This window comes from Protopterus annectens, chromosome 12.part0, assembly GCF_019279795.1.
Source record: "Protopterus annectens isolate FY-2018-M chromosome 12.part0, PAN1.0, whole genome shotgun sequence".
Lineage (NCBI taxonomy): Eukaryota > Metazoa > Chordata > Ceratodontiformes > Protopteridae > Protopterus > Protopterus annectens.
Window position 1 is genome coordinate 821,793,067 of NC_056746.1, and position 72,089 is coordinate 821,865,155.

Genomic DNA, 72,089 nt, shown 5'->3' on the forward strand with positions numbered 1-72,089 from the left:
TGATCTGATGGGTCACATAGAAGGATTTTCTAACCACTTTGGCAACATGGTTATCAAAGGAAAGCTGGCTATCTACTTGGGTCCCTAGATCCCTTATTTCTTCTTCAGATTTCAGGGGATTACCTCCAATGTTGTAGTTTGCGGGTACTCTGTTTTTTCCAAAGGGGATTACTATGCATTTTTTTGCATTTAGCTTGAGACCATGGCTTTGACACCATGCATCAGTCTCATTTAGGCCCTCCTGGAGGATCTCCATGTCGGCCGGAGACTCTATTATAGCACCCAGTTTGCAGTCGTCCACAAACTTAGTCAGCCCCAGCCCTTCCGTGCTTGCCTGTACTTCTGAGAAGTATATGCCAAACAGGAGGGGCCCCAGGACAGAGCCCTGAGGCACACCACTCATTACTGGTCTGCATTCAGGCATAGATCCCGCTACTCTTACTTTATGGGATCTGTCTGAGAGCCAGTTTGTGATCCATCTTGCGACGTAAGGGTTTATGCCCAGGCTGGTGAGCTTATCAATAATACCCAAATAGGGAATGGTGTTAAATGCTTTAGCAAGGTCAAGGTAAGCCGTGTGTACCTCATTTCCCTTATCTATAGCCTGAGTAACTGTCTCAAAGAAATCCACCAGGTTCAGAAGGCATGATCTGCCGTTGACGAAGCCGAACTGTGTGGGGCATTCCTGCTATCATTCCAGTGATGTTGTGGATTCTCACACAAATTGTGGGGTAGGTCCATATATATGAGGGCAACAGCTGGACAAAATGTGTGTGACCTTGTAGAGTCAGGAGGTCAGTGTATGGAAAATACTGTTATATGCCCTTGTAAGACATTTTATGGGGGAGGGCTATTAAATGTTTTTAACCTAGGCTGTTACAGCATGTGAGGGATATCAGTGTTAAGAAACATTGAGGTATATGGCTGTACATTTTCATGCATTTTACCATGGGAACAGTGGTGGGTGACAGCTTACTGTCGTACACACAGTTCTGTTTGTCGGTGTGATAGTGACGTTTTAAGTTAAGCATTGTTATGTAACAGATACATTTACATTGTGACAACTAATACTTTCCCCCCTAGGGGTTGAGTACAGAGTGTAATTGGAGGCTGCTGAACTACATCTGTAATTAAGTGTTGATTGGTTCTTATCTTCAAGGGAAGTGTTTTTTTACTGTTGTACTACTTGAAGGCCTTAGCCTGGACAGCAAAGTACATTATGTTTTTCTCATTACTCTATCAAATGTTTTGTTTGAGAGTTGCATTATTCAGTTATTCAGTTATACCTAACTCCTATAAAAAATGGCATAAATAATCAAACAATACACAAATAAACATTTCTGTGTATGCAAACTTGTGTGTGGTGCCATGTGCTTTGCATTGTGTGTGGGTATATGTTTCATGCAATAATTCTAATTTTTAGGAATGAATCCAACACTGTCCATTTAAAAAGGTGGCAAATGAAAGAATAATGGTTGTTTGATATGCTGTACACCCTCTATATATACTCTACTTATACATATCTATAAGTACTAATATCTTTATATGTGCATATGTGTGTGTGTATGTATATATATATATATATATATATATATATATATATATATATATAGATATAGATATATATATATATATATATATATATATATATATATTTATCTATGAATGTATGTATAGATATATATATATATATATATATATATATGTATATATATATATATATATATATATATGAATGTATATATATATATATATATATATATATATATATATATATATATGTGAATATATGGGTCTACCTGACAACGTCGACAGCTTAGAACGCCGACACTGAGAACACCGATGCCAGAAGATCGACAACTGAGAAGACCGACAGATGAAAACACCAACGCTGAGAACACTGACATGGGAAAAGGCTGTGTAAGTATGCGGTAGTGATGGACGTTAGGGTGCGAGTAAAGTAAGTGTGCTATATTGACGGTCTGTAGGGATAGAGGTGGGTTACGTGAGTTAGGGTTAGGGCACGGGTTAGGTAAGTGTGTGGTAGTGATAGTCTTTGGGTTAGGGGCGGGTTAAGTGAGTTAGGGTTAGGGCGTGGGTTAGGTGAGTGTGCGATAGTGACGGACCTTAGGGTTAGGGTTTGGGTTAAGGTTGTAGATAGTTGTGTATGTGAGGTTTAGTGTGGGTTTATAAGGATTTTGGTGTGCTTGTGTTGTGTGTGTGCTTTTTGGACAGGGGATTTGTTTTGTTTGTTGATTGTCGGTATTATGGTGTGTCGGGCATGTGAGGTTTCGTGTTTGTGAACTGTCGGTTATGTGGTGCCGGTGATTTCGTTGTCGGTGTTGTGATGTGTCGGTGTTGTCAGGTAGACCCGAATATATATATATATATATATATATATATATATATATATATATATATATATATATATATATGTGTGTGTGTATGTATATATGTGTGTGTGTGTGTATATGTATCATTGGAATGTTTAGTGCTTCCACATTATACATTCCCTATGGTAGACTGACCGTTCTGCATGGTATTTTACATATATCATCCTGACATCTTACAGCTGAGATGGTTTACTGTTAACCTGTGGTGGGTGTGTTGTGCAGGGTCCTGGGTTCAAGTCTTGCAAGTGATGATTAATGTGTTGCAAGGCATATCTGTTCAGCTGTGAAGGAAGGGGAAATGGCAATAATTGCAAGAGATCCCTAATTTGGGCCCCTTCACCTCCATTAACAGTGAGTTTGGTCAGATGTTTTGCAGTGAGAGATTCAGAGTGTGGTTCCAATGTATGAATGCAATACACATTTATATATATATATATATATATATATATATATATATATATATATATATATATATATATATATATATATCAGGCTGTGGATGGTATTTCATTACTGAAACTAAGTGAAAATTCCTTAAGGTTCCAAGAGCAGGATAAGTTATTTCTTACACTTATTTCACTGAATTACACTTCTGAAATTCTTTATAATTGTGATACACAATTAATCTACTACATTTTGCACTGTTATAAAGCTTTTTTACTGTTTCACTGCCTTTATGTACTGTTTTATACTGTATTAACGGTATTTTTTCATTGCTAGATACTGTTTCATTACTCTAATTGCATGTTTACTGAATTACTTAACTATAAACTGCTTTTTCATACTGAGAGTTGTATTTTCTGTTTGTGAGTGCTCTGTCTGAGATCTGTTTTAAACTTTCATTTAGTGGCTACAGCTAAGAACTGTATTATTGAGAGTAACAGGGCCTCCTGACCTTCTGTAGTATGATTGATTGGGTAATAGCAGGGGCTGAGTAGTAATTTGATCTTCTAACTCTTCCAGCCTAACTGGTATATAAACCCTGTGTCTTGTAAAGGTTGTGCTTGTATTTATCAGGGTGTGGATGGTATTTCATTACTGAAACTAAGATGAAATTCCTTAAGATTCCAAGAGCAGGATAAGTTATTTCGTACACTTATTTCACTGTACTGCTCTTCTGAAATGCTTATAATTGTGCTATAGAGTTAATCTACTACATTTTGCACTGTTATAATGATTTTTTACTGTTTCACTGTATTTATGTACTGTTTTATACTGTTTTGACTGTATTTTTCACTGCTAGATACTGCTTCATTACTCTAATTGCATGTTTACTAAATTACTTAACTGTAAACTCATTTTTTATACCGAGAGTTGTATTTTCTGTCTGTGGGTGCTCTATCCGAGTTTTTCTGTGCATTTTTGATTTTTTGAGGTTTCTGTGTTCTAATCCAGTCTGTTTACAGTTAAAAGCATTCTCTAGAGTCTGCTTGCTCCTTGATCTGTTTAAAACATTCATTTAGTGGCTACAGCTAGGAACTGTAATAGTGTGCATTACTATAATTGCATTTTTATTTAATTACTAAATTGTAAACTGCTTTTTCATAGTGAGACTTGTATTTTCTCTTTGTGAGTGACCTTTCTATGATTTTAAAGTGAGGTTTCTGTGTTCTGCTCAGGTGGCATAATCTTTATAGAGGCCTGCTGCTATCTAGGCTTGGTAGTTATATTTGAGTTTCCTGTGTTTCTGGCAGCCATTTTCTGCTGATAGTCTGTCTTCATTATTATTGAGAGTAACAGGGCCTCCTGACCTTCTGTAGTACGAGTGATTGGGTAATAGCAGGGGCTGAGTAATAATTTGATCTTCTAACCCTTCCATCCTAACTGCTATAAAAATCCTGTTTCTTGAAAAGGTTGTGCTTGTATTTGTCAGGCTGTGGATGGTATTTCATTACTGAAACTAAGCGGAAATTCCTTAAGATTCCAAGAGCAGGATAAGTTATTTCTTACACTTATTTCACTAAACTGCACTTTTGAAATCCTTATAATTGTGCTATAGAGTTAATCTACTACATTTTGCACTGTTATAAAGCATTGTACTGTTTCACTGCAGTTATGTACTGTTTTATACTTTTGTAACTGTATTTTTCATTGCTAGATACAGTTTCATTGCTCTAATTGCATGTTTACCGAATTACTTAACTGTAAACTGCTTTTTCATGCTGAGAGTTATATTTTCTGTTTGTGGGTGCTCTGTCCGAACTTTTCTGGGCATTTTTGATTTTTTTCAGGTTTCTGTGTTCTAATCTAGTCTGTTTACAGTTAAAAGCATTCTCTAGAGTCTGCTTGCTCCTTGATCTGTTTAAAACGTTCATTTAGTGGCTACAGCTAGGAACTGTAATAGTGTGCATTACTATAATTGCATTTTTATTTAATTACTAAATTGTAAACTGCTTTTTCATAGTGAGACTTGTATTTTCTCTTTGTGAGTGTCCTTTCTATGATTATAAAATGAGGTTTCTGTATTCTGTTCAGGTGGCATAATCTTTATAGAGGCCTGCTGTTATCTAGGCCTGGTAGTTTTCTTTGAGTTTCCTGTGTTTCTGGCAGCCATTTTCTGCTGATAGTCTGTCTTCATTATTATTGAGAGAAACAGGCCCTCCTGACCTTCTGTAGTACGAGTGACTGGGTAATAGCAGGGGCTGAGTAGTAATTTGATCTTCTACCTCTTCCAGCCTAACTGGTATATAAACTCTGTGTCTTGAAAAGGTTGTGCTTGTATTTATCAGGCTGTGGATGGTATTTCATTACTGAAACTAAGCGGAAATTCCTTAAGATTCCAAGAGCAAGATAAGTTATTTCTTACACTTATTTCACTGGACTGCACTTCTGAAATGCTTATAATTGGGCTATACAGTTAATCTACTACACTTTGCACTGTTATAATGCTTTTTTACTGTTTCACTGCATTTATGTACTGTTTATACTGTTGTAACTGTATTTTTCCACTGCTAGATACTGTTTCATTACTCTAATTGCATGTTTACTGAATTACTTAACTGTAAACTGCTTTTTCATACTGAGAGTTGTATTTTCTGTTTGTGAGTTCTCTATCCAAGCTTTTCTGTGCATTTGTGACTTTTTTTTTTTTTAGGTTTCTGTGTTCTAATCTAGTCTGTTTACATTTAAAAATATTCTCTAAAGTCTGCTTGCTCCTTGATCTGTTTAAAACTTTTATTTAGTGGCTACAGCTAGGAACTATAATAGTGTGCATTACTATAATTGCATTTTTATTTAATTACTAAATTGTAAATAGCTTTTTCTAAGTGAGACTTGTATTTTCTCTTTGTGAGTGTTCTTTCTATGCTTTTAAAGTGAGGTTTCTGTGTTCTGCTCAGGTGGCATCATCTTGATAGAGGCGTGCTGTTATCTAGGCTTGGTAGTTATATTTGAGTTTCCTGTGTTTCTGGCAGCCATTTTCTGCTGATAGTCTGTCTTCATTAATATTGAGAGTAACAGGGCCACCTGAACTTCTGTAGTACAAGTGATTGGGTAATAGCAGGGGCTGAGTAGTAATTTGATCTTCTAACACTTCCATCCTAACTGGTATATCAACCCTGTTTCTTGAAAAGGTTGTGCGTGTATTTATCAGGCTGTGGATGATATTTCATTACTGAAACAAAGTGGAAATTCCTTAAGATTGCAAGAGCAGGATAAGTTATTTCTTACACTTATTTCCCTGAACTGCACTTTTGAAACGCTTATAATTGCGCTATACAGTTAACATACTGCATTTTCCACTGTTATTAAGCTTTTTTTACTGTTTCACTGTATTTATGTACTTTTTTATGCTGTTTTAACAATATTTTTCATTGCTAGATACTCTTTCCTTACCCTAATTGCATGTTTACTGAATTACTTAACTGTAAACTGCTTTTTCATACCGAGAGTTGTATTTTCTGTTTGTGAGTGCTCTATCTGAGCTTTTCTGTGCATTTTTGATTTTTTGAGGTTTCTGTGTTCTAATCTAGTCTGTTTACAGTTAAAAGTATTCTCTAGAGTCTGCTTGCTCCTTGATCTGTTTAAAACTTTCATTTAGTGGCTACATCTAGGAACTGTAATAGTTTCCCCACCCATCCTCCCTAATGTTGTGGTGTTCTTATATTTGCTGGTTTTGCAGTTGCCCATCCATACTGTATATTTGATCTGTGACACTCCTCCCAGTCTAGTGTTATTGGTTCATTCAATCTAATAGAGAACATTTGTGAAGTCCAACCTACACAGATTCTTAACCTTGAATTAACTTCTGTTCCAGCTTTCTCCATTTCCACTTTATTGAAAAAAAAAATACTGAAAAAAAATTCTAAGCTTGCTTCCCCCCTTTCCTGGTCTTGTCCAGATACATATTTGCTATATCCAGGACTGTTTGTAAGCTCCTGAGCCCCCACCCCCCCCACCCCCACCACCAACTTAACTAGAGTTAAACTATTCCTGGCACCATAAAGTTTGCTCTTCAAATTTTCCCTTGCAACTAGCCAGCTTTTTAGTTTTTGCACTCAAATCTGTTTCTTTGAGTTCAACACTTGTTTCAGATCTCGTAATCACTAAATAAGCTACAAATTACTACAGCACTCAACTTTCCTCACTTGTCTAGAGGAAAACAGTTTTTAGTGCTTAATAAATAAGCACCTATCCAGGCATGTCTAAAGGTCAGCTCCCGGTGTTTTCTCCTGTCTACCTGATGAATCTGGGCATCTTGGGACAATGCAACAATTACCTCATTTACACAGAGAACCCTCACCTCCTACCACCCAACACTACGACCTGTGAGAGATGCACTTATATAGCCACATTGGAAGAAAAGCTCTCTTCACCGAAGAGTGGACTAGACAGTCAAGAGGGGAGGGTAAATACTTGCACCGCACCACACTCACCACATGGTCCCTCAAAACCTAAACCACCAAAACACACACACAGAAGCACAAAACACACACCTACATTCACTGAGGCTCCCACTAAAAATCTGCCCAAACAACCGAGACCTCCAAAGCAGAAATGCAAGCAACCTCCACCCCCAACACAACCCAAATGACACATAGCCCAACACATAGCCCACATACTCAGTGTGCCACTCAACTACAGCCCATAAGGCATAACGTACCCAACACTCTATTCATAGGTGACTCTATAGTCAGGCACACTGATATTCCACTTACCAGACTACACAAGGAGAAAGTTACTGTCAGCTCCCTGTCGGGTGCCAGGATCCACCACATAATGCTCATACTCAGATCACTCCACAACAAATAGAAATATGACTCTGTCATTGTCCATGTTGGTGTGAATAAACTGAGACGTGCCTCCCTGGACTACATGAAAAGAGACATGGAGGAGCTCTCCAATGTTGTAGCCCAGGCAGGTATGACCCTAGCCCTGAGTAGCACCCTGCCATCACCCAGAATGATACCACAGTACAAGGACAAAATTATTGACTTCAACAAATTGCTAAACTTCTGGTTTCATTCTAAGGGAATCCAGTATCTGTCTGCCTGGGATGACATGATCGACAGACCATGCTGCTTTGCCAGAGATGGCCTGCACCTGTCGCCCTTGGGATTCTGGATACTGGCTAAGGCTCTTGCCACCCCATATAGTGCCTTTTTAGGCAAAGTTCAAATGATAAATTCACCACCATAACAGGTACAAGCAAGCAAAATATGAGGGTAATGCTACTCAGTGCTAGAAGTCTAAACCTCAAAATGCATTCACTCAAGGCACTCCTTAAAATGGAGAACATCGACATCTGTGCAGTGACAAAGACCTGGTTCAAAGCTCCAGAGATCACCCCTGCATTACCAGGCTATAATTCATACCATACCTTTCAGCCACCATACCCGAACTGAAACACTAAAGGTGGAGGCATGTCTATATTCATTAAGAATATCCACACCTCCAAGCTAGTTGCTCAGCACAATGCATCAGAGATTATCCAAGTTCAACTAACTCTGAGCAAAACCATAATCCAGATTGTAGCTTGCTACAGACCACCCCACCATGCCCTAGGATTCCCAATCCTCTTTTCTTGATACACTGAAAAATATTAAGGTACAACCCAACACCCTAATAATGGGTGATTACAACTACCCCACCATTAACTGGGAAAAACTACTTGTGTACCAACTCTTTTGCCCAACGTTTTCTGGAATTCATCAATTCCAACACCTTGGATCAACTTATCCACACCCCCACCAGAGGGAGCAATATCCTAGACGTGGTCATCACCAACATGGGCGACCGGTGTTCCACACCAGATGTCAACTCCTCGTTGGTCAGATCTGACCACAAGCTAATCACCCTAGACATCCACATCCCACTCCCACCCCCCATTAGGAAAACAACTGTAAAAAATTTCTCCAAAGCCAACTTCACGCTTCTTAAGACAGAAGTGGCAAACTTCACGACACCCATGCAGATGGACAATAGAGGTAAGACTGCTGAATCCTACACAAATGTACTTTATAAGCACTTACTCGAGTGCATGGATCATGGTATCCCTAACAGAACCAAGATGCTATCCTCCAAAAAAAGGAAGCCAATATGGTGGTCTTCTGCCATAAACAAATTCTACAACAGAAGAAAGAAACTGTTGCAAAAAAGAGTAAAATCCCATGATTGGAGGAACTCCCTGGTCAGCCTCAGTATCCTCCAAAGGTAGTTATGAAAACAAAATCGCCACTGATTCTAAAGACAACCACAAAGCATTCTATAGCTATGTCAAGAATCTCAATGGCAACACTCAGATCTGCTCTGAGTTACAGCACAATGACACTAAATATACAGAACCAACTGATATTGCCAACATCCTGGCAGATGGATTCAGTGCTAATTTTACCCCCCTCTCAATCCCTAAAGGGCCCATCTTTATACTGGAAGAATGCAAAGTTCTTGTAATCACGGCTGTACAGGTAAAAACCTCGCTCTCCAAAGCCAAGAACACAGCATCCATGGGACCTGACAACATCCCAGGCTGCCTTCTACATGAACTACAGAATGAACTGGCACCCCATCTAAGTACCATGTTCAATCATAGCCTCACCTCAGGCTTTGTGCCCATTGAATGTCGCACTACGACAGTTATCCCACTCCACAAAGGGGGGGCCATAACAGACCGTGGGAACTACCGCCCCATTAGCCCGATGAGCCTGGTCTACAAGGCCATGGAATGTATCATCATGGAACTCATAAACAAAGACATTGGAGATTTCCAAACTCTGGACTCCACACAGTTCGGGTTTGTAAAAGGCAGATCATGTCTCCTAAACCTGATAAACTTCTTTGAAGCAGTCACTAAAGCCATAGATGTGGGGTAAGCTGGTTCACACAGCCTATCTAGATCTCGCCAAGGCGTTAAACACCATCCCCCACTCTGGAATGATAGATAAACTCACTAAATTCAGTATAAATCCCTATGTCACAAGATGGGTTGCCAACTGGCTCACTGACAGAACACACACTGTGAAAGTAGCAGACTCCAAATCAGACTTCAGACCAGTGACAAGTGGAGAACCACAAGATTCAGTCCTGGGCCCTCTCCTGTTTGGTATCTACTTCTCTGAAGTACAGGCTAACACAGAAGGTCTTTGGCTAACTAAATTTGCAGATGACTGCAAATTAGGAGCCATAATTGAAACTCCAAATGGTGTGGACATCCTAAAAAAGGGCCTCACTGAGACAGATGCCTGGTGTCAAAGCCATGGTCTCAAGCTCAATACCAAAAAGTGCATTGTCATCCCCTTTGGTAAAAACTCTGTAGCCATGAACTACCATATAAGTGGTAGTCTACTTAACACCGAAAGTGTGATAAGAGACCTTGGGACACAGGTGGACAGCAGTCTCTCCTTTGATAATCACATTGCCACAGTGGTCAGGAAATCCTTCTACATGGCACACCTCATCACAAAAGGTTTCTCATTTCAATGATTAGTTGTTCAATGAAGACCCATTCACTGAAGTGACATTCGATAATGTGATATAGACCCCAGGGTCACTGTATACATTATATGTGTACACCTCACATACATATTCCTGGAATGCCATGAAGTACTTACAACCGAAACAAGCATGAGCAATTGTGTTCATTTTCTGAGTGCTGCATACAGTTTGTAAGATGTCTTACTGTAACTGCTATGGTACTTATTACACAAATCCATATATACTTGTGCATTTTTTCTGACATTGCTTTATGTTCATTGGTCCATTATAACCTGTGTTTCTGTTTCTTTTCAACCACACAAGTGTATCTTTCCATTGAGGGGACCTGGCAATGTACCATCTTTAGCCAGTATTGTATTAGTAGTTATAGTCAATGCACTTTTCAATTACACTTTATTCTTTGTGTTATGCTGATGAGGAGGGAATGGAAGGCCATGGTTCTGGAGCTGTCATTGTCAGCATTTTTATTGTTATGTAAGAAATCAAGTTTGGCACAAGTGAGTAGCCCTGCAGGAACTGAAACTACTGAACACCAGTATCACCAGTGCAGGAGACTCCTGACAGAGATTCTGATGTGTGCCTCGGCATTGTCCATAAAAGAATGTTCTCAGTGAAGATAGCATCATATCTCAGTATGTGAGCCAGCAACACATCTAGGACAAATGTTAATTCCACCACATGTAAGGCCTCATATGATGGCAGCTGTCAGTGATCTGACATGTTGCTCATCTACTGTAGGGGGTTTTCTATGAAAACAATTGCCACACAATGGGATCTGATTGTGGGGTAGGGTATAAAGCCCTAACTATAGCTCAGTTGACTCATGTTTAACTCAAGCACTGAAAGAGGTAGCATCATTACACCTACCCTGATGGGTGGTCTTGTTGTCTGCTCTCCCACATGTAAGTAGAGGGTTAAAAGTAAGAGATTTGCAGCCATTGACACAGGGAAGTGGGCTTGGCTTACCAAGATAGGGATGTCGGCCCTTATTAGTATGTGGGTGGAAGCATTAACATGCATATGAACAATACATTAGAACCACTGGTGATGTAGATATTTATGTCAGCCAGTGTTGGTGGGCTCTGGGTCTAAAGAAAGCAGCATCCTCTTTGCTTTCATTGTTCACTGCCAACAAGGGCACAAGTCACCTCCATGGCTGCCTGAATGACATTCCGTCAGACTGGCTCTTGCTTCTGCACCAGAGACTCCCTGAGTAGTGGAGCAATGAATGGGCTCTAGATCAGTTGTAGGAAGACATGATGATCAGCAAATATTAAGGAAAAAGCACATAAACAAAAATATATCTCTGTAATCTGTAACCTCCCCATGAATGTGCCTGCAGTCTACCCCCTACTGACTTTATGCTAACCACTTTACCTGTCCTTTCATGTCCTTTCTTCCCCTATTATTTGTGATGTGTGTTTCATCACTCCTCTCATTGAATTTGACATTATTTTGTATAAATCACAGCTTGCATTTGTGCTGCTTTTGTGGCAATACTTCCTTTGGGGTAATGGTCATGTAACTCATCATGGACTGCAGTCCATACTTTGTTTAGAGTTTTGGATACTGTGTATAAAAGTTAAGTTAGCCCCTAGGACTTAACGGACATGTTTCATTGTTACCAGTTCTCAAATTAAGATCTGCCAAGCTCTAACTAAGAATTGGCTAAGGGTATGCTTTACAGAACCAATTTTATACAATTAATTTCTTATAACTAATTTTATACATATCAAAAACAAAAACACTGAGCTACATGAAATGTTTTACCTTGTTAGGATATTATTTAGGACACCCCATTTCATTATGTACACATATGCATTTTAGGTTTTATTCAACATGAGGGGGGGGCACATTTTATTTTACCTTTATGTATAGGTATTTGTTTACTGTGGATGTATATGTAACTGTTTTGAATTAATTATTATATTATATTTATTACATGACTTTATATATTTTTACACTAATGTCGAGGGATGTATTGATCAGAATGTATTAGTACTGTATTTATTGAACTAATGTTATAGAAATTTCAGCATGAGTGTTTTACTATATCTTTAAATTTTTGTCATTTTATTTAATTAGGACTAATTACCACCACCAGGTAATTAAGAAGGAGGTATAAGTCCTGGATGCACTAGGACGAAAACGTGGTGTCTTTGCAACATTAAATAAAACTGATTTTTTTGCTCCTTTCTACGCTGTGTTGGTGGCTTTGTTCTGCTGGTTTCTAGGTGCTTTATTTTGGATGTTTATAAGTTAGCACATTGTCATGCTGGACTGAGATGTTTCATGTTCAGTGCAGCTTCTTACCATAATGCACATACACAGTTGTATGCATGATCCTTGCTTTACTGATCACATATCTCATATGTAGTAATGGTTTATAACAGGTTACTTAATCAGACAAGACACATTTAGGCAAGAAGTTTCACAAACCCCTTGTGATTGGTTACCATCTTGCCTGTGATGCTGAGTGTAGTTCATATATGTGAGTATCCACATACATGCCGAAAACATTGGATGGTATGGGTGACTTAATTTCTGCTATTCTTATGCTAGCACTTTCATTGCTTATTTTGTGATTGGTGTCACTCTGTTAATAGCAGTTGCATGAAGCTAGAGATGTATGTTTTGCTTCTCTGGGGTGCACAGTTTGAAGTGTCATGTTTGTAGTGATGGATGAGTTTACAGAATCATCATCATCAAACCCCCTTTTCCCATTTTCTACATGGGATCAGGGTGTCATGTCACTTATCGCCATCTCTCTGTATTTCGTGCCACTCTCCTACATTCTTTGACAGTCATGCTTGACTGTTGCAGGTCTTCTGTCACACAATACATCCATCTCTTTATTGGGCACTCTTGTTTCCTCTTGCCTTCTTCCTGTCTGTCCCAAATCTTCCAGATGTCTTCTGCTTTCCTGTGCATGTGCCTGAACCACTGTAATCTGTTCTCGTTGACCTTTTCTGCATTTGGACCTACTTTACCTTCTGTTATTATGCCCTTCTTCCTTCATCTGTTCCACAGTGTGCATCTCACCACCCATCTCAGGCACATAATTTCCATAACCTCTAACTTGTTCAACTGCTCTGCCCTTACTGCCTAAGTTTCTATACCATACAGTAGTACTGATCACACCACTGTTTTCTGCACCTTACTTTTAAGCTTCTTTGGCATTCTTCCTTTATATACTACACCTGCCTCTCTGTGCCAGTTGGCTGAAGCCGCTCTGATTGTAGCTTTGACCTCCTCATTCAAACTTCCCTTCTCCTCAACCACCACCCCCAGACACTTGAAGCTATTAACCTGTTCCTCTGTTTTACCTTTTTTCTCAATTCTCATCTTCTGATTTCCCCCACGTTTTATCTGTATTCAGTTTAATCCCATGTACCTCCAGTTTTGTATTCCATTCCCCTACTCTTTGCAGATGTTGTTGTTCAAAAGTTTGCCTGTAATGCCATATCATCTGCATAAAGCAACTTTGTTGATCTGTTTGCTAATGTAGTCCATCAATAGTATGAACAGCAGTGGGCTCAGAGCTGAACCCTGATGCACACCTACTTGCACTGGGAACCCCTCTGTAAGACCATACACTGCTCATACTTGAGTCATTGGGTCCATATACACAGCTTGCACTAGTTCTACCAATGTTTCTGGGACTTCAAACCACCACAGGACTGCTCAAATCAGCTTTCTTGGGACTTTTTCACATGCCTTCTCCAAGTCGAAGAATGTCCAGTTGGAGCCTATCCTCATTTCTAGCTTCTTCTCAAGCATCTGTCTCATTGCAGACATTGGGTCAGTGGTGCTGCATCCTTATCTGAATACAAACTGCTCATATCCTATCTTACTTTTTACCGTTCTTTGTATTCATTTATCAAACTCCATCTCCATAACTTTCATGCAGTGCAATAGAATTTTGATACCTCTATGCTGCTCACAGTTGAGAATGTCCCCTTTGTTGCTTATTCACCAGTCATCTGGGATACACCTTTCTATCAACACCACTATGAGTACCCTCAGGAGCCATTTCTCCCATATCCAACCCAACATCTTGAGCATATCTTCAGTGACCTCATCTGAGCCTGCTGCTCTCCCTGACTTCATTTCTCATAGTGATGTTCTTACTTCTTCTATTGTCAGCTCCTTCTCTTCTCTTGCCGTAGGCTGTGTCTGGAGTAATACAGCTTCTGTGGGTTTTCTTTATTCAGAAGCTGCTGGAAGTACTCCTTTCATCTCCCTTTGATGTCCCGTGGATTGGTGATAAATCTAAGCTCTCAGTTGATCAAATGCTGTATTCGTTTACTGTCTCCAAGCTATGGAATAGTCTCCCTCCTTCACTTAAAACTATCAGTAATTCCACTGCTTTTAAAAAAATCCTTTAAATTTCATCTTTCTTCACACTGGATATGCACCTGCATCCCAATAACACATAAAACTTAACCCCCTACCAAGATCCTAGTCCTCCTCACTCTATAACTAGTCTAGCTTCCCCTTCACTCTATCATATCAACTTCTCTGCTGTCACTTTATAGGTTCATAGGTTCATAGGTAGGTACTAGGCTATCTGCCCTAGGGCATTTATAAGCCTAGCCAGAATTTGTTGGTTTTCGCCTCCCTTTTAGACTAGATTTCCGAGCCTCTGTCCAGCAGGGCCATAGAAGTGATCCCAGGAGCAAATCTACGATTACCCATCCACTTGTCAAGATTTCTCTTGAAGAGGGTCAGTGAGGGGATCTGTCTAACATGGACTGGGATTCTATTCCAGAGCATGGGAAGCCTTTGGGATATGAATCTATCCCTCCAGCATGTCCTATTTATTGTTGTGTTAAGGTTTAAATCCCTGGAGTGTGTAGCTCTAGTTGATTTGGTTTTCTTGAGGTGGAGCATGTCGAACAATTCCGGGTTGGACATGGCCTTGTATGTCAGGCAGAGATCATCTCTGAGTAAGCGGTAAGCAACTTAGTATAGCTGGAGTTTCTTTAGTCGAGCTGCATAGGGCAACTGTTTGAGGCCCACGATTCTCTTGGTGAGGTATTTTTGAGGTCGCTCCAGCTGTTGCAGGTGTCTGGTAAGGTACATCCCAAATGAGGCGTTGTACTCAATTATGGGCCTGGTAAGTGATGAGTAGAGGGGCACGATGACCTCTCTTGATCTAGATGTGAACCCTTTTGTGATTAGGTGGGCTATAGACAACATCTTTCTTACCACTTTGGCAATGTGATTGTCAAAGGAAAGGTTACTATCTACTTGGGTCCCCAGATCCCTGATTACTTCTTCCGTAATTAGTGGATTTCCTCCTATATGGTAGTTTGTGGGTTCTTTGTTTTTCCCAAAGGGGATGACTATACATTGTTTTGCATTTAGCTTGAGACCATGGTTCTGACACCAGGTATCAGTCTCCATAAGGCCTTTCTGGAGGATGCTTGTGTCAGCCAGAGAGTCGAATATGGCTCCCAGTTTGCAGTCATCTGCGAACTTGGTCAGCCACAGTCCTCCCGTGTTTGCTTGTTCCTTTGAGAAGTATATACCACACAAGAGTGGTCCAGGACTGATCCCTGTGGGATGCCACTTGTGACTGGTTTAGAGTCGGACATGGCGCCTGCAATTCTGACCATGTGAGTTCTATCCCTGAGGCAGTTTGCAACCCATCTTGTGATGCATGGTTGATCTTTAAGCTGGTGAGCTTATTTATGATACCTGAGTGGGGTATTGTGTCGAAGGCCTTAGCGAGGTCTAAGTAGGCCGTGTGGACTACCTTTCCCTCATCTAAGGCTTTGGTAACTGTTTTGAAGAAATCAACTAGGTTTAAGAGGCAAGATCTGCCCTTGACAAAGCCGAATTGAGTTGGGTCCAATGTTTGGAGGTTTCCAATGTCTTTGTTAATGAGGCCCATGATGATGCACTCCATAGTCTTGCAGACCAGGTTAGTCAGGCTTATAGGGTGATAGTTCCCGGGATCTGTTGTGGTGCCCCCTTTGTGGAGTGGGATCACCGTTGCTGTACACCATTCTTTGGGTACATAACCTGTGGTGAGGCTGAGTTGGAACAGTGAGTTCATGTGTGGGTTTAGTTCATTTTGGAGCTCGTGTAAGATGCAGCCCGGGATACCATCTGGTCCCATTGATGTTGTGTTTTTTACTTTAGAGAGAGCTGCTTTCACCTGTGAGTCTGTGATGTCTGGGGGACTGCATTCTTCTGGGATAGTCACAGGCCCTTTTGGAGGGGAAGGGGGGTGAAGTTTGCACTGAACCTGTCTGCCAGGATGTTGGCAATGTCTGTGGGTTCAGTGTATTTTGTGCCCTTATGCACCAGCTCAGAGCAGATCTGTGAGCTGCCACACAGATTTTTGATGTAGCTAAAGAATGCCTTGTGATTATCTTTTAAGTCTTTGGCGATTTTTCTTTCGAAGCCGGCCTTTGATGATTTTAAGAGGGATCAAAGTTTTTTGCTGGTACTGATCAAGGATAACTTCCCTTTATGGGATTTTGCCTTGTCATGTAATTGCTTCCTCCTTCTGTTGTATAGCTTGTTTATGCCCAGGGTCCACCAGACTGGCATCCTGTTCTTGGAGGAGTGAGTCTTTGTTTTACTTGGGATGACACGATCCATGCATTTCTGTAGGTGCGCATAGAGTGCCTTTGTAAAGGATTCTGCGGTTTGGGTACCATTTTCCATTTGCCCGGGGGCTTTAAAACATCCCACCTCGGTCTTGAGAAGTGTGAAGTTTGCTTTGGAGAAAATTTTCATAGTGGTTTCCTTTGCTGGGGGTGGTGTCAGGATGTGGATGTCCATTGTGATAAATTTGTGGTCTGATCTTACCAACGAGGGATTTACCTCTGGTGTAGAACATTCAGACTCCATGTTAGTGAAGACCAAGTCCACTATGTTGTCCCCTCTTGTGGGAGTGGTGACCAGTTGTTCCATGGCATTTGAGTTTATAAACTCCAGGAACCATTGGGCAAAAGAGTTGGGATTTGAGTAGTTTTCCCAGTCAATGTTTGGGTAATTGAAATCCCCCAATATCATTGTGTTTGGTGAGACCTTCATATTTTCCAGTGTTCTCAGGAATGTTGAGTGGGGTTCCTGAGACAAGGTGGGTGATCTGTAGCAGGCTATGAACTGGAAAGCAGTTTTGCCTACTGTTAGTTGCACGTGGATGGTTTCTGCTGCCTTGTGCAATGCCACTAACCTGGAGGTGTGGGTATCCTTGATGAAAGTGGATACTCCCCCACCTTTAGTGGTCTGGTCCGGGTTCTGGGGCCAAAAAGAATAGTATGAGTTGAATCCTGGTAGTGCTGGGGTGCTCTCTGGAACCTTGAACCAGGTTTCTGCTACTGCACAGATATTGATTTTCTCCATACTGAGGAGTGCCTCAAGTGATGCATCTTGAGGTTTAGACTTCTGGCATTGAGTAGCATTACCCTTAGTTTCTTGTTTCTGGTATTGTCTGTGGAGGTGGGTTTGACTTTTGTGCTTTGCCTAAAAAAGGCACTATGGGGGTGGCAAGAGCCTTAGCCAGTATTCAAAAGCCCAAAGGTGACAGGTGCAAGCTGTCCCTGGTGAAGCAATGTGGCTTGTCTAGCATGTCATCCCAGGCTGACAGACACTTGATCCCCTTTGAATGACACCAGTAGCTTAGCCAATTATTAAAATTGATCATTTTGTCTTTATACTGCGGCATCATTCTTGGTGAGGGCAATATGCTACTCAGGGTCAGGGTCATACCAGCCAGGGCTACATAATCAGAGAGCTCCTCTATGTCTCTTTTCATATAGTCCAGGGAGGTACGTCTCAGGTCATTCACACCAACGTGGACAATGACAGAATCATATTTGTACCCGCTGTGGAGTGACCTGAGTGCTTATGTTATTTGGCAGATCCTGGCTCCTGACAGGCAGCTTACAGTGACCTTCTCCTTGTTCTGTCTAGTGAGTGGGACATCACTGTGCCTGACTATAGAGTCTCTATTTACTAGTGTATTAGGTGTGTTATTTAGCCTTGGTGGCTGCGACTGTGTGGCACACTGACTTTGTGAGGTATGTGATATGTGTAAGTTATTGTGGGGTGGTTGCTTGGGTGTCTGCATTGGAGGTCTCTGCTGTTTTGGTAGATTTTTATTTAGAGCCTCCAAATATGTTTTTGTGAGTTTGTGTCATGTTTGCTGGTGCGTCTGGTATATGTGAGAATGGAGTTGTGGTGCGAGTGGTTTCCTTCTCCTCCTGACTGGGTGTCCCAGTCTTGGATTGAGAGAGCTGTGCCTCCAGTTTGGCTGTATAGTTGCATCTCTCACAGATATTTGAGTTTGATGGAAGAAAGAGAGGGTTGTCTGTGTACATAAGGCAATTGTAACATTGCCTCAAAATTCCCAGATTCACCAGCTGGACTGGAGAGTATACCTGAAACTGCGCTTTGGACATGCCTGGATAGTTTAAGGAGCTGGTTTATTGACTGATTGGGATGGACAAATAGGGGACCTACTACTACTGGATAGTATCAGATGGTGTAGTGCTAAAGTTTGTTAGTGTTTACTGAGAAGTTTGAGTAAGTGCTGGGCTGTAGAATGAAGGTTTTAGTGCTTACTTTGAGAGTTTAGTTAGTTCTAAGGGAAAAATTGAAGATCAGACTTTGTGGAGCCGGGAAATGTTTAAAACTGCTTAAACGGTGCTGCTCTACGGTACGCGATGTTGTGTGATGCTCAAAATTGTGAAAAACCGTGCTAAAGCAGGTTTTAAAGGAGGGGACTTGAAAGAGCTAGGAATTAGCCCAAAACAGCCAATAAACAACTAGTTTCTGGGCTGAGACCACTCCTCCAGGGACAGATAGGCTGCTCAAAGCTCCCGACTCTCACTGGTGAACAGAGAAGCTTCCTCCTATCCAAGTAAGGATATGGGCAACACAGGAACTTGTACTAAAGCCCAGAATTCAGCAAAACCTGAACTCAGGACAATTCTAGCTCAGAAAAGGCGGGAAACAAGGATATATTTTTTTCTTTTTTAAGACAGTAACAGATAACAGGAAAACACAGTAAATGCTTTGCACAGGTTAGCGCACTTGAGAGAGCAGCCTCAAACAGTTAAATTAAACAACAAAAACAACTTTAAAGTGCATGTAAGCAAAAATGCAATAACAAGCTTTTTGAAGTAGTACAGCAGTTACAAACTCGCTTTTCGGCGAGAAAATGCAGTCGCTAATATAAAGGCAGTAAAAGAATACTTAAATCAGGTAGCAGTCACTCTTTTTCGTCACTCTGCTGCTAGCACCACTCTGCAGGACCAGGAGGACCTTTTCTGATTTAGAAACAAGCGCAAAACCGCGCTAAAGCGGGTTTTAAAGCAGGGGACTTGAAAGAGCTAGGAATTAGCCCAAAACGGCCAATAAACAACTAGTTTCTGGGCTGAGACCACTCCTCCAGGGACAGATAGGCTGCTCAAAGCTCCCCACTCTCACTGGTGAACAGAGAAGCTTCCTCCTATCCAAGTAAGGATATGGGCAACACAGGAACTTGTACTAAAGCCCAGAATTCAGCAAAACCTGAACTCAGGACTATTCTAGCACAGAAAAGGTGGGAAACAATGATATATTTTTTTGTTTTTCTTTCTTTTTTAAGACAGTAACAGATAACAGGAAAACACAGTAAATGATTTGCACAGGCTAGCACACTTGAGTGGGCAGCCTCAAACAGTTAAAGTAAACAACAAAGACAACTTTAAAGTGCATGTAAGCAAAAATGCAATAACAAGCTTTTTGAAGTAGTACAGCAGTTACAAACTCGCTTTTCGGCGAGAAAATGCAGTCGCTAATATAAAGGCAGTAAAAGAATACTTAAATCAGGTAGCAGTCACTCTTTTTCGTCACTCTGCTGCTAGCACCACTCTGCAGGACCACGAGGCTTTAGCCTGTGCTATCCCTACTTTAAGCCTCCTGCCTCCTTATTTTACCCTTTAAGCTAATTTCCTCTCTCTGCTAATAATATTATTTAATATTGAAAACTTCAATTTCTGCACTTGTACCATGATTTTAAACAATTCTTCAGTTATTATCAATTTACGTAATGTTATCTCCAAATTGTTCTATGTGTTATTATTTTATTTAATGTGCTACCTCTACCTTATATACTCTGTATTGTTTATATATAATTTTTCTTTGTATGAAATTATATGTGGAGCTTTTCTCCCCAGGCCTCCACTGAAAATGGGCTCATTTCAGGCCCAGATGACTTTCCTGGTAAACAAATGCAATAAATAAATAAATAACCACATTTTTGCTGGCATCCCTTATAAAGGTTGTCTCACTGAATCTTTATGTTTCTGCCCTTGACTTGCAACCTGATAGTTTATTTGTACCATCCATTGAGTCATTTTCCAGAAGTTGGTAGAGTGCCTCTGATGCATTGATCTTGGCTATTGTAACTCTTCTCTTAGCATCTTTGTTAGCCAGCCAATAATCCTTTCTAGCCTGGTCTGTCTTTTCTATCTTCCACTTTTCCTGCGCTCCTTTCTTTTTCTTTTTTTTTCTTTCATTCATTCTTTCTTTCTTTCTTTCTTTCTTTCTTTCTTTCTTTGACTTCCTGGACTTCTGCATTCCACCACCAGCTTTTCTGATGTACCTTATTTCTATACCTGACTCAATCACATATCTGTTCTGTAGGCCTTAAACATGCTGTTTTGAGGCGCTGTCATTCTTCTTCAACTCATCCTATTTCCTCTTCTTTTTAAAGTTCTAGAGCCATTAGTAATTCCTTGAACAGTTGTGCTTTCTCTCCAGTCAACTTCCAGGTCTCCAGCCTGATCTCTGTTTACCTTAGAGCCTTCTCTGACCATTGCTTGCAGCTGATTGTGGCCACCAGTGGTTTATTCTGTGGGCTGATTGTTTCACTGGGCATGACTTTGTAATCACTGATTCTACCCCAGAAAAGTGCTCTTTCTTTACTAAGAGGAAGTCTACCTGAGTTGCATGTTGGCCACTTTTGTATGTGATCTTTTGACTGTTTGTCTTTCTGAACCATGTGTTGGCTACCATCAAGCCATTTGCCATACAGAAGTCTAGACTGGCACATACTTCTTTATTCCTGTTCACCATCCATGTGGTCTCAGGCAGTCCTTACATCTGTCTGTCTGTCCTGATTTGTACATGCAGGTCACCTGTTACCAACGCTAGTTTATGTTGTCCTGCATTATCTAGCAGGTCCTGCAATTGCAGTATGAATGCACTCTTTTTCTCACTATCATAACCCTGCTGTGGGCCATAAACTGAGATTATGAATACTGTTCTAACATTACACTTGAGTCTGACTGCAACTAATTCTGATGACATCAATCACTGTCTTCTGAAGTCTCTCCCTCACCACAATTCCCACACCATTACTAGCCTGTCCTCCTGAGTAGTAGACTCTGGATCCCAAGCCAAGTGGCTTTGCTGCACTGCCCTTCCATCTTGTCTCCTGGTTACAGAGGATGTCAAGCCTCCTCCTTGCCATCATATCATCTACTTCAAAACCTCATCCTGTCAGTGTACCTACACTGAGTGTAGCAATTCTTAGTTCATGTTTGGCAGGATGATTGGTTTTACATCCAGCTTTCACTCAACACAGCTATCTCAGGTAACCCAAGCTGGGCTGCTGGATACTGGTCAGCCAATAGCTTACTGACCCAGGGCTACTGGGCTTTATGGCAGGCACAAACTGGCCAGTAAGGGCACATACACCCCTCCCATAGATAACGTGGGTCCTTGGTGTAGATCAGAGTAGGCTGAGTCCTAAACCCACTTTTCACCAGTAAATACCCATGCTCATTTTGGCAATGTTAGCTAACATGACAGAATCATCTAGGGTCATATTTTGCACCCTCGAGTGTCTAGCCCTGCCACGACATACAGTCTGTGATCCGTATTCTCCTATCTTTGAGGATACTGTGCACCACAGTAGATGCCCAAAATGGTTGGTCTGTTCAACTCTCCCCCTATAGAGCACCATTGAGAATAACCCTACAGAGACACAGAGAAAAGATGCAATCTATAAACAGGCATTGTTTAGAAGTCAGGATCAAACCTTGCACCTTGTGCATGGGAGGAAAGACTTTAACAATTATGCAATCTGGTCTCCTGATTCACAGAATATTTCAATCTAGTAGATAGGTATCTCGATTGATGAGACTGGGTGTTGCCCGAGTTCTACTGAAGAGGATTATGTATATTGGTTAAATAAGTGTGATGTGTGCTAAACTGCTTTTATGTTTCTCACTTTTATATGTTGTGTTTTACATGGCTTTCTCTGCTGTGTTAATGTTTGCTGCATGGTTTTAACATAAATATACACATCGCCTTTTTGCCGTCCTTGTCATCGTACATTTTGTAAACACTGGCTTTAACTAATGTATTGCATTACCTGGTTGTTGCCCACATAACATTTCTGGGTCCTATGACTGTGCTTTACACCACACTATGTTAGTAGTACAGCACTGTATATTACTGAGGGGGTACTAGTGCCTCTATATTTATTGAGCTAGTTCTGTTCCACACATTCTGAAAGGGTCATTTTATTTTAGTATTATTTGTTGGGTGTCCTAGTTGTCTTTTCTTCAGTTAGAGACTTTGGTTTGTGTATTTTACTCTGTTTACATTTATTTATTTACTTACTTATTTACCATTTGTTACAAGGAAAGTCCAAATGAGACAAAGCCCATTTTCAGTGGAGGCCAGGGGAGAAAAGCCCAAGGCGCATGTCCTTAGAATCTGCGAGGAAACCAGAGTACCCAGTAGAACCCCACGTCAATGCAGGGAGAACATGCACACTCTGCACAGGAGGAACCCCAGCCAAGAATCAAACCAGAGAACCTCTTGCTGTGAGGTAACAATGCTAACCAGTGCACCACCCATTACTTCATTATTGTGCACAGCAACAGTTATCCCACTCCACAAAGGGGGAGCCACCACTGATCCCGGGAACTATCGATCTATTAGCCTGATGAGCCTGGTCTGCAAGGTCATGGAACGTATCATCATGGAACACATAAACAAAGACATTGGTAACCTCCAAACTCTGGATCCCACCCAGCTCAGGTTTGTGAAAGGCAGATCATGCCTCCTGAACCTGATTGACTTCTTTGAGGTAGTCACCAAAGCCGTGGATGAGGGTAAGGTGGTTCACACAGCCTATCTTGACTTCGCCAAGGCTTTCAACACCATCCCCCGTTCTAGAATTATAGCTAAGCTCACTAAACTAGGTACAAATCCTTATGTCACAAGATGGGTTGCCATCTGGCTCACTGACAGAACCCACACTGCAAAAGTTGCAGACTCCAAATCTGACCTCAAAGCAGTGACAAGTGGAGTACCACAGGGTTCCATTCTGGGACCTCTCCTGTTTGGTATCTACTTCTCTGAAGTACAGGCTAACACAGAAGTCCTCTGGCTAATGAAGTTCACAGATGAGTGCAAACTAGGAGCCATAGTCAAGTCCCCAAATGATGTGGACATCCTACAGAAGGGCCTCAATGAGACAGATGCCTGGTGTCAGAGCCATGGACTCAAGCTCAATGCCAAAAAGTGCAGTATCATCCCCTTTGGTAAAAACTCTGTACCCATGAACTACCACATAGGCAGCAATCTACTTAACACTGAATGTGTGATAAGATACCTTGGGACCCAGGTGGACAGTAGTCTCTCCTTTGATAGTCACATCACCACAGCAGTCAGGAAGTCCTATGTGGCACACCTCATCATAAAAGGGTTCTCATCCAGGAAAAAAGAGGTCATTGTTCCCCTCTACTCATCACTCATTAGACCCATTATAGAGTACAACCCCCCTTTTGGAAATTACCTCACAAGACATCTGCAGCAGCTGGAATGGCCACAGAAGTACCTCACAAATAGGATTACTGGCCTCAAACAAATGCCTTACACTAACCACCTCAAAAAACTCCAGCTTTACTCCGTAGCATATTGACTACTCCGAGGTGATCTCTGCCTAACATATAAAGCTATGCCAAACCCAGAGCTGTTGGACATGCTACACCTAAAGAAATCCCAATCCCTCTGAGCAACACGCTCTAGGGACCTAAACCTTGTCACCACTATAAACAGAACATGCTGGAGGGATAGATTCCTGTCCCAGAGACTTCCTATACTCTGGAACAAGCTACCCATCTATGTCAAGCAAAGTTCTTCATTAGCACTCTTCAAGAAAAATCTTGATGAGTGGATGGGAAATAGGAAATACACCCTGGGGATCACTTCTGTGTCTCTGCTGGACAGTGGCACAGGAAAATAACTTTCTTGGGTGGCATAAGCTATTGAACCTTGCTGGCTAGGCTTATGTAGTCCCTTGGGCCAATAGCCTAGTACCTACCTATGAACCTATGAACCTATGAACCTATATGTATTTGCACAACATTCCTATATATAAATATATATACATATATATATATATATATATATATATATATATATATATATATATATATATATATATGGATCTACCTTAGTAGATCAACAAGTTAAATAAGCGAAAACGAATTCACAGACGCCAGAAGATCGCAAGTCACTTCACCAACGCCAGAAGATCGACAGTGCACAAACACGACATCGCATACACCCGACACATCATACCAACAAACAAAACAAATCCCCTATCCAAAAACAACACACACAACACAAGCACACCAAAATCCTTACAAACACTAACCCATACATACACAACTATCTACAACCCTAACCCAAACCCTTACCCTAAGGTCCGTCACTATCGCACACTCACCTAACCCGCGCCCTAACCCTAACTCACTTATCCCACCCCTACCCCTACAGACCACCAACATCGCACACTTACCTTACTCGCATCCTAACCCTAACTCACTTATCCCACCCCTACCCCTACAGACCACCAACATCACACACTTACCTTACTCGCACCCTAACCCTAACTCACTTATCCCACCCCTACCCCTACACACCGTCAACATCGCACACTTACCTTACTCGCACCCTATCGTCCATCACTACCGCATACTTACACATCCTTTCCCCATCGCAGTGTTATCAGCATCGGTTTCTTCCTCCGTCGGTCTTCTGCCTTGTCGATCTTCTGGCGTCGGTGAAGTGACTTGCGATCTTCTGGCGTATAGATATATATATATATATATATATATATATATATATATATATATATATCAAACCACCAAAGAAGCCAAGGAAATGCACCAACAATCCTTTATTTGAGCTCTTTCATCTCCTAGTAGAAAACTTCATCAGAAGATTTTTTGATGAAGTTTTCTACCAGGAGACGAAAGCACTCAAATAAAGGATTGTTGGTGCATTTCCTTGGCTTCTTTGGTGGTCATTAGTTCGAGTGTTTTTGCAACATGTCTTTATATAAATATATATATATATATATATATATATATATATATACACACACACACACACACACACACACACACACACACACACACACACACAGAGAGTTTTTGAAGTTTTGAAATTTCAATAAAACAACATAGATATATATATATATATATATATATATATATATATATATATATATATATATATATATACAGTTATGTTTCAAAGGTCATATGGTCGGGACATATGATCGAAGTTTTGAAACTTCAAACATTTTGAATGGAGATTGCGGTACAGAGTGGAATGGGAAATGTACCCTTTTCCACAATGTAGTGCAATATTGGAGTTGGTATTTTTAATTAGCAGGGTGTGTGTGTGGGGGGGGGGGTAAATGGTGACTTGCCTCCCTGCAAAACATTTCAAATAATTTTGTTTTAATTTTCAAAGTTCCAAACGTTTGGTCATATGGTCTTGACTATGGATAATCTGACGTGTGTGTGTGTGTGTGTGTGTGTGTGTGTGTGTGTGTGTGTGTGTGTGTGTGTGTGTGTGTGTGTGTGTCTATATATATTATATATATATATATATATATATATATATATATATATATATATATATATATATATATATATATATATATATATATATATATATATATATATATGTCTCTTGTGAGTCACACAGAAATTAGAACAGGTCAATTAAGTTAATTAACTGTGAGCTGAGGGTGGGGTTATGAAGTAATACTTCTATTTAAGGGTAAAATAAAGCATTTCAAGGCTTTACTGTAATGTTCATTCAGACTCTACTACAGCTTGCAGTGAGGGAAAAGTTAGCTTGTTTTTGCTTTCTTGTATTTTGTATTGCTTCATTGCCTTCTTCTATTTTGTATAATGTGTTTTATTTTCTTAATACTGTGTTTTGCCAGTATTCTGCACTTTATTGCGTATTTAAACTAGGAAAGAGGCCATAGCTGTTCTCTTGCGCATCACATAGTAGTTTGAGCAGGTCAGTTAAGGTTAATTACCTGTGCACTGAAGATGGACTTAAGAACTAAACCTTCTGTTTAAGGGACAAACTAGAACATTTCAAGGCTTTACTGGAACAGTTCACTAAGACTCTGCCACAGCTTGCTCTGAGGGAAGGTTTAGCTTGTTTTTTTACTTTCTTTTACTTGTACTGCTTCATTGCCTTCTTCCATTTTGTATGTGATTTATTTTCTTTACACTGTTTTAACTGCATATTTAAACTAGGAAGGAGACCTCACTTTTTTCTGTTGTGAGTCACACAGAAATTAGAACAGGTCAAATAAGGTTAATTACCAGTGAACTGAGGGTGGCCCTAGGGACTCAACCTTCTGTTTAAGAGGTAAAACAAAACTTCAGTGCTTTACTAGAAAAACTCATTCAAATTCTGACAAAGCTTGATATGAGGAAAATGCTTGTTTTGTTTTGCTTTCATGCATTTTGCACTGCTTCATTCATTTGTATACCTTTATCTTCTGTTAAAATACTACTTCATAAAAGGAGTGCAACAGATTTCACTTCAGACATTGATGTATATTGTATATGGTGATTTGCTTTCTTTACACTGTGTTTTACTTGTATCCTTCTTTCAGCTGGATGCTTAAACTAGGAAGGAGACCATAGCTGGGTTGTCTCTGGTGAGCCATACAGAAATTAGATCAGGTTAGTCAAGCACAATTTCCTGTGAACTGAGGGTGGAGTTAGAAACTAAACCTTTATTGAAGGGTGTAAAAAAGTGAAGGTTTTAGATGAAAAGCTCAATCAGGTCAGTTTATTTTTTATTTTGTTTTAATTTTAATGTATTTTGTATTGCTTAGTTGCCTTCTTTTGTTTATCATGTGACTTACATTCTCTACACTGTGGGTTATTTTTATTCTGCTTTTATTTGTATATTTAAGCTAGGAAATTTGATGTATTTTGTATTGTTTAATTGCCTTCTGTATTTTATATTTTGACTTATTTTCTTGACACTGTTGTTTAGTTGTATTCTGCTTCTAATTGTATATTTAAACTGGGAAATAGATCACAGCTGTGTCTTTTATGAGTCAGACATTCATTAGTTTAATCTGTGCATTATACCCATTGAGAAAAGTAGCCTTTCAGGCATTTTATGACCTGACTGCTGCTGTTACTCTAGAAAGCACATCACTAATGCAAGGCTTTTAAAACATTAGTTAACAGAGTTTTTTTTGTTTCTTTCATTTCATATTTTCTTCTGTGTGATTGTGAATCCTGGCCATCTACAACAATTTTATGACATGGCTTCTACCTATAGAAAGCATTTGAGTCAGGCAAACAAAAGCGTAAAACATATTTCTCTTTAATGTTTTACTGTATTCTGATTTTGAATACTAGCCTGGTATAGTGACTTTCTGACCTGCTAGTAATTCCATAGAAAGCAAGTATGTGACAGAAGGTTGGAACATTAGTAGACACACCCTTCTGTCCCTTTTTCGGCTTCTAGTTTGATATGTGCTGATTTCTGAATACTACTACACAAATGCACTATTTTTTGAGTGGGCTGCTTGTACATCTGTAGAAGCATGAATGATGCAAAATTTAAAAATTAGTATACACTGATGTTCCATGTCCCTGGCATAGCTTTCTTTATTTTAAATATGAACCAGGAGCTGGGGGCACAATGCAGTATAAGTCAGAGAGGAACAAAAATCCAAAGATTAGTTTATCCTGGGAATTGAATATAGACTGGAATTTTGGATTTACATAATATTTAGAAGTAAAATGACAATGTGGGTGGGAATGAAAGTGATATGTTGAAGTGGGCGTGACTTCTTTTTTTTTTTTTTAAATATTTTTATTCATTTCCAAAAACAAGAAAACATGAATGCAGGTTATTTATGACAATGAAGTATTTACAAATTATTTAAAAAGGTAGGCTAAAACCTCTAAACAGATATCAAACATTAAAACCAAAATAAAGTATTTACAAGGGTGTCTATTGTTGACATATAATTGACTTTCTATACAATTGTTTCCTGATTATAATCTGCTGCAGTCATTATTCTCCAGTATTTCAGTTACTTTTTGCCATGCTACATATAATGATGAAGTTCTTTCAGTTCTTCCTTTAATAGTGTTCATTTCCAATTGCGATACTGCTGACACCATATTCATGAATTGCTTAAAAGTTGGAGAAGCTTTGGATTTCCAGTTTGATGTAATGTTCTTCCTTGCAATAGCTAGGAGAGTCCATAAGATTACATATTTTGTTCCTGGCACACAGTCGGGTACAGGTGCATTAAACAAAATAATAGATTTGGAAATCTGGAATTTATCATTGAATACCATTTGCAGAAAATAATTTATTTTATCCCAATATGGTTTAATCAAATGGCATTCGTAGAACATATGTTGCCAGTCTGCTTTTATTGATAAATCACATCTCCAGCAGCCAATATTTTTCTTAAACATAAGTTCCATTTTATGAGGAGTTACATAAGATCTGTGTATGAATTGCCATGTAAAAAGTCTCCAATGTAATGAAAGTGATGTCTGCTTTGGAGAGAGAAGAATTAGTTTTTTATCTCTGTCATTTGGCACATGTCCATTAACTGATCTATAATAATTCCATATTTTGTCATTATTATGCATTTTTATTTTTTGTTTATTTTATAAATAGATGATAAGTATCCCTTTCCAGTAATGGGTTGATTCATTAGTAATATTATATGTTCTATAAGGTTAGGAACATTTTGTCTTATTGATGGTTGCATTGTTTCTTGTTTGCTTAATATATACTGTCTTAATTCTTGTACATGTAACCACGAACTATCTTCCATATTTAATTTCTGTTTAATCTAGTCTATTGTCAGAGGTTTTCCAGAGTTTAGTAATTGATGCCGATATATTAATCCCTTTTCTTTAAGCTGGGGATAGTCTGTTCTCCAACTGTACTGCACCCATCTGGAACCAACTTCCAAGTGAACTTATGTCTACTACGTCTTTACCTACTTTCAAGAAGCATATAAAATCATGACTTTATTCCCAGTGGGTCTGCCCTTGTTCTAACCCTGACTAATCCTTTTTTGTTCCATGCCTTTTCCTTTCTCCTTCTAGCAATAACAAGATATTCTCTTACTGTTTCTTTACTTCTCTTTTAATCTTGGATTCTCAATACCACTATGATGGATGGATGTTTAAAAGAAGAATCTAATGTACTTTTTCCTGTTGATGCTACTAGTAGTTTTAGACTTTTATGAAAATTTTATATACTACAGTCTGTCTGTTAAATACATGCTCTGTACAACTATGTTTGTAAAATTATGTCTTACTGTGGAGCTTTTCTCTCCGGGCCTCTACTGAAAATGGACATTAATCCAGCTAGACTAGCCCGGTCAACAAATGTAAAATAAATAAAATAAAAATAAAATGTTGACTACTTCCATATTAAATGTTATTATATTACCTTGTGTGTATGCTACAGGATATAAAAGAAATGACCATGCTTTAATATCAGGATTGCTATTAATAAGATTTTGGAAAATTTTTAATGTATAAGTAATGTATTTGGAACTTATATTTTTATTCTTATGTATCATCATATATTCCTTCATCAGCCATAGAAAATTGTTTGGTATACAATCTGTATACTTATTTGCTACTACAAATCCTGATTTTAACCAGATTCTCTCATGAACTAGCTTCTATTTTGATGTATATTTTGTATTTAGCCATAATGATATTGTTTTAATAATGGATGAATGCAAATATATTTCTATGTCTGGTAAACCTATGCCACCTATATCCCAATCATCTAGATGATACTTCATAGCTATCCTTGGTTTTTTGGATACCATAGGAATCTTACCATTAAATCATTTAATTGTTTTAGGTGCGATTTAGCTGGTGGCAAAGAACAAGCTTGTATGACATAAAGAATTTTTGGAAATATGATCATTTTAATTGTATAAAGCCTTTCTTCCATTGAAAAGAAGAATTTATTCCATCTTTGTATTAGATTTTTAGTATTATTTAAGGTCTCTTTATAATTTGTTTCAATTGTAGTATCTAGGTTGTTAGTTATTATAATTCCCAAGTATTTAATTATATTATCGGTAGAGATATATTTATGGTATTTTTTATTTAGATCTTTTTTATTAGCATTTATAAGCAATACATTTGTTTTGTTCTCATTAAATTTAAGACTTGAAAAGTTTTGAAAGTTTTGAATTGAGTCCCATAATGCTTTTAAACTGCTATTATTATTTTTTAAGGTAATTAAAATATCATCAGCAAAAAGTTGAATTTTAAGTTCTAGGCTGTTGTCTAGTTGTATTCCTTCAATATTTTTATCCATACGTATATTATTTGCTAAGGGTTCAATGACTAGCGCAAACAGTAACGGAGAAAAAGGGCAGCCTTGTTTTGTGCCCTTACTTATTTTAATAGATTTAGACAGACAAGATCCCAGTTTTATATAAGCCAATGATTTTTCATATAATGATTTTATTAACAAAGTGAAGTTGTTTGAGAAGCCATATTCTTCTAAAACTAACCACAGATAATCCCAGTTCACTGAATCAAATGCACTATTTATGTCTAAGCTAATAACATTCATTTTGTTTTTTGTGACATTTATATAATCAATTAAGGAAAGAATTCTTTTAATGTTGTCATAAGTGTTCCTATCTTTTATAAAACCTGTTTGATCCTCCTCTATCAAAAGTGGTAGTAATTGTTTTATTCGAGCAGCATGTATTGCCATGAAAATTTTATAATCTATATTAAGAAGTGAAATTGGTCTGTATGATGAACATTCACTGGGATCTTTATTTTGTTTCAGAATTGGTGATATTAATGTGTACTTCCAAGAAGGAGGAATGTCTTTACCATTTTTAACTGATGTAAAGACATTCAATAACAACAGCAAAGCCTCATTTGATAGTAATTTAAACATTTCTGGGGTGATATTATCTATACTGGAGCTTTGTTTAATTTTAGCTTATTTACTTCAGCTTTAAGTTCTGTCATTGTTATTTGTTTATCTATTAGTTGTACCTGCTCCTCTAATAACCTAACTTTAACATTGTTTTTGAGAAAAGCTTTCAATGCTGAATGTGTTTCTGTTTTCTCATTTTGCTTATTAAGTTTATGAAAAAATAGCCTAAAAGCTTCTAGTATTCCTTCTAAATCAGATATTTTCTTTTTGGTTTCTATATTATGTATTTCCTTGATTTGATTTGTTTTAATAATCTTTTTAGTCCTATTTGCTATTCTTCATTGGTTTTTAGGGTTCATAGAATAGTAACATAGTTTAATTTTTTCTAAGTTGATCATTGTTTTGTGGTGTAGCGTCTCTGAGTATTTTTTATTAGTATCTTCTAGTTCTTTTATTAAGTTGGTGTTTCCATTTTGAATATCAAGCTTTAAATTATCTACTTTTGACTGTAATTCCATTAATTCCTTATTCCACTGTTTTTGTTTATTTTTATACCATCCCACCGCTCTTCCATATAGGTATGCTTTCAATGCATCCCATATATATATTTCAGATACATCTTTTGTAAAATTGATATCTAGGAATGTTTGTGTCTCTTTAATATAAAATTCCTTAAAATCTTTGAGATTTGTTGTGTAAGATGGTATTCTTGTTACTGATATCCTTCTCTTGAAACATAAGTCTATCTCAAACGTTATAGTGTTATGGTCCGAAAATGGACATGAAATTGTCTTGACTTTATTTAATTTAGAGGTTAAATCCTTTGTTATGTACACTCTATCTATTCTAGAGTATGTATTATGTCTATGGGAAAAATGTGTAAAGAATAGCGAATCTGGGATAGCATACTCATTTATGTCAACTATATTAAAAGTTTCAACAAACTCAGATAACAACTTTGTTAAAGGTGATCTCTTACATGTAGTTTTAGTATTTATGTCAGTTTCTTTTATAATGCAATTGAAATCTCCAGCTATGATTAAATTGCCTTTGGTATATTGTGCAATGTCTTCTAAGTGTTGTTTGGCCACTCTAACACCTAGTCCTGGTATCCAATAAATATTCAGTAATGTATATATCATTTCATTGATAGATATTGTCACTAAACAAAACATTCCTGAGTTGTCATGTAACGTGTTTATGATTTTAGGCATTAAAGTAGTGTTTTTCTACAAAATTGCTACTCCCCTTCGCTTCTGATTATAGGTGGAACTTACTAGTATTGTATAATTTTTATTGTTTATTTATGTCTTCCTGTGTAAGGTGTGTTTCCTGTAAAAATACTAGTTGTGCTTCACATAGCTTTAAATATCTATAAAGACTTCCCCTTTTGCAGCTATTATTTAAACCATTTACATTAAGAGATATACATTTTGCAATTGGATTTATATTAGCTTTGCTTTTATCCATATTCATATACTCGTAACAATGTGTAGATGTGTGTACATGAAGAGAATGACTTGTTCTTTCTTCTTCCAACAGTATTATAATAGATTATAGACACCCAATAAAAGTAAATTGCAAGATCATAACTGAGAACAATATAAGATAAACAACCACCAAACCCCTCCATGAGAAAAAACATCTCATCCTTGAATGATCTAATCATTCAAGCGATCTCTCTAAGTCTGCATTTCAGCATCTTCCCCGGCCCCACCATATGGTAGTTTTATAATGAAAAGTATCTTATATATCTTTTAAGTATACATGTATCTGTCTTTACAGATTACTTAAATACAGTCGTTATCTATTTTTAATATTTTATAAAACACTAAGACAACACAGCTATACATAGATTTAATACTTAACTATTTGGTTTTGTTTAAATTGTAAAGGAAAATCTTTTATTTTAATATATCTTTTGTGTAGCAATAACGGTTATGTATCTTAAAAATAATATGCTTGCTGTCTATCCCCTTATAGTGTGAGTGGCATTCATAGGTATCAAATTTATGTAATGGTCTACCTATATATATATATATATATATATATATATATATATATATATATATATATATATACATATATATATATATATATATATATATATATATATATATATATATATATATATATATATATATATATATATATATATACACATGCATACATACACATACACACACACATATATATATATATATATACACACATACATACATACACACATATATGCATACATACATAAAAAAAAATGTTAAGCATTATATGCATCAGTTAACCATGCCACAAGTTGATTAAATCAGAAAGTATCCATAACAATGAATATAACGTTACATTTGTATTGTCATTTATCAGTAATCTTATAGTTTTCTTTTAATTCAAAAAGTCATATTTTAGTGGTATGAATGCTACTAATTTGTTTTTGACATTGGTATTATATAGTTTAAGACTATATTTCTTAGCAATTCCTATATATTTATTAGTGCCACTGGCATATTTCATCGCTAGTGTACCACATATGTCATATGTCAAATAGCAACTCCTACTCCTTATGATATTACAGGATTTATCTGCAGCATTATAACTGTAAAGTTGGAAAATATGAGAAGCAAAGTAGGCTTTAAATATGCTATAACACAGTTGTTTGGTACTTATTACTGTCAACTCTTCTACATACACAGGAAAAGATAACCTTATATGACCATCAACCATTTTCCTTCATTTTTCTCTTCATCCTTCTATTCTCCATTTTTAATAAATATTTGTTTCTATTGTGGCTTCTTTGAATTTAGTGAGGGTACTCCATATCATATTATAGATAATATACAACGTTCAAACAGAGAACATGCCCAATATAGAGACATATTCTCAACTCAAGTGGTCCACACCATATATTTATAACACTGCAGTCAGAAATATACTAATGAATATGCAGTAACTAGCAGCTTTGCAGCATGTGTGTGTCTCTAACAAGTACATACCTATAGGATATTAAAAAGAATAGATTGCACGCTCTTGTTTCATAATTAACAAATGCACACAGCCTGGTATTTACTTTCATAGACAGAAATTAGACCTGTTACTTATATGCATATTAGGTACCAACATCAATATGTTAGTAAATGCCTATGCTATTCAAATCATATTTTAATGCTGATTGATATGAGATGTAGCTGGCAATGGCTTTAGCGTTTGTGATGTTATATAATATATATTCAGTATTATAAGTAAAAGTATGTTGCATGTCTATTTGCAATCTAAGGTTCAAGGCTGATCAATTTAGACATACAAGACAATCTCTTTAGCCTTGGTTATATAATGGGAGTTACTGTGTCTCTACACAACCATTCATTTTCATTGAGGATGTTCAATATTAATATAACTTGCCTTTAATAAAAGCTTACTTACAATTCAGCAGTTCTTTCCTATATATATATAAAACAATATCATAAGCAAGACTGAGATTTTTTCTTGCTCATTACTGCTTAATGATTGTACTACTTGAACAATTTAATATTTACAGAGTATCTTGATAATTAAACAGCAACCCCTTTTTACCCTTAAAATGCCTAATAACACATAGCAACATTCATGAACCTTAATTGACTTACTATCCTTAAGGTTGAGTACACTAGCTGCAGTGTGTTTACAAATATGTTATATAGTTCCAGTCAAGGACTTAAATATATTAAATTTTTATAAAATTAAGTTAAATTATAGTAATTTACGTGGGTGATCTTATCAGAAAAGATTATAGTAAAGTCTGTATGTGTTAACTATTCATACAGTTTCTTCCAAGTGATATACTTCTTTTTAAGCTTTGTGTGCTGTTTATGTGTACAATTCAAAATGAATAACAAATATTACAATATAATAAAACGTCATGTATGTGTTGATACCTTCTAAATTCATTAGGTACTTCAGTGTACTTTTAATATTTGTTAAAACTGTAAAAGCACTTTGCCATCTCATAAATCGTGTGCTGGTTACTTTAAGTAGCTTAGGAGCTGACACCACACCCATACTGTCTTGTTTTAGTGCTGACATCACTCATGATTGTTTACTTTCATTTTGTGCTGTTAGAAGGTTTAACACACTGTAATGGATTCTAACTGAAGAACCTTCATTTAGGGGTGGTAAAATTAGAGTTCCCAGCTCGTGACCATGGCGGGAAGACAAAAACAAAGTAAGTGAAGTTTTTAGGGCTTTTTTTAAACTGAACACCAGCTCATTAAACTTCTATTAGTTTTCTTAACATTAAGGACAGATATACAAGCCAAACAGTTGTTTGTTAGTCAAAAAGGCACTTTTAGCATCAAAGAATAGATAATTACTTTTTCAAGGCACTTTTTGACAGTTATTACTATCAGTTTTTATATATTATTATGTGTATTAAATACATCAGTTTAGATATTTCATGCAGCTTAGTGTAAATAATATAAAAAGGAATCACGCTCATTTAAACACGCCACATTAATATGTCAGTGTAAATACATCATATTCTATACTAGCAGTAAAAGGCAGGTAATTTATAAATGAACTATCTAAGCATCATTTAGAGTTAGAAAAATCATGACTGTAAGTATTTACACTGTAATAGAGAAAGATATGTTACCTTGCTTTCTTTAGGGTTGTTTCCTTTAGTTATAAAATGTCCTGCTTATCTTGTATTTATATTGTTTCAAAGACTGGCACATGTGTAAAGCATGAATGCTTTCAATGAACTTTTTTGCCTTACAGAGCAAATAGAAGACAATAATGTTTGTGTTTTTCATATGTCTTTTATCGTTTCTTCTTCTTCTCCTTGTCAGCAGTGCTCCATTCATTTTTTTCTAAGTGACGCTTAACCCCAAATTGGGAGAAATCCATTTCTTCCACATTATCCAAGGTTTTATTAGCTGAAAAATAAGAAACTGTTGCTTGCAGAGTGTCAAAAGTTTTAGGACCTTCAGTAAAAAATATTTTTATTCTTGCAGGGAACAGCAAGTGGACTTTAAGTTGTCTTTTTTTCAATTCATTTATCAGAGGGAGACATTCTTTTCTTGCAGTTATAACTCCAGCAGAATAATCATTATCAAATCTGATTATCTGAAAATAGTAAACAAGAAACTAGGTTCCCTCTATAGAATAAAACCCTTTCTTACACCTCCAGCCAGGGTTACTATTGCTCGTACCCACCTCATCTCTACCTTGCTCTATGCCTCCCCTATCTATACCAAAATATGTAGAAGTAATGTGAGTAAACTTACATCCTCCTACAACAATATTGCCAGATTTGCAGCTGGGTCCTCCTATAGAACTCATCACTGTATCAATCTGAATCAGTTAGGATGGTTAGAGCTGCCAAATTTAATACTTTTCAATCAATTAATAGTAGCTCATAAGATCCTTTATTTACCTCAAAATACACCCATACTTACATCCCTAGTCATCCCCTATAATAACCTCAAGACCTTACGCTCAGCTAATAACCTACTTGTACAAATATCAAAATCCAACAACTTAGCTGGTGACACCTTGTTCTCCAATACAGTAGGTAAAGCCTGGAACATCCTCCCAAGCCAGCTAACCTCAATATCCTCTGTCAGCTTATTTAAAAGCAAGCTTAAACCCTACCTCAAATCACACTGGCTATGCCCCTGTGTTAACCCAGACTAAGTACCTAACTATTAACTAGACTCCCACAATTCCTAGCCTATCATGATCTTGTGTTGTCTCACTAATTTTTAGTGAGCTTAACCTTCCTTAGGATTTTTTCTCATGTAAATAAGTATATACAGTGAAATGATCAAACACCTTCATATAGTATCACAACCTATGTGTTAAATGACACTAGAAATCCATCCTTGTTTGCTGTTCTTCTATACTCTATCTATTGATCTCTAGTATTTTTCTTTCTTAGGTTTTTGTGAGACCTCAGCATCTCTTATCATAAATTACTAGGTGTATCTAATTTTATAATATGTTATAAAGATTTGTACTACACCATTTCTAATACAAATGTATTAGTCTTATTCATCTATTCTTAGATAAATTTTTCCTTTTTCCTACTGAAATATAAAATATATAATCTTAGGCTTGTACTATAATTGTTAAAACTTATGTACCAAATTATACTGTTATTGTCTTTGTCTTGACCTTTTATGTTGTTGTAATTTGTGGAGCTTTTCTCCCCGGGCCTCCACTGAAAATGGACATATATCCAGCTGGACTAGCCCGGTCAACAAATGTAAAATAAAAAATAAAATAAAAATGTTGCCTTTGTATTTAACTGGAGAAGTTGACCATGCTGTTTTTAAAATAAGTTCCTTGTCCTGTGATGAAAAAAACTTTACTATTATTGATCTCGGGTGATTTTTTGATTTGATGGTTGATGAAGCAGCTCTTAAGGATCTGTGGGCTCTTTCAATTCTATAAGAAAGAGCTTCAGGCAATTTTAAAACTTCTGGGTAACCAGGTAGTAAGGAAAGTCACCATGTTATCTCCCTCTGTTTTCTCTGGTAGCCCATAGATGCAAAGGTTATTTCATCTGGACCTGTTCTCTAGATCCTCTATTTTATTTTGTAATGAAGCATTTTGTTGTGATAAAAAATGTAGCTGAAGATCTTGTTCTGAGAGTCTGCCCTCAGTATCATTTAAGGATCTGTCTATGTCAGCTATTTGAGACTTCTGTTGCGTCATTATTTCTTGTAGTTGCTGTATTTGTTTTGTAGATCTCTCCTCAAAAGTGTCCAGTTTGGTATTCATTTTGTCAAATTTCACTGACAAGTCTTGTATAGCATTTAATAAAGACTGTAGCTCCTTTTTCATCATCTGGTCCTGTGTGGTATGCTTAGAAAAGCTCATTTTCAGTAGATTCAGATACCTTCCTTCTTGTTTTTGACAGGAAAAATAATGTTTAAAGCCAAATTTTTTGCACTGTAGACTTCTAGTGATATTAGTAGAAGTAATTCAACAAAATAGGTTTGTCTACAATATCTAGTTTTTAAAAATTCCTGTCAGAAATATCTTTTGAGTGCAGAGCTGAGAAAAGATGCTGCCAACCAGTCTACATCCTAACCACGCCCCGTGGGCGTGACTTCTGTCAGCTTAACTTGGACCCTAATTTGAAACACTGGGATTGTCCCTTTAAACAAGGAAAGAAACCATAGCTGTGTCTCTTGTCAGTCACAAAGAAATTAGAGTAGGTCAATTAAGGTTAATTACCTGTGAACTGGGGGGGGGGGTATCTAGATGGAAACTAAACGTTCTCTTTAAGTGGTAAAATAAAACATTTCAAATCTTTACTAGAAATGCTGACAAAGACTCTGACTCAGCTTACTTGGAGAGAAAGGTTAGTTTGTGCTTTCTTGAATTTTGTATTTCTCTGTTGCTTTATTTTATTTTCTATACTGTGAGTTATTTTCTTTGCTCTGTGTTTTACTTTTATTCAACTTTTATTTGCATATTAAAGTTAGAAAGGAGACCACAGGTTGGTATCTTGGGAGTCAGACAGAAATTACACAGGTCTATTAAGGTTAATGACCTGTGAACCAAGGAGGAGAAAGGTGCTAAAGCTTCCATTTAAGGGGTAAAATAAAACATTTGAGACTTTGCTGCAAACGCTCATGCAGACTCTGCCACGGCTTGATTTTACTCAGAGGTTTCTTTGTTTTTGCTTTCTTGTATTTTTTATTATTTCATTACCTTCTTCTGTTTTGTATATTGTGATTTATTTTCTTTACACTGTGTTTTTCTAGTATTCTGTTTTTAACTGCACATTTAAACTAGTAATGAAACTACAGCTGTATCTCTGGTGAGTCACACCAAAAGAACTAAGCCTTCTATTTAATGGGTAAAATAAATATTTTCAGGGCTTTACTGTAAATCCTTGCCCAAACTCTTCAACAGCTTGCTGTGAAGGAAAGGTTCGTTTGCTTTTGCTTTTATATGTGTTGAATTGCTTTACTGCCTTCTTCTATTTTGTATGTTATGATTTATTTTGTTTACACTGTGTTTTACTTGCATTCTGCTTTTAACTGCATATTTAAACTGGGATGCAGGCCACAGATGTGTCTCTTGTGAGTCACACAGAAATTAGAACAGGTCAGTTTTGATTAATTATCTGTGAACTGATGGTGTGGCTAGGAAAACTACCTTCTATTTAAGGGGTACAATTAAACATTTCAAGGCTTTAATGAAAAAGCTCATGCTGACTATGCCCAACTTGTTATGAGGAAAACATTACCTTGAGTTTGCTTTTTGTATTTTGTGTTGATTCATTGCCTTCTTCTATTTTGTATATTGTGATTTATTTCCTTTGCACTGTCCTTTCTTTGTATTTTGCTTTTAATTGCACATTTAAACAAAGAAAGAGACCACAGATGTGTCTCTTGTGACTCACACAGAAATTAGAACAGGCCAATTTAAGGTTAATTACCTGTGAACTGAGGGTGGTGTTAGGAATCATACCTTCTACTTTGGGGTAATATAAAACACTTCAAGGCTTTACTGGAAGGGCTCCCACAGACTCTGCCACAGCTTGCTGTGAGGGTAAGGTTTGTTTGTTTTTGCATTCTTCTATTTTGCATCGTATCTTTGCCTTCTATTTTCTGTATTATGATTTATTTTCTTTACATTTTGTATCACTTGGAGTCTTTTTTTGATTGTATATTTAAACTAGGAAAGAGACCACAACTGTAACTCTTGTGAGTCAAACAGGAATTAGAAAATAAATGTTAATTACCTGTGAGCTGAGATTAGAGCTAGGAACTAATCCTTCTCCTTAATGAGTAAAATAAATCATTCAAGGCTTTACTAGAAAAACTCACTCAGACTCTGCCACACCTTGATATAAGGGAAAGGTTAGTTTTTCTGCTTTCATGTATTTTGTACTGCTTCATTGCCTTCTATTTTCTGTTCTGTGATTTATTTTCTTTCCACTGTGTTTTAATAGATTATAAATTCTGCTCCTTACTGCATATTTAAACTAGGAAATAGACTATAGCTGAGTCACTTGTGAACCACACGACATTAGATCAGGTTAGTTAAGCATAATTTCCTGTGAACTGGAAGTGTAGCTAGAAACTAAACCTTTTATTTAAAGGGTGTAATAAAACATTTCTAAGTTTTAGTGGAAAAGCTCATTCAGACTCTACCACAGCTTGCTAGGAGGGACAGGTTTAAATATATATATATATATATATATATATATATATATATATATATATATATAAAATATATGTTATATATATATATATATATATATATATATTGCTTTTTTGAATTTTGTATTGCATAATTGCCTTCTTCTGTTTTTTATATTGTGACTTGTTTTCTTTACACTGTTGCTTAATTGTATTCTGCTTTCAATTGTACATTTAAACTAGAAAATAAATTACATCTGTGTCTTTTAAGAGTCACATAGAAATGAGAACAGATAATTTAAGCTTAATTATTTGTGAACTGATGGTTGAGCTAGGAACTAAACCTTACATTTAATGGGTAAAATAAAACATTTCAAGGCCTTACTGTAAAAGCTCATTCAGATAATGCTACAATTTGCTGTTAGGGAAAGGTTAGTTTGTTTTTGCTTTCTTGTAGTATGTTTGCCTCATTGTTTTCTTCTATTTTGAATGTCGTGATTTATTTTCTTTACATTTTGTTTTACTTGTATTCTGGTTGTAATTGCATGTTTAAACTAGGAACTAGAGCATGCCTGCGTCTTTCCTGAATCATAAAGTAATTAGAGCAGGTCAATTAAGGTTAATTACCTGTGACCTGAGGGTGGAGTTAATAACTAAACCTTCCCTTTTAGGGGTAAAATAAACACTTCACAGTTTTACTCGTAAAACTCACTCAGACTCTGCCAGAACTTGCTGTGAGGGAAAGATCAGTTTGTTTTTACTTTCTGTTTTGTATTGCTTCGTTGCCTTTGTAAGATTTGATATTAAGGTACTTTATCTTAATTAGCTGGAAACACTGTATACAATGAGACCGAGAAACAAAAGTCTTAATTACCCAAGCTCATGCTTTAATAGGTGTCAGTTTCTCCTTTATGAACCAAGTCTTGTGCACTATTCAGCATGGATTCTCCAAACACTGTAGTTCATTTAATAAGTTTTTATTAAATGTTCACAATATCCGAAATACTGTCTTCATTAACAATACGGATAAACAATTCAAATTGCTGCACGTCATATTCTGATTGTCCTGAACAACATAAACTCAAATAGTCTCTAGATGACCTGTTTTCTGTACTCATGCTCAAGTGTTAGACATTTTCTTTGAAGTAACAGTTTGAACAAAGTTACTAACCTTAAATGCCCGGCTACTCTGAACACAGCATATTATAGTCTCGTAAATTTCCTTTATTTACTGTTTCTAACCTTGGTCTGAGGCTTTGTCTGTACTTTATTAAAAAAAACATTTTGTAGCTGATGAAAAACCCTGATCTAACACCTTATTGTATTTTGTATGTTCTGATGTATTTTCTTTACACTGTGTTTTACTTGCATTCTGCTTTGAATTGCATATTTAAACTAGAAAAGAGACCACAGCTGTGTCGCACAGAAATTAGATCAGGTCTGTGATCTGAGAGTGGAGCTAGGAGCTGAACCTTCTCTTTAAGTTGTAAAATAGAACATTTGAAAGCTTTACTGAAAAACATCATTGTGACTCTGCCACAACTTGCTGTGAGGGAAAGGTCAGTTCCTTTTTGTTTTCTTTGATGTTATATTGTTTCATTGTCTTCTATTTGTGTATATTGTGAGTTAGTTCCTTTACACTGTGTTTTTCTTTTATTCTGCACTTATTTGCATTTTTAAACTAGGAAATATGCCCTATCTATGTCTCTTTTGAGTCACACAGAAATTAGAATAGATCAATTATGGCTAATTACTTGTGAACTGGAAGTCAACCAGGGAACTAAAATTCTGTTTAAGTGGTAAATTAAAACATTTCAAGGAATTCTGGTAAAGCTTACTCAGTCTCTCCCAAAGCTTGCTGTGAGGAAAGGTTAGTTTGTTTTTGCTGTCTTTATTTTGTTTTGCTTCATTGCCTTTCTCTATTTTGCATATGGGGATTATTTTTTTACACTGCATTTTACTTCTGTTCTGCTTTTAATTGCATATTTAAACTAGTTAAATAAGAAACAAATAAACTCACTGAAAACTAAAACGGAACACCACTGCAGCCAGAACGATGTAAAAGAAAAGAAACTCAATTTATTTCAAGACCAAAACAGCGTTTTCGCTTCCAGAAAGCCAGAAGCTTCATCAGCAGCTGAAAGGATTAAAACCAAATGCATTTAAAACAAAGTAACTGGTGCTTGTTGACGACATCACCACAAGCGCCACAAGGTTGCTTAAAGGGGCAACGATGAAACTTAAAAGGGCAACAATAACAAGGAGAGCGGGTGAAAACAAATACATAGTATGCCCTGTAAAACTTGTATAAAAGAATTAAAACATTCTAGAATGAAATGTGAAGCTAAAAAGTTGTATATAGTGAATATCAATAAACCAGAGCAACTAAATGTACTACTGCATCGGGTCACCTAACAGGAGCAAGCAATATGAAAAAAGCTACATATCAAAGGAAATCAATATGTTAAGGTTGCTATTACTTTAAACTATAGATAGAATAGAACACTGAATGGGCTTAACCCTAGCAAAGCAATATATGCAATATTATTCACTGTCCTTGGGGTTGACCAATGGGATAAGTTGGTACGCCACTGAGAGTAAAAAAGTATTATCTAAGGTAGCTCTTATATTTAAGAATAGCAGCAATGTTACAGTTTTCGTTTAGCCCAGGAAATGAAAAGGCGTCCAGTTGGAGTTGCCATTCGAGCTCACGAGTCTCAACAATGAGAGATTGTGGACCACCTCTGATATCCATGCTGATATGGTCAATGCCCATGAACAATGAACAGGAAGCTGTGGCCACTGTTGTTAAGAATATGTTTTGACAACGCGTTGTCACTTTTCTTATTGTTGATAGCGTAGATATGTTGGTATATACGGTCACAGAAGCGTCTATCCGTTTTACCAACATAAAAAGCTGCGCAGCATTGGCAAAAAGCTACGTATACTATGGCCTTCGTTTTACAATTAATTTTGTGATTGATGAAATATTTCCTCTCCCCAATGATGAAAGAGTTACCTACTCGTAGGTATCTGCACCATTTGCAACACCCACAAGTAGATGTGCCCTTTATTCTCGTCAAGTGTTCACATTTCGTATTTCTCTGTAAAATATCTTTTAGGTTATTGCCCCTCCTGTACGTGAAGATAGGAGATAAACCTAGCCTATCGTGTAGCCCCGAATTCATGATAAAAAAACAGTTCTTCCTCATAATGGAACAAATATGCCTTGAGTTTGTGTTGAAGGCTGTAATAAAACTGGCCGAGAAGTCAGGGTCCTTATTGGTGTCCACAACAATAGTATCCTGCCCACAAGATGGATCCAAAGGCAATGGATCCAATGTGACTAATGGTCTTCCACTTGGCGAGGGGGGAGATCTAGAGGAGAGAAGAGGTGTAAGAAAACCCTCCAAACGTTTAGAGGAGACTTCCACAGTCAAATCAATGACCAAGTCTACCGGGTATCCTCTGTTTAAGAAAAAGTCTTTAAGTAAGGCACATTCTTTTTTGAAGGCTTCATCGGTGCTGCACATACGGGCTGCCCTCACTAGTTGTCCCTTAACAATCGACCTCTTCTGTTTCCAGGGGTGACAACTTGAAAAATGCAAGAAGGAATTGCAGTAGGTGGTTTTCCTAAAAATGGAAGAACAAAAATTGTTGTTGAAATTGTCCTTTACCAGTTGTACATCCAAGTAGTCGATGACAGAGGAAGAGAAATAGTGTGTGAATCTTAAAAATTCAGTTGTGGAATTCGTATATGAAATGAGTTCCAGAGCTTCCTCTTCACCTCCTTCAAAAAGGATGAAAATGTCGTCCATAAATCATGTGTAGATTTTTGAACAACTGAGAAAAATAGGAGAATTAAATAGGAAAAATTTCTCCCAGTAGGCTACAAATAGATTTGCAACACAACTGCCACACGGGGAACCCATTGCAATTCCTTTCTTTTGCAAGAAGTATTGATTGATGAAAATGAAGAAATTAGAGGATAAGACAATGTCAAGCAAGACAGTGACAATATGAATGTCATTACTGGGAGCCCCAAGCTCCCGTAGTATGAGTTTAATCCATTCAACCGCTTCTACGTGAGGGATGGAGGTGTACAAATCCACCACGTCTATAGTCACTATAGTTTTTTCATATTGCTTGCTCCTGTTAGGTGACCCGATGCAGTAGTACATTTAGTTGCTCTGGTTTATTGATATTCACTATATACAACTTTTTAGCTTCACATTTCATTCTAGAATGTTTTAATTCTTTTATATAAGTTTTACAGGGCATACTATGTATTTGTTTTCACCCGCTCTCCGTGTTATTGTTGCCCTTTTAAGTTTCATCGTTGCCCCTTTAAGCAACCTTGTGGCGCTTGTGGTGATGTCGTCAACAAGCGCCAGTTACTTTGTTTTAAATGCATTTGGTTTTAATCCTTTCAACTGCTGATGAAGCTTCTGGCTTTCTGGAAGCGAAAACGCTGTTTTGGTCTTTAAATAAATTGCGTTTCTTTTCTTTTACATCGTTCTGGCTGCAGTGGTGTTCCGTTTTAGTTTTCAGCATATTTAAACTAGGAAATAAAGCACAGCTGTGTCTTAACTGAATCATATAGTCATCAGAACAGGTCAATTAAGGTTAATTACCTGTGATCTAAAGATGGAGTTAGCAACTAAACCTTCTTTTTTTTGGGCGAACATAAACATTTCAAGGCTTTACCGATAAAGCTCACTCAGATTCTGCCAGAGCTTGCTGTGAGGGAAAGGTTAGTTTGTTTTTACTTTCTTGTATTTTGTATTCCTTTATTGCCTTCTTGTATTTTCTATGTTCTGATGTATTTTGTTTATACTGTGTTTTACTTGTATTCTGCTTTTACTTGCATATTTAAACTGGGAAAGAGAATACAGATGTGTCTCTTGTGAGTCACACAGAAATTAGAACAGGAAAATCAAGGTTAACTACCTGTGAACTGAGGGTGGAGCTAGGGACTAACCCTTCTATTTAAGAGGTAAAATAAAGCATTTCAAGTCTTTACTGGAAACTCTCCTTTAGACTCTACCACAGCTTGCAGTAAGGGAAATGTTTGTTTTTGCTTTCTTGCATTTTGTATTACTTCATTGCTTTCTTCTATTTTCTATTCTGTACTTTATTTTCTTACTAGTATTCTGTACCTAATTGCTTATTTAAACTAGGAAAGACAACACTGCTGTTCTGTGAGTCACACAATAATTTGAGCAGGTCAGTTAAAGATAATTCCCTTTGAACTGATGATAGAGCTAGGAACGAAACCTTCTAGTTCAGGGGTAAAATAAAACATTTCAAGGCTTTACTGAACAAGTTAACTCATACTTTGCAACAGCTTGCTGTGAAGGAAAGTTTTTTTGTTTGTTTTTGTTTTCCTATATTTATGATTGCTGCATTTTCTTCTGTTTTGTATAATGTGATTTATTTTCTGTACACTGTGTTTTACTTGTATTCTGCTTTTAATGGCATATTCAAACTAGGAAGGAGACCTCATCTTTGTTTCTTGAGAGTCACACATAAATTAGAACATGTCAATTGCAGTTAATTATCTGTGAACTGAAGGTAGGGCTAGTGACTAAACCTTCTTTATGAGGGACAAAATAAAGCATTTCAATGCTTTACTAGCAATGCTAACTCAGACTCTGCCACAGCTTACTTTGTGGGAAATTTCAGTTTGTTTGTGTTTTCTTGAAATTTGTATTGCTTTGTTGCCTTCTTCCATTTTGTATACTGTGAGTTATTTTCTTTATAGGTTAATACATTCATAGGTGTGTACTAGGCTAATGGCCCTGGAGCCTTTACAAGCCTAGCCCATAGAAGTCCCCTGGCATCATGCTGCCTGACATTAGTACCCAGTGCCTCTATCAAGCAGAGCAACTGGAGTGATCCCCAGGGTGAACTTTCTATTTCCCTTCCACTCATCAAGATTTCTTTTGAAGAGGGCCAGTGAGATGCTCTGCTTGACATGTATGGGAAGTCTATTCCAGAGTATGGGCAGTCTCTGGGTTATGAACCTGTCCTTCCAGCATGCTCTGTGATTGTGGTAATGAGGTTGAGGTCTCTGGAGCATGTGGTGCAGAGGGAATGGGATTTCTTTAGATGTAGCATTTCTAACAGAGATGGGTCAGACATGGCTTTCTAAGTTAAGCAGAGATCGCTTCTTAGTAGACGATATGAGATAGAAAATAGCTGGAGTTTTTTTAGTCTGTCCATGTATGACATGTGTTTAAGGCCTAGGATCCTTTTTGTGACGTACGTTTGTGGCCTTTCCAGCTGTTGCATGTGTCTAGTGAGGTACATGCCAAATGGGGCATTATACTCGATGACTGGCCTAATGAAGGAGGAGTAGAGAGAGATGATGACCTCTTTCTTCCTGGATGCAAAACCCTTGGTAATGAGATGTGCTACATAGAAGGACTTTCTGACCACAGTGGCAATGTGGTGGTTGAAGGAGAGGTTGCTATCAACCTGTGTCCCCAGATGTCTTATAACATCTTCAGTGTTCAGTGGGCTCCCATCAATGTGGTAATTAGAGGGAACTGAGTTTTTCCCAAAAGGGATGATGACACATTTTTTGGCATTAAGCTTAAGGCCATGGTTTCGACACCAGTCATTTATCTGAGTGAGGCCTTTCTGTAGGATGTCTACATCACTTGGGGAGTTAATAATGACTCCCAGCTTGCAGTCATCTGTGAACATGGTCAGCCAATGTCCCTCCATGTTGGCCTGGACTTCTGAAAAGTAGATGCCAAACAGGAGAGGACACAGGACTGATCCCTGTGGGACTCCACTCGTGACTAGTCAGCAGTCATGAGTGGAGACCCACGGGGACTGGTCAGCAGTCTGATTTGGAGTCCACTACTTTCACATTGTGGGTTCTATCTGTGAGCCAATTTGCAATGCACCTAGTGATATAGTTTATCAATAATTCCTGAGTGGGGAATGGTATCAAAGGCCTTGACCAGATTGGGGTAGGCTGTATGAACTGCCTTGCCCTCATCCACAGCTCTGGTAACTGACTCAAAGAAGAAGTCAACCAGGTTGAGCAGGCATGATCTACCTTTCACAAAACCAAATTGCGTGGGATCTAGAGTTTGGAGATTCCTTATATCCTTGTTAATTAGGTCCATGGTGATGCACTCCATAGCCTTACATATCAGACTTGTCAGGCAAATGGGGCGATAATTCCCAGGTTCTGTAGTTTCTCCCCCTTTATGGAGAGGGCTTACTGTAGCAGTAATAACTGCAGTAATAACACAATAACTGGTGGTCTTGCAATAGATGCTTGAAGGTAAGATGAAAAAAAATGGTTTATCTTAAACACTGCAGTGTGCACTAGAGGAGTTAGATGTGAAAGTAGGTAACCTAAGTTTTACCTGTCTAAAAGGTTAAGTTTTAGTGGAGAGTCCCTTTTTTAAAACAGCCAGATAGATTGAAGGGGTGGTCACTTTTGTATTCTGATACTATGGAATACAGTAGGATGGCCAATAAATGTAAATAATTGAAGGGGAATGATTTCATAAAATGATAATTTTGTGCTTACTCACACCCAGCCAGTAAAATCCGAGAGGAAATGAGATATGTGGTCAAATTAACATAAGGGCAGGCAACTAGAAAGACAGTGGTGTTTAAGAACACAACAGTAACTAGGTGGGTGGGTGGGATACATTTCTGTCTGACTCACAAGAGACAGAGTTGTGGTCTCTTTTCAAGTTTTAATATGCAATTAAAAGCAGAATACAGGTAAAACAGTGTAAAAAAGACAAATCACAGTATAGAAAATAGAAAAAGGCAATAAAGTAATACAAAATGGAACAAATAAAAAAAACTAACCTTTCCCTCACAGCAAATTGTAGCAGAGTCTGGGTGAGCCTTTCCACTGTGTTTTACTTTTATTCTGCATTTAATTGCATATATAAGCAAGGAAGGAGAACACAAGTGTGTATCTTTGTGTTAGACAGAAATTAGAGAGGTGTATGAAGGTTAATTAGTGGTGAACTGAGGCAGGAGCTAGGAACCAAACCTTTTATTTAAGGGGTAAAATAAAACATTCAAAGCTGTACTGTAAAAATAACTTAGACTCTGCCACAGCTTGCTTTTAGTCAGACTTTTTTTTTTTTTTTTTTTTTTTTTTTTTGCTTTCTTGTATTTTGTATGGCTCCATTTCCTTCTGTTTTGCATATTGTGATTTATTTTCTTTACACTGTGTTTTTCTTGTATTCTGCTTTTAATTTCACATTTAAACAAGGAAAGAAGCTACAGATGAATCTCATGTGAGTCACACCACAATTAGAGCATGTCAATTAAGGTTAACTTCCTGTGAACTGAGGGTGGAGCTAGGAACTAAACCTTCTCTTTATGGGGTAAAATAAAACATTTCAAGGCTTTACTGGAAAATCTTGCTCATACTCTGCCACAACTTGCTGAGAGGAAGAGCTTAGTTTGTTTTTTCTTTCTTATATTTTGAATTGCTTCATTACCTTCTATTTTGTATGTTGTGATTTATTTTGTTTATACCATGTTTTACTTGTATTCTGCTTTCAACTGCATATTTAAAGTGTGAAGGAGACCACAACTGTGTCTCATGTGAGTCAAACAGAAATTAGAACAGGTCAGTTTAGATTAATTATCTTTGAGATGCTGGGGAAGTTAGGAAATTTACTTTTTGTTTAAGGGGTAAAATAAAAGATTTGGGTTTACACATTAAATGGCAAAATCCCAAAATGGCTATCCTTCAAATGGAATACATCAAAGTGCATGTCAGTGAACATGCACTTTACTGAAGTTGTAACACAGGGAATTTCATTAGTTGGCCAATATTCTGACCATCAGTCAAACTGTAGTACTTGAAACCCACACAGGCAGGGGCTATGTACCCCACACTTTCATCTGGGGAGGCTGTACCCCTGGCAGCCCTCTAATAATATATACCAACTCCTAGATCACACTACAGTGGGGAAAAGGGCAAAGTTCATCACATTGGACAATTGACAAAATTCCCTATGTTACAACTTTGATGACATGCACGTTCGCTGAGATGCACTTTGTTGTCTTACATTCAATGGATACCCATTCAGGGATTTTATCATTCAATGTGTGAACATAGACCCAACACATTTCAAAGCTTTAATGGAAAAGCTCACACTGACTATGCCATGGCTTGTTATGAGGGAAACTTAAGTTTGACTGTACTTTCTTGTATTTTGTATTGCTTCATTGCCTTCATCTATTTTGTATATTGTAATTTATTGCCTTTACACTATAGTTTCCTTGTGTTCTGCATTTAATTGTATATTTAAACTAAGAAAGAGACCAGAGCTATGTCTCTTGTGAGACACACAGAAATTAGAACAGGTCAATGAAGGTTAATTACATGTGATCTGAGGGTGGAGCTAGGGACTACATTTTCTATTTAAGGGATTAAATAAAACATTTCAAGGCTTTACTAGGAACAGTGACTGAGACTCTGCCACAACTTGCTTTGACAAAAGGTTAGTTTGTGCTTTCTTGAGTTTTGTATTGCTTTGTCACCTTCTATTTTATATACTGTGAGATTTTCTTTACATTGTGTTTTACTTTTATTCTCCTTTTAATTATATAATTAAGCTAGGAAGGAGACCACATGTATGTATCTTATGAGCCAAACAGAAATTAGACAGGCCTTTTAAGGTTAGTGACCTATGAACTGATGGAGGAGCTAGGAACGAAACCTTTTATTTAAGGGGTAAAATAAAACATTCAAATCTTTAGTGTAAAAACTCACTTAGACACTGCCACAGCTTGCTTTTACTCAAATGTTTGTTTGTTTTTGCTTTCTTGTGTTTTGTATTGCTTCATTGCCTCCTACTGTTCTTCACATTGTGATTTATTTTCTTTGCACTGTGTTTTTCTTGTATTCTGCTTTTAACTGCACATTTAAAGTAGGAAAAACACCACAGCTGTGTCTCTTGCGAGTCACACCGAAATTAGTACAGGTCAATTAGTGTTAATTATCTGTGAATTCATGGAAGAGCTAGGAGCCAAACTTCTATTTAAGGGGTAAAATAAAACATTTCAGGGCTTTCCTGGAAAACCTTACTGAAACTTTGTCACAGCTTGCTGTGAGGGAAAGGTTAGTTTATTTTTGCTTTCTTATATGTTAATTGCTTTATTGCTTTTTTCTATTTAGAATGTTTTTTAAGCACTTATTGAATTATCACTTGTGACATAGGCACATTTACATTTATATAAAAGTAATCAAACTGTATTAACAAGTTAAAATTAACAAATATGTTTTACATATATTGCTATATATCATATAACCTAAGCAACATTAGATAAAATATTCAATTCCTGTCCACTTTTTTAAAAACAAGAAACATCATTATTAAACTTTCACAACACAAGCAATCATACATTTACATAAATGAAAACAAACCACATCAACACAATCATAGTTGCAAGCATTTTACATCATAAACCATGCTGGCACACTCCCACTTGTAAGCATTATACATCATTTATACTCTTCCCAATCATTTTCAGTCAAACATTATATATTTATTTTGTTTACACTGACCCGGATTCACTGTATGTACCTAGTACATACATGGGTATGTGTACAAGTGCAGGGGTGTGTGTCTGAGAGCAAAGCTTTCACAGTTTACACTCCCCCTGTATGGAAATGTTCAGCAGTGAGAGTGTGTGCCCGCGGACACTACTGTTAGTGACTGTGGACAAAAAAAACAAAAACAAAAGTCAGTAAAGTAAGCACATAGCACACATTCCCCATAACTAACAACAATATATAAAATCTGTCCCTATTTGTTCCCACATCATTAAGTGCCTACCCAGATTGTGTGCAAGTATAAGCTAATGCAAAGCCCTTGTCATGTTACAACTTACACACAGACCCCCTCCCACAGATAAAGGAGCAGAAATCAATGTCCATACCCGTAGTAAAATAATTAAAACACATATATTTTATCCCTCCTCTGCAATAATGTTTAAAGTGTCGCAAAAAAATAAATAGCCCTTGCAAGTCTTGAACCCAGGATCCCATACACCATACTCAAAGCACTTACCACTAAGCCATTTGAGATGTTGAGTAGCATGATATTTTACCTACCATATCATGTAGTCTGGTCATTTAAATTAATGGAAAAAAGTGGCAGTCCCAAGTCTAGGACCCCCATACACCATAGTCAAAGTACCTAACCATTAAGCCATTTGAGACATAGAATAGCATGATGTTTTACCTACCATATTATGCAGTCTGGTCATTTAAATTAATGGAAGAAAATGTCAGTCCCAAGTCTAGGACCCCGTACACAATAGTCAAAGGACATAACCACTAAACCAGTTGAGATCTAGAATACCATGATGTTTTACCTACCATATCATGCCGTCTGGTCATTTAAATTAATGGAAAAAAATGTCTATATCCTTATTTCTGTACTTACCTATCACACTTGCATCCTTCGCATTCATTCTCCTCTGCACACATCATATAATTTTTCTACCTGTACCTACCATTGCCTTACTTAAGACAGCTGCAAAATTGTAACAATACTTTCTACTGAAGCTAATATTTATTTATGCTATTATATAGCATATATATAATTTTATGCCAGTTGTTAAATGATGTCTACTTGTCATTATTGGTCTGTATTGTGTGAATTTAAATTGAAGACTATTATTGTGTATGTAAATACTATTTGTGGAGCTTTTCTCCCCAGGACTCCCCTGGAAAAGGACCCATGTCCAGTCAGACTTTCCTTGTAATCAAATGTGAAATAAATAAATTAATATAGAAATGAATGTTGAAATTTCTGTATTGAATTATGTCTTTTCATTTTTGTAACATTGTGACAAGCCGATTGCAAATATCATGGAGCTTATCTGTAAAAGTTTAATTAGCTATATGAACTATGTCCTTTTGTAACTTCCCAGTCATCAAACTTAAATAAAATAAATACATAAATAAATAATATAAATAAATGTATTACTTATTAGTAACATTTGCTGTGATCGGCTGTTCTGGATACTAAACATGAATAAATAAAGGAGAAATTAGCATCATATTTCAGTTACTTGAATCACTTTTTATCAGCACAGAAGCAGCACTTATACAAGAGGTAAACAGAGAACTAGATTAGCATAGTAAGAGATGTATTAGCAGTATCACAAACATATGGCTGCTAACTTACTGCATGTCATATGTAGTGTTATGGTGATTAGGATAAGTTTAGCATGCAGTATTACTACTATTTTACAATAGGCACCTACAGCACCAATAGCTGCATAATACTGCATTTGTGCACCTCTTCCCATACAAAAATAGCAGGTGATGACAGCCCACCGACACAGGATGCTCAGCCCCTCCTCATCCAGCCCTATACTTTGTAACACAAGCATTTGAGTCCTACTGCTCTCATGCACCTGTTCACAAACAAACCTAACAGGGAATTTCAGTCTACTGCCATAAGGTAGCCATCCCTTCTTCAGCCATTCAGTTCTAGACACTATTCAGAATACATGAGTACTTAGCCATGTCCCATTATACCAGCCTGCTTTCATTTGACAAAGCTACCTCTGCACACTCACACATGCCATACTAAACTGCTATCCTCCTGTTACTCTAAGTATACAAATGTCCTCTAGAGGTGAAGATAGCAGAAGTTGGACAGGTTTAGCACTGTAGACAATGACATCTTGCTACACATGCTCAGGACATATGGGCAGTGGCTATTCCAGAGAGTTGGCACAAACAAGTCTCTGAATGGCTGTGAACTGGAAAACAGTAACGTGAAATGTCAGTGCTGTGTATGTTAGGAACTATGCCATACATCAGTGTAGAAACTGTGTAAACTAGATAATATGAAGTACCTCAAAGAAAGTGCACAACATAGAAGCAGAAAGGACAGCAAAAGTGTGTGTGGTCCTTATGAACCCCAACCTGAGAAAGAATTATTTCTAGCATTCTTGCATGGTTATGCTGATGGGACAGGTATACAAATAGATGCCAACATGGGCGCTGTGAGTATCCAGATGATATGTCTCATCCAGACATGCCAGAAATGAGCACAGATTGTAGGAGGCATACGGTGATGGTGAGTGTACTCGTAAAATGCTGTTTTCATTAACAACTGACTACGTCCATCATAAGTATATCAGGCATACAGAGTCTGTGAATTTTTGCCAAAAGCAGGTGTTTCATACTTTGGTGTGAGACTTCAGCAGTCAGTAACATGCACACTATGGGTCATTGGCTTAAAGGAAAACCAATATCACACAGCAGTGCTATGTATATGTACCCACAGGGTGTACCACTGGTACTGTGACACCCGACGGGCAGGTTACACTTGCCCAGAATGACAGATGGAGGCCAGTCTCCCACCAGGGTCTGATGGTGAAGCTAACATGCATACTGAGTCACAGACTTGGGTAACATTGTGACCACCTGACTTCTGGGTGGGCATTCATCCATTGCCTGGGATGAAAGTGTAGCCTCTCTCTCACACACCCAGTAATTGCACAAACTGACATGACTACTATTAGCTGTGGCCCAGCGGCAGTTGATGAGTGCACTGCATCTGATGCAAAGATAATCACCACATTGTGGGATAACAATGTCACATGGCACCATCCAGCATGACAGCTAAACCCTGACCTGCATGCAACTCTCAGCCTCAACCAAAAGATGTACATGGCTGTAATCTGGGCACAATCTGTTGCTATACATGCAGAAACAGAGATTGTGTATAGCCTTTGGGAAATGCCAGAACCCAGAGACAGTGCTATGAAGGCCATAAGCCCTTCATGGTAGGACACCAACTGTATTGTTTGGGGCTGTAGGCAAGTGTGCATGGTAGACACAGAAGATGAATTTTACAAAATACACAGTCTGCAACAGCTGCGATTGAGGTTGCTATTGCCATTTGCCCTAAGCAGCCTATCACTGATATAACACCTCATGTCCTCAGGCAGTGTAGTACCTGCCTAATGCTGAAAGGTAATGACCTCTTACTCAAGACTAATAATTCTGTTTGTGAGAGATGCAAGTATTTAACTTAGATGGAGACTTCATTCTCATAAAAAAAAACATGGACTGTAAACAATAAGCACTTCCACCACATTCTGCATCAAGCCACATTAAAACGTCTTTCAATGAGGCAATAAAAACAATACTTAACAAAGACTGGAAAAGACAGGGTAACAGTAATTTGTCCTTCAGGAACCGGGATCTATTAAGACGCTTTCACCTGATAAATATGATAATGAAATGGTGGTCCTGTAGGAGGGAATAACTTGGGATAAAAAACACTGAGGAATATGCAGAAATATATCAGGACTTTCTATATACTGGTCCTGAGTAGAATTCCTCCTTTTGCAAGAATGATGTATAGGTACAAAGAAAAGATAACTGGCTTCAACAATTGGTCAAACAATTAATATCATTCCAGGAGGATCCAGTATATGTCAGCAGGAAATGAGATGATCCATAAGTCCTACTTATTTTGCAAGGGATGACCTGCACCTCTCTTTCTAAGCATTCTGAATATTGGCTAAAGCCTTTGCTGTCCCCATAGAGTCTTTTCAGGCAGAGTCCAGCTAATGGCATCCTAATGTAATTATCATAGCAAATCCAAAACATGATCACAATAAGGTGGATCTGTGCAATTCTAGAGCTATCCTGCATTTGGAACACATCAATCTTTGTGTCATTACTGAAACATGGTTTAAATGTATAGAAAGCACACCCTCCAAACCTGGTTTTGTGCCTAGTGTGCCTTCTGGCCTGATGGCAAGTTTGGTAGTTTCTATATTTGCTAGGGACCACAGCACCTCCAGGCATATTTTTAAAGACCCACACACTGAACTATCTGAATTCCAAACCACACAAAACATGACAAACTATCAACTTTTAGTTTGTTGCAAGGTATCCTTGGAAGTCCCTATAAAAAGCATCTAAGGTTCCTAAAAGTACTCGTTGAGCTCCCTATTAACAAGAACATCATTATTTTTGGAAACTTTAACTACCCTAAATAAACTGGTATATCTATACTCCAATGTAGGATATGATCAGAAGTTCCTAGATTTAATAAACAAATAATCCCTGGACCAGATTGTTAGCAAACCCATCGCAGGAAATAATACCCTTGGCCTGGTCCTTACAAATATAACTTCATTGTGCACAATTCCCCTGGTATCCCCTTCCCTAGTTAATTTGGATCATAAATGAGTGGTTTGCATGCAGCAGCAACATCAGCCCCAATGTTGCCATAGCTGAAAGCTTTACAAAAGAGTTCTACACCCTCTTTGAACAGATCTATAGATCTTGGAATCCCAATCAGATCAAAATATAATGGGCAATTTAAAAACAAATGACCCTGCTGGTCTACTAACATAAAGAAACTTTACAAAAAAATTATATCAAAGACCGTATTAGAAAAACTAAAAATACTAAACACTTGAAAAATACTATACGATCTACTAAAGCAGGGCCATAAACCTAGGTCAGCATCTGAAGCTAAGGATAACTGAAAATCTTTCTTTGGAAAACTAAGAAATAGCACCCAACATTGTTCTGAACTTATTCAAAATGGCATCACCCATACTGACCCAACAGACGATGCCAACATGCAAGCAAATAAATTCAATGTGAGTTTTACTCTAGAGATGGTCATCCTAAGTCTTGCATCCCTGAATCACTCAATCCCTGTCATGACTAAAGAATATGTACTGAGGCTGCATTCTGAGACCAAAAATACTTCTTCCATGGCACTTGATAATATACTTGTCTGTTTAATGAACAGTATGAAACATGTTATGATGGACTTACTCCTTGGACTCTTTATCCTACGTTTAACCAAATGCTTTGTCTGTGAGGTTTGGCAAACAACAGTAGTGATGCCACTCCACAAGGGTGGTCATATCCCTGACACTGGGAATTATAGGCCCATCCACCTATTCACTCTCATCTGCAAAGCCTTGGATCATATTACAACTGACCTGGTAAACTGTGATATTAATATTTTAACAGACTAGACTCACAACAATATGCCTTTGTCCAAGGAAGGTCATGTCAAATTAATTTGGTTTACTTCTTTGACAGGCTGTCAACAGTTTTGATGCTGTCCAAATAGTATTTGACACCATCACCATTAAAAGAATAGCTAAATTCTTTAAAAAATAGATCCCTAATGATAATATGGATGACAAAGTGGCTAAAAGACTATCCATCTACCTTCCAGTTCCTCTGTTTTATTACATGTGCCCCCCCCCCCTTTTACTCACAAAACTCCTAGCAATGGCCATAAACTTAAATTTATATTAGTTGTTAGTATTCACAACATGTTTGGCCAGGGCATTACTTCTGCTTTGTTTGCCTATGTGATAAATATGTTCTCTAACCCTCTCCTTGAGTGTACGGTCTGTTTTCCCAATATAAAATGTATTGAATACTGCACAGTGAGCGAGATACACTATATGCTGTGTATCACATGTAGCTTGTACTTTAAATTAATACAGCCGGTCCTGTTCTGATCTGAGCTAGATGGATAGTCTTATTCAGAGCTGACATGGGACATGGTTTCAATGAACAAATACCACTGACACCAAAGTTAAAGGCCAGACCTCTACGCAGGTAAAGTAGTTGTTTTTAAGAATATGTATTTTAACAATGTTTTTATAGTACACAAAGTATATAAGAAATATTTTATAATTATATTTTTATGATTTTCTTTGAATATTTAGTTATCTTGTGGTTACCATATAGCTTTAATATTTTATAGTAATGGAGTGTATATAGACATGTGATGTATTGTTGTCATGTGATGCATTCAGCAATGTTTAAAAGTATGACTAGTTTCAGTTTGTTTTTTTTTTGCACCTGAAGAAGCAGATGTGAAATCGCTTGTGCTTGATTAAAGCTTTATAGCCTGGAGCCTATCTTGTGTCCTCCTGTTGTTTTTGGATACCATATCTATGCTGACCTCTGGTCTCCATACCTTGGTAGTATACACTACTTTATGTGCACATGACCCTAGACACTTGTGCAAGTGACCTTCACCAACCACCTTTCTTTGTGGTGTACACGCAGATTTCTGATGTTTAGTGTGACTTGGCCATGCACTTCCCAGCACAGCAATTAAATAGCACTGCATGAATCACTTTGTTCTGTGCCATACCACCATACTGCAACAGTGTATGTGACAAGACCCATAGAGGTGAACTAGATGTTACTGCTTTGCCTGTGCTGTCATAGACTGCGCACAATGCTGTCTGCAGGGATCTACTTTATTAACTTGAACACTGACTGATTTTCATGTGCTTGTTCCTTACTAATGGAGTAATTCTGTACTGGAAATTGGGAGCAAATTATTTAAAAAGTGTTTTTGCAGGAGGTAAGCTCCACTCTCTGCACCCTCCAGTGTGGCGGCTTGCACCCTCACCTTTCAACTATAAATATATTGCCTCTGAGGTCACACAAACTTGTAGGAAGTATACCAACATAAACAGTTTGTATATTTGAGCATATTGCACTGGAATAAAAATATGAGCATTCTTCTGTGATCAGACAAGCCACAAGCAGCAGAACAATGAGTAAGTGAAAGACCATCATCAAGATAATCATTTTTGCTCATCTGCTGAGTTGTTGGCTGCTGAGATTTGCCTGCAAACATCAACTGGACACAAGCTGATTTAAGTATATTTTTCTCTGCACTTATTTAAGATTAGATATGTGTAAATATTTGACTCATTAAATATTGTGCTCTCTGTCTATCTGCAGTTAGTTGCCTGAAGTGTGAAAACGTGTATCCATCTGGGCTCATTGAAAGTCGTTAGACTGCTTTTGAAATCCAGTGTTACTCTTAGCTCTGGGTTTCTGCTGTCATTAAAATCTGTGTTGGTCACATTTATAGTAATCATTTTTGCTCATCTGCTGAGTTGTTGGCTGCTGAGATGTGCTTGCAAACACCAACTGGACAAAACCTGATTTAGGTATACTTTTCTCTGCACTTATTTAAGATTAGATATTTGTAGATATTTGATTCATTAAATATTGTGCTCTCTGTCTATCTGCAGTTAGTTGCCTGAAGTGTGAAAAAGTCTAGCCATCTGGGCTCATTGAAAGTTGTTAGACTGCTTTTGAAATTCTGTGTTACTCTTAGCCTGTGGGTTCCTGCTTGTATTAAAATCTGTGTTAGTCACATTTCTAGAAATAAGTTTTGCTCATCTGCTGAGTTGTTGGCTGCTGAGATTTGCCTGCAAACATCAACTGAACACAAGCTGATTTAAGTATACGTTTCTCTGCACTTATTTAAGATTAGATATGTGTAGATATTTGATTAATTAAATAGTGTGGTCTCTGTCTATCTGCAGTTAGTTGCCTGAAGTGTGAAAAAATGTAGCCATCTGGGCTCATTGAAAGTTGTTAGACTGCTTTTGAAATTCTGTGTTACTCTTAGAATTGGGGGGTTCTACTTGCATGAAAATCTGTGTTGGTCACATTTCTAGTAATCATTTTTGTCCATCGGCTGAGTTGTTGGATGCTGAGATTTGCCAGCAAACAGCAACTGGACACAACCTGATTTAAGTATACTTTTCTCTGCACTTATTTAAGATTAGATATTTGCAGATATTTGCTTCATTAAATATTGTGCTCTCTGTCTATCTGCAGTTAGTTGCATGAAGTGTGAAAAAGTGTAGCCATCTGGGCTCATTGAACGTTGTTAGACTGCTTTTGAAATGCTGTGTTACTCTTAGCCTGGGGGTTTCTGCTTGGATTAAAATCTGTGTTGGTCACATCTATAGTAATCATTTTTGCTCATCTGCTTAGTTGTTGGCTGCTGAGATTTGCCTGCAAACAGCAACTGGACACAACCTAATTTAAATATACTGTTCTCTGCACTTATTTAAGATTAGATATTTGTAGATGTTTAATTCATAAAATATTGTGCTCTCTGTCTATCTGCAGTTAGTTGCCTGAAGTGAGAAAAACTGTAGCCATCTGGACTCATTGAAAGTTGTTAGACTGCTTTTGAAATTCTGTGTTACTCTTAGCCTGTGAGTTTCTGCTTGCATTAAAATCTGTGTTGGTCACATTTCTAGTAATCATTTTTACTCATCTGCTGAATTGTTGACTGCTGAGATTTGCCTCCAAACATCAACTGAACACAAGCTGATTTAAGTATACTTTTCTCTGCACTTATTTAAGATTTGATATTTGTAGATATTTGATTCATTAAATATTGTGCTCTCTGTCTAGCTGCAGTTAGTTGCCTGAAGTGTGAAACAGTGTAGCCAACTGGGCTCATTGAAAGTTGTTAGAATGCTTTTGAAATTCTGTGTTTCTCTTAGCTTGGGGGTTTCTGCTTGGATTAAAATCTGTGTTGGTCACATTTATAGTAATCATTTTTGCTCATCTGCTGAGTTGTTGGCTGCTGATATTTGCCTGCAAACAGCAACTGGACACAACCTGATTTAAGTATACTGTTCTCTGCACTTATTTAAGATTAGATATTTGTATATATTTGAATAATTAAATATTGTGCTGTCTGTCTATCTGCAGTTAGTTGCCTGAAGTGTGAAAAAGTCTAGCCATCTGGGCTCATTGAAAGTTGTTAGATTGCTTTTGAAATTCTGTGTTACTATAAGCATGGGGGTTTCTGCTTACATTAAAATATGTGTTGGTCACATTTCTAGTAATCATTTTTGCTCATCTGCTGAGTTGTTGGCTGCTGTGATTTGTCTGCAAACATCAACTGGATGCAAGCTGATTTAAGTATACTTTTATCTGCATTTATTTAAGATTAGATATTTGTAGATATTTGATTCATTAAATATTGTGCTCTCTGTCTATCTGCAGTTAGTTGCCTGAAGTGTGAAAAAGTGTAGCCATCTGGGCTCATTGAAAGCTGTGTTACTCTTAGCTTGTGGGTTTCTGCTTGCATTAAAATCTGTGTTGGTCACATTTCTAGTAATCATTTTTACTCATTTGCTGAACTGTTGGCTGCTGACATTTACCTGCAAGCATCAACTGGACAGAAGCTGATTTAAGTATACTTTTCTATGCACTCATTTAAGATTAGATGTTTGTAGATATTTGATTCATTAAATATTGTGCTCTCTATCTGCAGTTAATTGCCTGAAGTGTGAAAAGGTGTAGCTATCTGGGCTCATTGAAAGTTGTTAGACTGCTTTTGAAATGCTGTGTTAATCTTAGCCTGTGGGTTTCTGCTTGTATTAAAATCTGTTGGTCACGTTTCTAGTAATCATTTTTACTCATCTGCTGAATTGTTGGCTGCTGAGATTTGTCTCCAAACATCAACTGGACACAAGCTGATTTAAGTATACTTTCTCTGCACTTATTTAAGATTTAATATTTGTAGATATTTGATTCATTAAATATTGTGCTCTCTGTCTAGCTGCAGTTAGTTGCCTGAAGTGTGAAACAGTGTAGCCATCTGGGCTCATTGAAAGTTGTTAGACTGCTTTTGAAATTCTGTGTTTCTCTTAGCTTGAGGGTTTCTGCTTGGATTAAAATCTGTGTTGGTGACATTTATAGTAATCATTTTTGCTCATCTGCTGAGTTGTTGGCTGCTGAGATTTGCCTGCAAACAGCAACTGGACACAACCTGATTTAAGTATACTGTTCTCTGCACTTATTTAATATTAGATATTTGTAGATATTTGAATAATTAAATATTGTGCTCTCAATCTGCAGTTAGTTGCCTGAAGTGTGAAAATGTGTAGCCATCTGGGCTCATTGAAAGTTGTTAGACTGCTTTTGAAAGTCTGTGCTACTCTTAGCCTGGGGGGTTCTGCTTGCATTAAAATCTGTGTTGGTCACATTTCTAGCTCATTTTTGCTCATCTGCTGAGTTGTTGGCTGCTGAGATTTGCCTGCAAACATCAACTGGACACAAGCTGATTTAAGTATACTTTTCTCTGTACTTGTATTAAGATTAGATATTTGTAGATATTTGATTCATTAAATACTGTGCTCTCTATCTGCAGTTAGTCTCCCACTCTCGCTCCCTGTTCTTGTTGTGGTGTTAATCTTGGTGGCTTTGGAATTTCCTGCCCTTGCTGTAAATCTGTTTTTTGACACTCCTCCTGGGTCCATCTCATTTGCTCACTCAACTGAGAACAGTGAGATAATATTTTGATTTCAGATACTCATACCAGTCCCATCTCATCTGCTGTGTATAGAAAGAGCACTTGGGAAGGACAGCCCCTATAGTATCTTAATCTGCTCTGTTCCCTCCCTCTCCAAAAAAATTGGACATCATCTGCTTTTACTATATTTGTGTTTCTTCCTACTTTATTACTGCATTTTGCTTTTGCCTCTTCTTAAAAGTATTCAACTGAATTTATTCTGCTGCATTTATTAGTGCTTGGTAGTAGCCTGATTAAATTGTAACTGTTATTCTAAACCTTTTGGTTTAAGCACTTGTGCTTCAAATCAGTTGTTTTACATTAAGAAGGTTTGTGGTCTGCCCTGTTGTGGCAGGACAGGTAGCTTACATCCTTCTTAGTCGAGAATTGCTGACTGAAGGCTCAGTGCCTGTTATTCTAAAAGTGTATTAGTTCTGGTTTAAGCACTTGAGCTTCAGGCAAGTTATTTTACATTAAGAAGGCTTGTGGTCTGCACACTTGTGGGAGGACAGGCTAGATTCTGTCCTTCTGAACTGGGAATTTCTGGTTATAGGCTTATTGCGCCTGCTTATTTTAACTGTTTCTTTCTGAAATCAGTCTGCATTGTTTGCTGTAGCATAGACTAGATTCAGGCCTGCTGAATCTAGCTTTGTTTGCATAACTTGAGCACTGATCCAAGCCATCTTTTTGGAGAAGGTTTCTCTGCACCCTAGTGGCAGGAGTGTTCAGTTAGAATTTGTCTGACTGAAGACTGCTGGAACAGGGCTCAGTTTTGATCTTTTTAACTGGTCAATTGGGTAATTTGTTTAAATCAGTTTTGCTCATTTTCTATTGTTTGATATATATATATATATATATATATATATATATATATATATATATATATATATATATATATATATATATATATATATATATATATATATATATATAATTGCACTTTATTTTTACTGTATTTGTGTTTCTTCCTACTTTGTTACTTTATTTTGCTTTTGCTGCCTGTCCTTAAAAGTACAAAATTGCATTTATTCTGCTGCATTTATTACTGCTTGTTAGTAGCCTGATTAAAATGTAAGTGTTATACTAAGCCTTTGGTTTAAGCACTTGGGTTTCAGACCAATTGTTTTATATTAAGAAGGTTATGGCCTGCACTGTTGTGGCAGGACAGGTAGCTTACATCCTTCTAAGTTGGGATTTGCTGATTGAAGGCTTAGTGTCTGTTATTCTAAAAGTGTATTAGTTCTGGTTTAAGCACTTGGGCTTCGGGACAGTTATTTTACATTAAGAAGGTGTGGTCTGCACTCTTGTGGGAGGAGAGGGTAGATTCTGCCCTTCTGAGCTGGGAGTTTCTGGTTAAAGGCTTATTGTGCCTGCTTATTTGAACAATTTCTTTCTGAAATTGGTACGCCTTGTTTTCCATAGCATAGACTAGATTCAGACCTGCTGAATCTAGTTTTGTTTGTATAACATGAGCACTAATCCAGGCCATCAGTTTGCTTATTTGCTACTGTTATATATATATATATATATATATATATATATATATATATATATATATATGTATATATATATATATATATGGATCTACCTGAGAAGAACAAAAGCTGAAAACGCCAACAACGAGAAGACTGATACCAGAACACCAACAATGAAAATAATCAACAGTCTGGAATCCCGACGCTGAAAACACTGACATGCGAAACTAGCGGACTGTGTAAGTATGCAATAGTGATGGACTTTGGGGTTAGGATACAGGTAAGGTAAGTGTGCATTAGTGACTGACTTTAGGGTTAGGATGTGGGTAAGGTAAGTGTGCAATAGTGACGGATTTTAGGGTTAGGGTTTGGGTTAAGGTTAGTGCATAGATAGCTGTGTATGTAAGGTTTAGTGTAGGTTTCTAAGGTTTTTGGTGTGCTTGTGATGTGTGTGTGTTTTTCAGAAACAAATTTGTTTTGTTTTGTTGACAGTCGGGATTGTGGTTTGTCAGGCATGTGAACATTCGTGTTTTTCAACTGTCGGTGTTGTGGTGTCGGTGATCTCGGTGTTTTTGCTTGTCGGTGTTTTGAGGTAGATCCATATAATTATACATATATATATATATATATATATATATATATATATATATATATATATATATACACTTTATGCATTGCCGCTTAGCTATTGTTAAACTACTTCGGCGCCATAAAGTCTGCTCTTCAAATTTTCCCTTAGAACTAGCCAGTTCTTTAGTTTTAGCACTCAAATCTGTTTCTTTAAGCTCAGCACTTGTTCAGAACTCATTGTAAGCACTAAATAAGCTACAAATTACTACAGCACTCAACTTTCTTCACTTGTCTAGAGGAAAACAGTTTTTAGTATTTAATAAATAAGCACCTATCCAGGCATGTCTAAGGGTCAACTCCCAGTGTTTTCTTCTGTCTACCTGATGAATCTGGGCATCTTGGGGCAATGCAGCAAGTGCCTCATGTACACAGACAACCCTCTCCTCCTACCACCCAACACTACAACCTGTGAGAGATGCGTTTATATAGCCAAACTGAAAGCAAAGCTCTCTTCACCCAAGACTGGACTAGACAGTCAAGAGGAGAAGGTAAACACTTGCACCACAACACACTCATCACATAGTCCCTCAAAACCTACACCACCAAAACACACACACACACACACACACACACAGAAACACAAAATGCACACCTGCATTCACAGAGGCTCTCAATAAAAATCTGCCCAAGCAACACAGACCTCCAAAGCAGAAACGCAAGCAACCTCCACCCCCAACACAACCCTAATGACACATAACCCATGAACTCAGTGTGCCACTCAACCACAGTCCATAAGGCACAACAACGTACTCAACACTGTAGTAATAGGAGACTCTATAGTCAGGCACACTGATGTTCCACTCACCAGGCTAAACAAGGAGAAAATCATTGTCCAACTGTACTCATCCCTCATTAGACCCATTATAGAATACAACTCCCCCATTTGGTATGTACCTCTCAAGACATCTGCAACAACTGGAAAGGAGACCCATTATAGAATACAACTCCCCCATTTGGTATGTACCTCTCAAGACATCTGCAACAACTGGAAAGGCCACAGAAATACCTCACTAAAAGAATCACAGGCCTAAAGCAGATGCCCTGTGCTGACCGCCTTAAAAAACTCCAGCTATACTCTGTCACATATCGCCTACTCTGAGGCGATCTCTGCTTAACATACAAGGCCATGTCAAACCCAGAGCTGTTGGACATGCTACACTTAAAGACATCACAATCCTTCAGAGCCACACATTCCAGGGATCTAAACCTTGTCATCACAATAAACAAAACATGTTCAAGGGATAGGTTCCTGACCCAGAGACTCCCCAGACTCTGGAATAGACTGTCCATACATGTCAAGCAGAGCACCTCTTTGACCCTCTTCAAAAGGAACCTTGATAACTGGATGGGAGAAAGGAAATTCACACCAGGGATCACGTCAGTCATCCTGCTAGACAGGGGTCCAGGGAAGTAAATAGTGTGGGAAGAAATAGTGAGGAAATTGTTATGGTTAGGCTTTTATGGGCCCTAGGGCTGATAGCCTAGTACCAACCTATGAACCTATGAAAGTTACTGTCAGCTGCCTATCGGGTGCCAGTATCTACCACATAATGCACGCACTCAGGTCACTCCACAGCAAGTACAAATATGACTCTGTCATTGTCCATGTTGGTGTGAATGACCTGAGATGTACCTCCCTGGACTACATGAAAAGAGACAGGTATGCCCCTAGCCCTGGGTATCATCCTACCATCACCCAGAATGATACCACAGTACAAGGACAAAATGAATGACTTCAACAATTGGCTAAGCATCTGGTGTCATTCTAAGGGGATCCAGTATCTGTCTGCCTGGGATGACATGATCGACAGACCACGATGCTTTGCCAGAGATGGCCTGCACCTGTCACCCTTGGGATTCTGGATACTGGCTAAGGCTCTTGCCACCCCTATAGTGTCTTTTTTAGGCAAGGTTCAAATGATAAATTCACCACCGTAACAGGTACAAGCAAGCAAAATCTGAGGGTAATGCTACTCAATGCTAGAAGTCTAAACCTCTAAATGCACTCACTCGAGGCACTCCTTAAAATGGAGAACATCGACATCTGTGCAGTGACAGAGACCTGGTTCAAGGCTCCAGAGAATACCCCTGCATTACCAGGCTATAATTCATACCACACCTTTCGGCCACCTAACCTGGATCGAAACACTAAAGGCGGAGGGGTGTCCATATTCATTACAGATATCCACACCTTCAGGCTAGTTGCTCAACATAATGCATCTGAGATTATCCAAGTGCAACTAACTCTGGGCAAGTCTGCAATCCAAATTGTAACTTGCTACAGATCCTCCACCATGCCCCAGGATTCCCACACCTCATTTCTTGATACACTGGAAAATATTAGGGTACAACCCAACACCCTAATAATGGGTGATTTCAACTACCCCATCATTAACTGGGAAACTACTCATGTTCGAACCCTTTTGAGCAATGTTTTCTGGAATTCATAAATTCCAACGCCTTGGATCAACTTATCCACACGCCCATTAGGGGCAGCAATATCCTAGACCTGGTCATTACCAACATGGGTGATTGGTGTTCCACACCAGAGGTCAATTCCTCGTTGGTCAGATCCGACCACAAGCTAATCACCCTAGACATCCACATTCCACCCTCACCCCCAATTAGGGAAACCACCATAAAAAAATTATCCAAAGCCAACTTCACATTTCTTAAGACAGAAGTGGCAAACTTCACGACACCCATGCAGTTTAACAATAGAGGTACGATTGCTGAATCCTACACAAATACACTTTATAAGCACTTACACAAGTGCATGGATCATGCTATCCCTAACAGAACCAAGATGCTATCCTCCAAAAAAAGGAAGCTAATGCGGTGGTCCCCTACCATAAACAAACTCTACAACAGAAGAAAGAAACTTGCAAAAAAGAGTAAAATTCCATGATTGAAGGACCTCCCTGGTCAGCCTCAGTATGAAGCTGAGATCCCTCATAAAATCCTCCAAAGCTAGTTACAAAAACAAAATCACCACTGATTCTTAAGACAACCACATAGAATTCTATAGCTATGTCAAGAATATCAATGGCAACACTCAGATCTGCTCTAAGTTGCAGCACAATGGCACTAAATATACAGAACCAACAGATATTGCCAACATCCTGGCAGATAGGGTCAGTGCTAACTTTACCCCCCTCTCACCCCCTAAAGGGCCCCATCTCTATACCGGAAGAATGCAAAGTTCTTGTAATCACAGCTGCACAGGTAAAAAACACACTCTCCAAAGCCAAGAACACAGACTCCATGGGACCTACAACATCCCAGGCTGCTTTCTACACGAACTACAGAATGAACTAGTACCCCACCTAAGTACCATGTTCAATCATAGCTTCACCTCAGGCTTTGTGCCACTGAATGGTGCACAGTGACGGTTATCCCACTCCGCAAAGGGGGAGTCACCACGGTCCCTGGGAACTACTGCCCCATTAGCCTGATGAGCCTGATCTGCAAGGCCATGGAATGTATCATCATGGAACTTATAAACAAAGACATTGGTAATCTGCAAACTCTGGACCCTAACCAGTTCAGGCTTGTAAAAGGCAGATCATGTCTCCTAAACCTGATATTCTTCTTGGAAGCAGTCACCAAAGCAGTAGGCGAGGGTAAGGTGGTTCACACAGCCTATCTAGATCTCGCCAAGGCTTTCAACACCATCCCCCACTCTGGAACTATAGATAAACTTACTAATCTAAGTATAAATCCCTATGTCATAAGATGGGTTGCCAACTGGCTCACTGACAGAACCAACACTGTGAAAGTAGCAGACTCCAAATCCAACTTCAGACCAGTGAGAAGTGGAGTACCACAGGGTTCAGTCCTGGGTCCTCTCCTGTTTGATATCTACTTCTCTGAAGTACAGGCTAACACAGAAGGTCTTTGGCTAATAAAGTTCGCAGATGACTGCAAACTAGGAGCCATAATCGAAACTCCTAACGATGTGGACATCCTACAAAAGGGCCTCACTAAGACAGATGCCTGGTGTCAAAGCCATGGCCTCAAGCTCAATGCCAAAAAGTGCATTGTCATCCCCTTTGATAAAAACTCTGTACCCATGAACTACCACATAGGCGGTAGTCTATTTAACACCGAAAATGTGATGAGACCTTGGGACACAGGTGGACAGCAGTCTCTCCTTTGATACTCACATCACTACATTAGTCAGGAAATCTTTCTAAGTGGCACACCTCATCACAAAAGGTTTCTCATTCAGGAAAAAAGAGGTCATCGTTCCCCTCTGCTCGGCACTCATTAGACCCATTATTGAGTACAATGCCCTTTTTGGTATGTACCTCACAAGACATCTACAACAACTGGAAAGGCCACAGAAATACCTCACAAAGAGGATTACAGGCCTCAAACATATGACCTATGCAGACCATCTCAAAAAACTCCAGCTTTACTCCATCACATATTGCCTTCTCATAGGCGATCTCTACCTAACATACAAAGCTATGTTAAACCCAGAGCTGTTGGACATGCTCCACTTAAAGAAATCCCTAGCCCTCTGAGCTATATGCTCTAGGGACCTAAACCTTGTCACCACAATAAACAGAACATGCTGGATGGATACATTCCTGTCCCAGAGACTTCCCATACTATGGAACAAACTACGTATCTATATCAAACAAAGCTCTTCATTAGCACTCTTCAAGAAAAATCTTGATTATTGGATGGGAAATAGGAAATTCACCCCAGGGATCACTTTTGTGGCTCTGCTTAACAGGGACACAGGAAAATAATTTTCTTGGGTGGCAAAAGCCAGGGTACCTTTTTGGCTAGGCTTATATAGGCCCTAGGGCCAATAGCCTAGTACCTACCTATGAACATATGAACTTGTCAGGAGGGCTGTGGTGGGGCTGCTACTGGAGGATGCAGGCCCTGCTGCAGTGCTGGAGGGTCATGTAGATATTGACTGGCATGACTGATGATGGTATATTAAACATTTGCGGCATACAGAATGCTGCAAATTTCTGTCAGGCTATAACTGAACCACACTGCAGTGTTTCCCCAAATGCTAAATGGTGGAACCAAGACTTCAACATGCAGAACGCATATTTTATCACAATTTGGTTTGAGCATGAGAAATGTTATCTTGCTATTCTACTTGGTCCCACTGCACTACTAACTAAAGTATGCTAACATCAGATATAATCCTGCTGTTCCTCCTAAGCCCAGTCCTATACCTCAGCTTAAGAAAATCCCTTTCCATAACAATACCACTAAATATAACACTCAAGGCACACATCACATATCACATCCTACATGCAGAACACTAAATCTATCCCCTTCCCTAGCCTTTACTCTAACCATGAGTCACAAACACACACACAAAATCCTACCCTAAAACCCCAAAATCACAGTTAACAATCTCCCAAATATTAACTACCTTCATTCCATCTACATTTAACAAAACACAGTTCAATCATTTGGACATTCAGTAAAATGCACATTCATCTAAACATGGCTACATTTATAAGATCCAATGAAATTAACATTTAATGAGTTGACATCCACCTTTTTGTGTATATCTAGCTACTATATATATATATATATATATATATATATATATATATATATATATATATATATATATATAGGTTTGCTATCATATATTCGATAGTCAAAATAAATTCCTACCTTAAATATCAACTAAGAAGTTTGATTTGGAATGTCGATAAGGTCAGAATGCCGCAAACACACTTCCTGTTGTGAATTTGACTTTTCTCAACATCCAAAGACTGCAATCTAGCACTGTATATCACATGATATGACAATTTTTACAGGGGGCAAGCCCCCCTGCACCCCCTGTGGGGGGCTGTGCCCTCCACACCCTGCAAATTATATATTCCAACTCTGAGATTGCACTACAGTGGGGAAAAGGGTAAATTTTTAGATCCCCACTGTACCGTGATCTCTAGTTATAAGATCGACCTCATATGTGCGAATGTGCTATGCATTCTCTGAACTGGGACTCGCAGAAATGAAGGTTCGGCAACACGGGATTCAGCCATCCATACTTTGACATCCAGTGGTCACCAAACCCTTCACTCGAAATTGTAATTGTAAACCGTAATAGATAGATATATGCACACACGTATATAGTGAACTACTTTGACTGGCAAAATGATTGTAACCACTTTAATCAATTTTTGTTGGTCAAATACACCACTCACAGAATACTCACTAAATCAAAAATTTATAAATACAAGCTTTCTTTTTCCAGTCAGTAAACTATAATAAAAAAGGACCTTAACAGTACCTGTAGGTGAGCTTCATCTGAATACTGGCACTATTAGGGAAAGTGTTAATACTACCTATACCTTAATCCTAACCCTCCACATTAACTTAAGAAAAAAAATCTTTCCCTAACAGTACCACTAAACAAATCATTTGGACATAGAACACACAAACATAGACACCCACTCTACTCGACTATCCCAAGCACTACCTCCAGCCCTAACCCTAAACATCCTACATTCATATACATGCTTATACAGAGACACACACACGCACACACACACACACACACACACACACACACACACACACACACACACACAGATACACACACAGACACACACACACACACACACACACACACACACGCACACACTCTGGCCCACAAACACAACCCTAAAACTATCCCCTTACCTAACCCTAGCCCTAATCTGTAAATGTGCACACACACACACGCACACACACACACACACACACACACACACACACACACACACACACACACACACACACACACATACACACACACACACACACACACACACACACACAAACATTCATAAACCAACATACCCACTTAACCTTTTTCAGGAAAACGCGTATCAGTTTGCCAAACATTTAATATAGTGCATGTTCAGCACAAAACAATCTGGAGTTAAAGTTGTCAACAAATGGATATTCCACAATGTTAACTGTTACTATATGTGTAGTGTTCTTAGACAAATACTATGTTCCTAAACAATCAGAAATCTATATTTCAGACATATTTGAACTGAAAACATCTTACCTTTGTGTAACAAGATAGTTCAAGGATATCCTGAGCATTTATAGTCTATATTCATTTATTCCCTTTCCAAGTTTCATTACAATTAGAATCACATTTATTTTATTTTATTTTACATTTGTTGACCGGGCTAGTCTGGCTGGATATATGTCCATTTTCAGCAGAGGCCCGAGGAGAAAAGCTCCACTATATACTAGTACAAACATAACATAACAAGGTACATAAAAAAAAGCACAGTAGGATACAATATTATAGGCATGTAAGAGAGCTAAATAGCTTAGTAATAGTATAGAAGCAAACACAACAGAATATAATCAAAACAGTGAGGATTCCTAGTTCTATAATCTTAACCATGCAATCATACTAACGTTGAAGGAGAGAAAATAGTGACTCATCCCCTAAGTCTGTAGAAATATATACAGTATTTACAATAATGATAACACTTTTAGTGCTAGGGCACTATTTTTAAGAAACAGAATAATTCCATATGTAGCAAGATATAGGTTTAAATAGAAAGGATGTATGACTTGGTTGTAGTAATATATCAAGTAGAAAGAGCAGAAGGTGTTAATGAAAATGAAAATGGAAGTGAATTTCAAGGAGAGCTACAGAGGATGGTGTGCTGTCTTAACATTAATGTCATCAAAATGTTTTGAAAAATAATCCCACCCTGGGTTTTTGGACATCTACAGCTGTCTGGAGAATGACTTATACTTCTTCTGTTTTCTGAAGACATATCTCTGCTGTACAATCTCTCCAGGATCTCTCTTGAAGTTGAACATCTTTTTTTCTCCATCAGTGACAGAGTTTGATCCTTGCAGAAAGAAGTAATTTTAAGTTTTAAGTCCCTAAATCAGAGTTATAGATAGCCGTTCTGGCACCAAAGGCCATTCCTTGATTTGGCTTGCTGTCAACTTTAAGATTTTGAACTATAGCAAACTGCTTGTTACAACTGACAAACAGTTTGCTATGGCTGACAGGGAGAAATGCGTGCATCTGTCCTTACCAAAAATGCATTATAGACATTCATTTCTGATTCTGAAAGCCAATAATAAACTAAGTTG